Source organism: Lactuca virosa, chromosome 5 (genome assembly GCF_052849685.1).
Source record: "Lactuca virosa cultivar CGN04683 chromosome 5, Lactuca_virosa_CGN04683_v6, whole genome shotgun sequence".
Classification (NCBI taxonomy): domain Eukaryota; kingdom Viridiplantae; phylum Streptophyta; class Magnoliopsida; order Asterales; family Asteraceae; genus Lactuca; species Lactuca virosa.
In genome coordinates, this window is record NC_136430.1 from 107124253 (window position 1) to 107196341 (window position 72089).

Sequence of the window (72089 nt, forward strand, 5' to 3'; positions counted from 1 at the left end):
ATAGTATAAGTTATGATTTATTAATATATTATAAGTTCTAATATGTTAATATAAAATCATATTATTTAATTAGTGTTGATCTATAATTAATTTAGAATTAATTTAGAGATCAAAAGTATGACTAATTAAATATGGGCTCTTGTATTTATATAGTGTGGGCTAATGCTTATTTGGAATGGGCTAGGCTTGCATGGAAAGTCCATGGATACTCCATGGAGCTTTAACCCATGGATCGCATGGAAATGAAAAGACATGGGTATTAGGGTTTACATGGATGTAACCCTAATCCACCACACTATATAAAGGAGGCTTTGGTTCTTGAAATAACACTAGTTGATGTGTGTAAACCAAGAGGGCCGATTTCAAGAAGTTTGTGACTATTCTCTCAAGTTTCCAAGTTTGTGGTGATTTGTGACTTCCATTTGAGGCATCCACATTATTGGTGCTAGGCTCTCAAACTCCAAGCAATCAACTACTACTACAAGGTAAGTAATTCTACTAGTTTTATTTGATTCAAGTATCCCATGCCATGCTAGTTAGGATAAGAACCTTGGAAAATAATTATTTGCATGTATCTTAGTCAAACATAGATCCAAGGTTTCTAGGGTTTCATGTACACCATAGGAGTGTTAGAATGCTCAAAACCCATCAAAAACATGGGTAGATGTAATAGTTTCTGTGTGACAAAATAAAATAATGAGAGGCCTCGTTATAGATGTTATTGATGATCCAATCATCTAGCGGAGTATAGGTGACGACCACGGACTATTCTAGACAGTCAAGTGGAACGCTAGCAGGCTCGCAACCTGTAGGTGTTTATTTGAATTGTGTGCTCACCGGCAGTACTCCATCCCCCAAATGGTTTCCTTATTTGACATGAATTGCTGAGGAACCCCCGAAGCATGTGTTGTCACCCCGATGAAAGTCCTTAGACTAGGTCCCTTATGTTAGATGTTTTAGGGACGTAAAGTGAGGTTAACGGGAATGGGTAATCGGGTTTGATTGGTTTGATAAAGTTAATAAACTTATTTATTGTGGGTTGAAAACCCTATGTGCTCACCAGGCTCCCAAGCCTGACCCACTCAGTTTATTTGAATCACAGGTGTCGATATGAAGTTACATTACACTGAGAGATTAAGGAGATATAAATCACTAGTGATTATGAATGTAAGTTCTGTTTATGCTTATGTTTCTGTATTGACGATGACATCCCAAATGTTTTAAAATGAATAAAAATACATTTCTTCGGAAATGCTTTGATAACGTATTTATCATGCTTTCTGGGAACAAATTCCGCAACACTTTTATTTAAAATGTTACTCTGATTTTCAAACAAAGCATAAACAAAATCGGTCTTTTCTGGCCGTGAAAATGGGGATGTCACAGCCGACCCATTACTGTTTTGTGGAATGCTAGTTATCTCTGTGATGCTTGCAGTAAAGACCAGGATCTGCCCCTGGCACTTGTATGTAAGACCAGGATTTGGCCATCAACATTGCAAGGAAAGACCAAGGGGGTAGCCCATGGTACTTGTATATAAGACCAGGATTTGGACCTTGGCATTGCAAGGAAAGACCATGGGGGTAGCCCATGACACCTATGTGTTTTGGGTATGTGGTATTTTGAGGAATTCACTAAGCTTTATGCTTACAGTTTATGTTTATGGTTTCCGGTTCAACAGGAGAGGGCACGACATGATGGCACAACATCCCCCCTCATGATTTCTGCATTTGAAATAATTGTACTCTAATGTTTTGAATATCATGACCTGGTGTTGGTTTTGAACAATTAATGAATGATTTGATAGACTTTTAAATGAAAAATTTTATTACCGTTTTTTGGATGTTACAAATTGGTATCAGAGCCTTGGTTTGAGGGATTCGGACACACTTTCAGGTGTTTCAGAACTCAAACTGCGGAAATTATAATTTTTCTCAACAAAAATGAAGTTAAACTTCTAAAAAGATTTTTATTAAGAAGAAGGGGTGCGATGCATGCAATCAGTCGAGCTCAAGTAAGTGGTTCACAAATTAACCATACTTATGTATTATGAGTAGTATGCTTGATATGAGAATTTCATGCTAGATTAGGGCTAAGGATAAATTCAGGGATCATATGATAGAATTGCCTGATTTGCGTTATGCCTTATAACCTAGTGGAACTTGATGCTATGTATTACTTGGAATTTATATCGGCTCAGTTAATTGCTAAGTGTATGCTTACAAAGTTGTATACGATTAAGATTGTATAGCCCTGGAATGATCGATTTGGCCTCATTTCCTGTTTCTTGTTTAGTTGTGGACTTAGGGTAGAATCATCATTTCACAATCTATGTGATCCTATTGTAACATCCCGGAAATCATAGGGTAAAATTTTCAATTTTATTATAACCAAAACATTCATTTAACCTTTAATTAAACATTTAGAAGTATTTCAAAATACAACAATTATCAGAGTTCATTCCGAAAATCACGAATTGCGGAAAACACGGTTATATACGCTGTGATGAAGCCCGGCCCTTCCCTTTCGAACCGAAAGTACCTGAAACCATCAACCACAAACTCTAAGCACAAAGCTTAGAGAGTTCCCCAAATACCACATACCAAACATATCAAACGAGCCATACATATCATACATATCCAATCAATCAATAAAAGTGCTATGTGCTAACCATAGTCTTGCCATTATGCCACAAGCCGCCTCGTGGTCTTCCTTGCCAGGCCAGGGGCCAAAACCCTGGGTCTTACAGACAAGTGCCAGGAGCCACCTCCGGGTCTTCCATGGAAGCATCACAAAAACAAATAGCATACAACCTACAACTACTTAACTAATAATTGCCAGAGTTCAGACACTGGTCTTTCATACAATTTGCCAGGAGCCGCCTCCTGGTCTTTCATACAAAATGCTGTCACAACTGGCATTTGGAGCTAGGAAATTCTGTCCATGTGTAATTAACTTTTAATGTATCTTGTGACTCTAATTTTATGTTATACATGTTACTCATTCAAAAACAACAATTCGGGTCAAAACTCACTCGTGAAGCCCTAAACCTAATTCAGTACGCTATATTCACTCAACTTTGGGTTGTAACCCTAATTTCCCGGTTTAAACTCTTATTGGACCAGGATCCTCTTGTTGGGCCTAATGGGCCACAAAACCCTCAACTTGATAATGCTGGGTTAAGAAACCTCATTTGGGCCTTAGTTGGACCCACACTCATTAAACTATAACATTTTGGCCATAAGACTCATCATGGGCCTTATTGGGCTGAAAACCACATAATTAATTGTAATGGCCCGAAAACCCATTCCTTTTATCATCTTGGGCCGTAAACACAAATGTGGGTCCAATGGGCCGAAAAATCTTGATTGTGCCGGAGCATCCTCGGTTGCCAAATACCCAATCCAAGCCCAATATTTCCCTATTTCCATTCTCGGTTATATATATATATATATATATATATATATATATATATATATATATATATATATATATATATATATATATATATGTGTGTGTGTGTGTGTGTGTGTGTGTGTAAAAAAAAACAAATGAAGGGATTAATTCATTGACACCTCATTATTGTATGGTGGTTATCCATGCTATTAGTATCACATACTTCTAAGCTCAAGACTTCTAATCCCTCATGCAAAGACCACTTCACTCCCTCACTTCTCTTCATATTCTCGCCCATAGGAGCTTCCACCACCATCTTCATTTCAACACATACTTCAACTCCCATTCTCTCTAAATCTTCAAAGAACTCACTCATCCTTCCTCTCAAAATTCGTGTGTGTGCTTGTGTGTTTGTTCAAGAAACACTTCATCAAAGTTCATACATTTTTGGTAAGTTACTTTCTATTTAAGGTGTGTAACTTCATTTTATGATAAAATTATCATTCATAATCACCTCCATTTCGTGACTTTTACTTCCTAGAACTCCATAAGTCCGAAAATTTCATCAAGGGAGCTTGCTAGACCGAAAACACCTCCTTCTCTTCATCACAACCGAATCCATCATCAAAGTTAGTTCATACCCCTTTGTTTTCGGTTTTAATATGTTTTTGGGTGAGAATGCAAGTTGCTTTTGTGTTAGATCTAAGTATTTATGCATGTATGTGTGTCTTTTCATGTTATATGTTGTGATCATGCTATGAAGATATGTTAAACCTTCATAAATATCGAAAGATCTACCAAAACTTGGTGATGTTTGTAAACTAAAACACATTATGTAACTTACTAGGAAGTTGAAAGGATTAATCATGTTAAGAGATACTTGAAAACTAAATAAAAACTGTATGAGGGGCCATATTTGACAAATAAACAAAAAGTGAAGCTTTTATGTTAACTCACGGTTTTGAGAGGACCAAAAGAGTCATTTTTAGATAAAAATGGATCTTTATGATATTCACGGTTTTAAAGGGGCCTAAAGTGTTAATTTTTGCAAAATGGGCTTCTATTTGGGCCTTCACGGTTTTAATGGGCTAAAATGGTCAATTTTCATAAAATGGGCCTTAATTAGAAAATCACGGTTTTTAATGGGCCTAAAATGTAAATTTTGGCCTTTATGGACTTAAAATATCATTTCCATTAAAATTGGGGCCGAAAATGTTATTTCTATCAAAAGTGGGCTGAAAATGTTATTTTTATCAAACATGGGCCTTAATTGTAAACTTTCGGTCGCAAAGGGGCCTAAAGTGTCATTTTTATCAAAAATGGACCTCTAATGTAAATTCTCGGCTTAATGTGCCAAGAATTTTATTTTTACTAAAAGTGAGTCTTTTATGTCATTTTGGTAAATAATGTAACTAAAACAAGTATTATAATAACAATCGGGTTAATTACGACATTTCCACTTCAATTGGGCCTTGTATACACATTTAATGTTTATTGGGCCTTAAATACCTATTTACATGTTTATTGGGCCTTAAATACCTATTTACATGTTTATTGGGCCTTAAATACATATTTACATGCTTATTGGGCCTTGTGTTCTCATTACATGTTATTTCGACCTTATAGGCCCATTGATTTTATTATTGGGCCTCACGACACATTTTATGATAATCTGGCCAATAACCAACAATACTTAACACTTTGATAAGAACAGATGGTATTTTCATCACCAATGTTTTGTAATCAAATGCATACTCGAAACATTATGTTAAAACGATAAACAATGTGATACACTGTTCGCGTAAATTTAGATAAGGTTCTTGCGAGACGTTCTTTCATTCGTACCTACCTAGTGTACAACCTTAAGTCTTGTAGTTATAACCAGAGTCTCCTGGAGGGAGAGCGAGAGTTTGTGTATAGATCTATACGGGGTTGATAGCCTGAAAAACAAGTCGACGCCTGAAAAACGTCATGACAGGCTGATCAGTCATATCAAACATGGTTATAACGACTCACATAGAGTTTAACAACACGATAAATTTACGGAATACCTATACTATACTTTTGATACACGCACGAGCTATTCATTTCTATAATACTCGGGTCTTATGGTGTAAAGACTACAACTCTTTTACAGACAGAAAATATCGGATTTTCTGGGGAACAAACACGATACCTTACATTTTACTTACAACAGAAGATATAGAAATTTCTGGAACTCTCTCTTTATACACTTTCAAAATATGAACACAGATGCTATAATACAAGATTTGAAACAAAACGCTTAAACAATTTTTGCGGAAAATATCGGATTTTCTGGAAGTTTACAAATGATACAAAACTTTTCTTACAAACATGCTTGTGAACTTACCAACATTATATATGTTGACCGTTTTCAAAATAACTTGTATTCTCACGAAATCGTTAAACAGGTTGGTCATCAAGAACACGTGGATTTTTGTGTATTTTTGTTATCATAATACATTTGACATTTGGAATGTGATTTGTAAACCAACACACTGATGTAAACTCTGATGGTTGTGATATTTCATGTGTGATGATGATGTTGTCTTGATTTAATTATATACACTGTGATGATATTACAAGATGAAGTCACCCAACCCCCGGACGTTTCCTCCGTCTGGTTCGGGGGTGTGACAGATTGGTATCAGAGTAATACTTATAATGAACTGATATATCTAATCATACAAGATATGCAACTATAAATACATTGGGACTAAAATACTCTGAACAAAAATAAAATACATACCTATGTGTGCATTTTAGGGCACTGTCACAGTAAGGAACAATAAAAGTCTTTAGAGGAGTTGAACATCACGGTTAAACCCGGGCAGTTATGTCATCGTATTCGGGGTAAATATAGTCTGATCAACTATATTTATTCAAAATACAACCAACATGTGCCTGGGAGTGATCGTGGTGGGCAATGAATTTAGAAACTTACCAACCACGTATCCAAAAAGTTTTAAGAAACTCAAACATAAACAATTAAAATACTATAGGAGCATTTTGGCGTATCATAAAACCGACGCACGTACACTTTCTACACGCTTCTCACGCCTCCACCGGAGGTAAACTCTATTGCATTCCAGGTAGCAGTATCAGCTGCAGTCACCGCAGCATTCACTCATATTCATAATGGAAACAACGGTGGCGATAATGGTCAAGGAACTGGAAGCTCAAACCAAAGAATGAACCAAGGGCCTACAAAAGTCTGCACCTACAAAGATTTCTCAAATGCCAAACCTCGAACAATCAATGGAACTGGCGGCGTGATAGCCTTGAAGCACTGGATGGAAAAGACTGAGTCTGTCTTTGAAATCTGTGAATGCCCGGAGGAAAGCAAGGTGAAGTTCGCAGCCGGCACATTTGTTGACCAAGCCCTCTCCTGGTGGAATGGTCATGTGAAGGCCATGACTTTGCCAGTCGCAAACGCTATGCCTTGGGGAGAACTTAAAGAGATGTTGATGACAAAATATTGTTCCCGTGGGGAAGTACAGAAACTAGAACAAGAATTATGGAACCTCAAAGTGCAAAACTCATACATCAAGGCGTACATCTCAAGATTCAGCGAACTAGCCCTTCTGTGCCTGGGTATGATCACTTCGGAGGGAAAGAAGATTGAGCGGTTCATTTGGGGATTAACTTCCCCAATTCAAGGAAACGTGATTGCAACAAACCCTGAGACTTTTGACAGTGCAAAGAGGCTAGCTCAAAAGCTTTACGATCATGGCAACAAGAAGAGTACCAAAACTACTGAGACTGAGACCAAGAAGGAAGGGAATAATAAGAAAAATGGGGAATACAAACGAAAGGGGCGACAGAACCAGGGATCCTCCAAAAAGCAGCAAACTGTAGCAGTCCACGCTGCTACTGCTCAAGTTGCGCCAGTACCAGCTGCTCCAACCTCATCTGCGCAAACCACTACCAGGCCATACTCAGGAACCTTACCAAAATGTAACAAATGCAACTACATCCACAATGGCGAGTGCAGAGAAATGCAGTGTACCAACTACAACCGCAAGGGGCACACCGCCCGATACTACAGATCTCAACCCCAACAGAACCAGCAGCCCAACAACAACAACAACAACAACAACAACAACAACAAAAACAACCACAACAACAAAAATAACGCCGATGCCAGTCATACTTGTTATGGATGTGGAGGAACTGTCCATTTTAGGCGAAATTGCCCCAAAGCCAACAACCAAGGAGCAGGAGGATCAGGTAGGGTCCTGACATTGGGTCAAGGAGAGACAGTTCAAGACCCGACGGTTGAAACTGGTACGTTTCCCCTCAACAACACTTACGCATGCATTCTATTTGATAGTGGGGTTGAGCGGAGTTTCGTGAGTAATAAATTCAAACACTTACTAAACCAACAACCCCAAAAGCTAAGCGAAGCCTTCATGGTGGAGATGGCTAATGGGAAAACCGAAACAACCAAAGATGTTTATGTAGGATGCACATTAACATTAAACAACCACTCATTTCAATTAGATTTGATGCCAGTTAATATTAGGAGTTTTGATGTGATAATCGGCATGGATTGGTTAAGCCCCCACCATGCTGATATTATGTACCACGAGAAGGCCGTTCGCCTGCACCTCCCCAACCACGAAACCCTAATAATCTACAGTGATAAACCTGGCGCCAATCTCCGTCTTATCTCGTGCATCAAGGCACAAAAATGCCTGCACACGAAAAATTATGCCTTCCTCGCCCACGTTGTGGATAAAACAAAAGAGGAAATAAAAATCAAAGATATCCCAGTGGCATGTGACTTTCTTGACGTATTTCATGAAGACCTTCCGGGAGCCACATCAATTGCCCAATCACCCTACAGGTTAGCTCCTGCCAAAATCCAAGAGTTATCAAGTCGATTAAGTGAACTCTTAGACAAAGGATTCATCAGGCCAAGCTTCTCACCCTGGGGAGCTCTGGTCTTGTTTGTCAAGAAGAAGGACGGATCCTTCAGAATGTGCATCGACTATCGGGAGTTGAACAAACTCACCATAAAAAATCGATATCCACTCCCTAGGATTCATCAGGCCAAGCTTCTCACCCTGGGGAGCTAGTTATTTTTCTAAAATTGATCTAAGGTCCGGTTATCATCAGCTACGATTCCGGGAAGAAGATATTCCAAAAACTGCTTTCCGAACTCGATATGGCCATTTTGAATTCGTTGTTACGCCCTTCGGTCTGACGAATGCTCTCGCAACGTTTATCGACCTTATGAATCGAGTCTGCCGCCCATTCCTCGATAATTTTGTAATCGTTTTCATTGATGACATACTCATATACTCTCGAAGTAAGGAGGAGCACGATCAGCATCTACGCTAGATCTTGGAAACTATTAGAGTTGAAAAGCTATATGCAAAACTCTCCAAATGCGAGTTCTGGATTCGCAGTGTGAATTTCTTGGGTCATATAGTCAGTGAGGAGGGAATTCATGTGGATCCTTCCAAGATCAAAGCTATTGAAGGCTAGGCGATTCCAAAAACGCCAACAAAGATTAGGAAATTCTTGAGCCTTGCTGGTTACTATAGAAGGTTCATTCAGAATTTCTCCAAGATTGCCAAGCCCCTTACCACTCTAACCCAGAAGGGCGTACTCTTCAACTGGACTGACAAACAAGAAGCTGCCTTTCAAACCCTGAAGCGAGCCCTCTGTAGTGCTCCGGTGTTATCTTTACCAAAGGGAACGGAAGATTTCGTAGTCTATTGCGACGCTTCAAATCAGGGGTTAGGCGGTGTTCTTATGCAACGGGGAAAGGTGATAGCTTACGCGTCCAGACAATTGATGTCACACCCCCAAACCGGAACGGCAGAAGCGTTCGGGGGCGGAGGACTTCATGCTTAGTATCACAACACATGCATCATAGTAATCAAAGTAACAAACAACCATTACATTAATATTAAATTGTTTACAATGTATTAGATTCACAAAAGATTGACTCCAAAAGTAAATAACAAAACAAGACATGAAGCTACTATGCTCCATCTTCTGAATCCCTGTGCGTGTACCTGTCTACTAGTTTCCTGAGAATACAAGTTATTTTGAAAGAGTAGATAAGCATTTAAGCTGGTGAGTTCATAAGTATTTTAGTTATAAGAAGTATACTATAAGTTCTTTTTAGAAAAGTTCGCCTGTTCCTCCAGAAAATCCCATATTTTCTGATGTGATGAAAGATAAGTAAAAATGACTCTACAATTCCTTCTATGAGTACTAAATGGATACAAGTTATATACAATCCAGAGTAAAGAGACAATCGATTGTGTGAATCTGCCCTAAGCCCACAACTAAACAAGGAACAGGAAATGAGGCGGAAGTCACACATCCCATTGTTTGTTAGGTCTTCATTGTATATAACCCTGGCGTATTCATTTGGTACTTACGGAGTTAACTGTAATAGTTCTATTATATTTGAAGAAAACATTCCTTAAGAAAATCATATATTTCCTTTAGTAAAATGGTAACCACAATAGTTCCTTCTATAATCACTTAGTTTATACAAGTTATATATAATCTAATATCGAACAGACAGTTAAATGTGTGAATCTGCCCTAAGTCCACAACCAAACAAGGAACAGGAAATGAGGCGGAAGTCACACATTCCACTGCCTATCGGATATTAATTATATGTAACTCTGATGTATAAACTAAGGTATTATAGAATTAACCATTTAAGGTCCTTTAAGTTATACTAGTTTAATAATTTGAATTAAACCTTTTATAGATAAGTTTCTAGTTTCACTAACTCAATTATGAAACACTGTTTCCAGTAAAAATGCTATTGTTTTCAGAAAGATCTATCGAAAATTGTTTATCTTAAAAGAATGATGTTTACCATAGAAAATCCTATATTTCCTATAAAACCGACTGGTTGTTTATGTTGTTCCAAGATCGATGTGACAACCGTCAGAATTCGAGTCGATTCTAGATTTGCCTAAACTTAGTTGCACGTATAGACACGACACATACTAGACTTAGTAACTAGAAGCTAAGTTATAACTTACTAGAAACTCGGAAACAAGTAGAATTGAAGGATAGTGTACTTAGATTTCACATTGATATGTGAATTCTACTACTACTTAACTGTAGTGACTATCTGTTAGGGTGCAAAGTCACTCTTGGATGTAGTGTTTTAGGCTTTCCCCTTTGTATGTGTAAATGGGTTGAGTCTTTCCTATAAATAGGAAGTGAGTGACTCCCATTATGTAAGGAACCATTTGGAGTGTTAGACTAGAGAGAGAAATTGTGTACAAATCCATTTTGTATATCCTTTCTAGATCTAACATGAGCTTACACAGATTTATTTACTCCTTGTGTTCTTGATTTTACATGATGATTCGCTAGATCTTTCTAATTCCGCACATGCCATCTTAATCAAAACCACTACAATTGGTATCAGAGCCGGTGTTCTTGATTTGATCAAGAATTGATCCTTGATGGCAATCTTAATTTGGTGATTCATTTTTTGATCATTGATCTTCGTGATTTGGATTCTAGAAATCGAATTCATCTTTGATTCTACTCATAATTCGATTTTCTTCACTAGAATTCAAGTGATTTTTGCTTTATCTCTCTAGAAAACCCATTCAAAATCACTTTCTCTCTCTAGAAAACCCAAGTTCATATCATTTGATTCAAAAAAAAAAGAAGCAATTATGGAGAAATGGATGATACATAGTAAGGATGTTCAAGGTGAATGCGCTTTTGAATATCTTCTTTATAGCTTGACTGTTGGATTGAAAAGTGAATGTGATATCGTTGTAAATGGAGAAAAGAATGAAGTTGGAGAATTAATTAGTTGTCCAATTTTTCAAACCAAAGATTTGTTTGATCGTTTGGTTACAACATATCAAAAGAGACGAAGAAATAGAAGAGATGGAGAAGTCATAAAAGGAATTTCTCGTGCTGAATGCAAATATGGAAGCAATAAACTTGAATATTATGGAGATTGTCGTGAAGCTCGGGAAGGTGTTCTTGATGATGATCTTGATGTTCAAGAAAAAGGCGTTCAAGTTGATTTTCAAGATGAAAAAGTTTTTTGCTCGATTGGAGTTCAAACCGATGATATTTTGTGTTCTTGTGATTTGTTTGAAGGAATGATTCCTTATTGGAAGCCGGTGATCCAAGAAATTCACAAGTATCAAACTCCAAAAGATTTGATTCAAACTCATAAAGTTGATGTTGTGGAAAGTGGGTTTGTTCATGAGATCAAGTCTTCAAGATGAAAAAAGATGAGAAAGAAAAAGAAGAAGAAGATTAATCGGAAAAACAAGCGGGTTTACTCACAAAAATCGTCAAATGTTGTGAAGTCGAAATCCGTGAAGCAAATTTGGGTTCCAAAGCAACAATCTCCAAAGGTTGCATTGAATTTGAAGTCAAAACCCAAGAGTGTTGGAGGTTCTTTTGAAGATGTTCTTGGATCGACGAAGAACACGAAGAACGAGTTGTACATCTCGCATAATGGGTGGTACAATGTTCAAATTGGAGATTTTCTCGTTCCAACTAAAGAACCAAGATCTTCTAAATTCGATTCGTTCATTGCAAATGGAACTCGATTCGTCAAAAAGGTATCACAAATTCTCAAATGGATTCCAAAACATCCATGATTTCGATTCATATTTTACATTTTTCATTTTTGATCGTTTTGTCTCGGTTGGATCGAATTTGTTTCAAGCCCAATTGTAGATCCAATCTATTTTCTTTCATAGATCAAGCCAAATCATGTTATCTAATCATTTTGATCCAAATTTTGAGTCCAATCTAATCAAATAATTAGTTACTGTTCATTAGCCCAAGTATGTGATCCAATTTTATAAGCATCTCACTGTTCATCTATTTTGAATTGAAGCCCAAATTTTCGATCTGTTACTGTTGATATACCTGATTTGAAATCCAATCCAATCGTTAATCCATTAGATGCGTTTTGACCCAAAATCAATTCATTCGCATCTTGATATTTGATTATCCTTGCTCTCGATTCAAAAGATGTTTCGATTTCATATCTTTGTGATATGAATATAACTTGCTGATTGTTTACAAAATCGTGACTCTTTCATATCGATTTCATATTTTTCCTGGAAGCGTTCTTATTTTTTGAGGTCTCGCAACAGGAAATATCGTAACTTGGGATTAACTGAATTCGAATTGTAGGCAATTCTAATTTGATATTGAGTAAACCAAATTGATATTGGTCGATAGTTCAAATCGAATATCTTTTATCTGGAGTTAAAGTCAAATTTGACTGATTGGCTGAAATTCAAATGAAGTTTTATGAAAAGTCAAAATCGAAATCAGCTTTGAAATCAAAATCGATTTTGTTGATTAGAAGGTCAGAGTTGATTTTCGTAGACATGAAAATGTTCTGGAAATCGATTTTTGGAGTCAATTCGAAAGAAAAATCAAATTTGTGATGTCAATGTTTGAAGAACTCACGTTGACTATCTTGAAATCGAAAGTTAACAATCTATTTTGGATCGAAATTGATTTTCGTTGGTTTGATTTGGTTATGAAATTGGAAGTATTGACGGATTGTTAGTTAAGATCGAAGTCCAAAATGCTTTTGATTTCAATTGATTGGGTGTCGATGATCATCACAATGGTTGATTTGAGTTTGGATTCAATCTCGATTCGTAACTTTGATGATTTGCTTTGGATTGAAAACCAAAAAGAGAAGTCTGCAAATTGGATGATTGGCCTAGGTCGATTGTTAAATGGAAGTGAAGTGATGATTAGGAGTCAAGAATCGATGGTTCGATTGTCAAAGAATGAAGACTGTGAAGTCGTTTTGGGAACTCGATTGCTGAATTGATTTTTGATTTCGTATGGTTGGAGTCTGAATTCGTTTTTGATGATCGGAAGAAATTGATATCAATGATCAACTGATTTTGTTGTTTAGTGATTAAGAACGAACTGGTAATGGTTGATGGTGTGAAGTGATGTATCGACAAGGTCAATAGCGAAGTGTGAAGGGTGTGAAATCAAGTATGATTGCAAAGTCACTCTTGGTTGTAGTGTTTTAGGCTTTCCCCTTTGTATGTGTAAATGGGTTGAGTCTTTCCTATAAATAGGAAGTGAGTGACTCCCATTATGTAAGGAACCATTTGGAGTGTTAGACTAGAGAGAGAAATTGTGTACAAACCCATTTTGTATATCCTTTCTAGATCTAACATGAGCTTACACAGATTTATTTACTCCTTGTGTTCTTGATTTTACATGATGATTCACTAGATCTTTCTAATTCCGCACATGCCATCTTAATCAAAACCACTACACTATCCACATTCGGGTCATTCCTTGAATTGAACACCTTTTCATGAATCATATACACACATCATTCATTTGACCTAGTGGTATAAATTAGGACCGAGTCTCGTAGGAACTTAAGTCAAAGTTGAAAACTAGGACTAGTATACTTGATTCCTCAATTTCGCTTGAATCTCGGAATCACTACATAGAATGCCAATAAACCGATAAAATAAGTTACAAACATTATTTATAACTATAAAAGAGTTATAGTACCATAAGATAAATTGAAGTCTCAAAGATTCTACTGATTTTGATATCCAAAGATTTATTAAATCTCACAACCCTAAAACCCCTAAAACCTAAATTTTATAAACTTTAACATCAAGAATTCTATAAAAATAGTTATGAAAATTATAATATTATTTTAAAATAATTAAATTCAAGGATTTATAATCAAGGAAAATAAAATTTTAAGTCATTAATATTTACCCTTAATTTATAAGTCAAAAATCAATATTTTATGAGTAAAAACTATATTAAGGTGCATATTTTATAAAAATATGGTGTTTTTATAAAATAATTGGAATTTTATAATAATGGAAGAGTGAAGGAACCTCTCTCCTCTTCAAAATTCGTCCCCTCTCTTTCCTGGGCACCCTCTTCCCAAAAATTTCAATCATTCACTTCACCCTCACACTCCATCTTCTCCTCTTCACTCTCTCTCACACTCCAACACCTACTCCACTCATTTCTCTCAAATCTCTCTCTAAACTCACGAAAATTATACAGCCAAGAACACTTATCAAGCACAAAATCTTCATCATTTGATGTTATTCTTAAAGGTAGACACGAAAATCCTTTACTTTCCTTCACTTTTCTTTCAAGTTTTACAAAGTTTGCTACATTTTCTCCATCTTCTACTCCATTCTAATGAAAGATCATGAACACATAAAAATACACACACAAACTCACGATTTTGATGATGATGGTGGTAGGATTTCACCCAAAAACAACATGCATGTTGTAAATGGTGAAATCCAAGGACCAAAACCTAAGTCAAAATCAACATAATGCACTTTTCTACAAGTTTTGGGTGAAAATCACCACATGCACCCTATGTTTTCTATCAAAAATGATTTTTTTAATATTTCAAACTCATGAGTGGTCTTCAAACCAACATGCATGTGATGATCTTCAAGCTTAGATGCTTGATGATCAAAGTTTGTTGTTAAAAAGCTTTCAAATAGGTTTATAAAGGATTTATTCCCAAATAAATATCTAAATCAACTTTTCTGATCAAATCCGATTTTTTCCTGTATTCCACTAACAATATGAGATGTTCTACAAATTTTCAGAAAATAATTCATTTTTCTCGAATTATTATAATTATTGCAATAAAATAGGGAAATAAATCATATAAAATAATCTCTGAGGTCTATAAATCCTAGGTAAATTTGTGGATGACCCCTATGTTAAATAATGATTTCTTATTAAATTTCATCGATTTTTGGTACTGTTTGCTATGGTTTTGAATTTTCTTTTTGTTTTATTTCAATAAATCATAAAACCACTTTAAGGAATTTGAAAAGTCTATCTAATAATTTTCGCAGCTCCTACCCTATGTGGAAGACGCATAACACGATTTGCAAAATTTTTTATAATGCATACCTATTTTTCCCTGATTTTTGTATTTATAATGGACTAATAATGGGAAAAATAGTTTTACTCTTCCAAAATTCATGAAAATTACCAGAAGAACTTAAAATATATTAAACCTCTAAATATAAATTTTGGTGATTTTTCTATTCAGTATACTATTTTTCCCCTATTTTCTAAGATTAAATACACTTAAATCCACAAAATCGGATTACAGTAGATAAAAACCATCTTTTGTATTTTTCCCAGATTATTTACACTGTGAATGAAGTTTACAAAAATTTTTGTAATTTACTTTAACTTTTTGGTAATTATTCACAATTTAATGATTATTCAAGAGCATAAAACAAAGAAAAATAGCAAAACTAATTGAAAAATATGTTTTATATTTTTCACAGCTTCTATATGTATTATAACAGTGTTAAACAAAGTTTGGGTAATTTTGGAAACTGTCTTCTATTTATTTCCTTTTTTTTAGAATAAATACATAAAAATCATAAAATCGAGATAAACTATTTAGAAACCCATTTTTACATTTTTCCTAGCTTAAGTATGTTTAGTGGCAGTAATATAAAATTTTTTAGAATTTGTATTATCCGGATACTGTTTTTCATGAATTTATATTGATATGAAGGCTTAAAATTTTGGAAAAATAGTTAATCACAACAAAAATTCAAGAGAAAATTTCTGGAAGAAATCTACTGTATTTGGAACAAAAATGTAAAATTTGATGAATTTTGGAAACTATTTGATAATATTTTTGGATTTTTAGGAGTTTAAAACACCTTTAAATGTATTGAAATACCCTCAATTATTATTACAAAATTATGAAAAATAATATCCAAAATTATCTTAATCACGTGGGTTATAAAATTTCAGCATTTTAAAAAAATGTTTGTAACTTATCAATATTAAATTTTGACACAATATTGACATAATTCTATAGTAGTAGTAAAAATACTAGTGTTAGATTTCAATTAGAGACTCACTAGCGAATACCATTATTGTAGGAATCGATAGTGGTACGAGTGGAGCATAGTCAAGGTACCATTTGCATCATCTCAATGCATTGTGAGTATTCAAGCACTCCCCTATTTTCGGTTTTTATGTTTTGGGGTGGAAAAGCATGTCCGAAAAACTATTTATTGTTCGTTGTATTTAAGTTGATTCGTATCAAACTCGAATGCTATATTTTGCTATAATTTGCTATATTCTTCTATGTATGTCTATGCAACACGGAACATGAGAACTTATCGTCTTAAGTCCCTTCCCTTATACTTTACTTCAACCATTAACTCTTTAAGCCAATGGTCATTGTGGATAGCGCTATTAGGAATTGACAACTCCTCACTCGCCCGATTGCTAGAGTGCATGATACCATATAATCTATGGAACGATAAGCATAGATCTTGATAGGGCATCAGTCATAGGCTTGGTTGGGAACTCATTGTTTGCTCATACACATACAAACTTGTTACTTATTATAGCAACACACTTGTTTATTAATTATAGCAATGAACTTTGTTTCTCATTATAGCAATGAATTTTGTTTCTCATTACAACAACAAACTTTTATTACTAGAAACTTATATACTTGTTTTAGCAATGAATTTTTTTTTGCTCTTTGTAGCAACGAACTCAATTGCTCATTTTAGCAATGAAAACTTGTTTACTTGTTTGAGTAACAAACTTTTTTCCCATGAGAATGTGAATGTTGCATCTCATTTGGGCAACATACCTTATCTCTCATGATGACAACGAACTTTGTTTATACAAACTTATTTACTCATTTTAACAATATACTTTTATTTATGGAAACTTTTATCAAAACTTTTATTTCGATTCTTGAAACTAATATTATTTTTAATCTGTGAGTACTCACCAAATATTTTTATAGTTGACGTTCGTTTTACATGCTTTTTCAGGAATCATCGAGTAAGTGGCACTTAGGGACACATCACTTTTAGGAGCATTAGCATGTGTTGTATTTCAATTTTCATTGTAATTTCTTTTAAAAGTTGTTCAAACCCATTGTAAATTTGTAATGCTTTTTAATACTATGGTTGGTGTTGTCTTTTAACTTTTGCTATGAAACCCTTTATACTGCCACGCCTATGACGAAGGTACACGACCTATGTGGTGTTCACGACCAAGAACACTTGAAGTGTTCACGGCCCAAGCTTGATCCTATGAAGGGTTTACGACCAAAGATGGAGGGTTCACGGTCCTATCTTGCATCTATGAAGGGTTCACGACCCTATGAAGGGTTCACGGCCGTGAACTCTTGAAGATCTTGCAAAGAAGTGTTGTATCAAGGGTGGAATCAAGTGTTTCAAAGGGACAACTAGAAGAGGGATGAGATACTTACATTTTCAAGGCCTTTAGAAGTGATCACGGTTGAAGATAGTTGAGAGAGAAAGGAGGTGTTCACGGCTGGAAGGGAAGAAGTGAAGAGAAAAATTACTAACACTTCAATATATATGGGAAGAGTGGTTCACGGCCCAAAGATGGGTTTTACGGCCGTGAACCTATTTTGAAGATGTTTCCGACTCGAATGAAATCCACTTATCTCTTGCTAACACTTCCTAACACATAATCCCTAAGTGTACAAGGCTTGGAACTCATAAAATGACCTTTAACAAGGCTAAAAGGTAACAGAATCAAGTCTGACTTTTGATTGATTGAATTGACTTACAAGATAAAAATTTCGGGTTGTCACAATTGAAGACACACGAAGTGAATTACACCACCCATGATCTCGAGCTGGGAGTTGTGGTCTTCGCCCTAAAAATTTGGAGGCACTACCTTTATGGTACAAAGTGCACCATCTTCACGGACCACAAAAGCCTCCAACACATTCTTAATCAAAAGGGAGCTAAACATGAGGCAACGAAGGTGGGTTGAGCTGCTAAATGATTATGAATGCGAGATCAAGTACCACCCAGGAAAGGCTAACCTGGTGGCCGATGCCCTGAGCAGGAAGGAATACTCGGGTCGTCGAGTGAGAACGCTAACAATAACCATCCACTCCTACCTAACCTCACAAATCAAAGAAGCTCAACTGGAGGCATTGAAGCTGGAAAATTCTGCGAATGAAGCACTGAGCGGAATGGATAAAAATCTTGAATTCTAAGAAGACAGAGCTTACTATTTCATGAATCGAAATTGGATTCCAAAATTTAGGGGATTCAGAGACGTGACCATGAACGAAGCTCATAAGACACGATACTCCGTCCATCCAGGTTCCGTTAAGATGTACCTGGACATTATACAACATTATTGGTGGCCGAACATGAAAGCAGAGATTGCCACTTATGTGGGCAAGTTTCTCACTTGTGCCAAAGTAAAAGTGGAATATCAGAAGCCCTCGGGATTGTTACAACAGACATATTTGATGCTATCTGAGTGATTATCGAGAGGCTAACCAAATCCGCCCATTAGCTGCCAATAAAGGAGACGTACAAAATGGAGAAGTTAATGCGAATCTATATATAGGACGTGGTGAGATCCTTTCCCTGGAAAGGGATGATCCGATTTGGGAAGCGGGGAAAACTGAATCCACGATACATCGGACCGTTCGAGATCCTTTCCCGGATTGGTCCGGTGGCTTATAAGCTACGGTTACCCTAAGAACTTAGCAATGTACATCCAGTGTTCCACGTGTCCAATTTGAAAAAGTGCCTATCAGATGAAACCCTCGTTGTTCCCCTGGATGAGATCGAGGTGAACGAGAATCTCCTATTCGTCGAAGAACCAGTTGAAATTATGGACAGAGAAGTGAAGCGTACAAAACAAAGCCGCATTCCAATTGTGAAGGTTCGATGGAACGCTCAGCGCGAACCGGAATTCACATGGGAACGCGAAGATCAAATGGTACAAAAGTACCCTCACCTTTTCCCTAACGGGGGGATGATGTCATAACTGGCATTTTGGGCTAGGAAATTCTGTCCATGTGTAATTAACTTCTGATGTATCTTGTGACTCTAAGTTTATGTTATACATGTTACTCATTCAAAAACAACAATTCGGGTCAAAACTCACTCGTGAAGCCCTAAACCTAATTCAGTGCGCTATATTCACTCAACTTTGGGTTGTAACCCTAATTTCCCGGTTTAAACTCTTATTGGACCAGGATCCTCTTGTTGGGCCTAATGGGCCAACAAACCCTCAACTTGATAATGTTGGGTTAAGAAACCTCATTTGGGCCCTAGTTGGACCCACATTCATTAAACTATAGCATTTTGGCCATAAGACTCATCATGGGCCTTATTGGGCCGAAAACCACATAATTAATTGTAATGGGCCGAAAACCCACTCCTTTTATCATCTTGGGCCGTAAACACAAATGTGGGCCTGGGCCGAAAAATCTTGATTGGGCCGGAGCATCCTCGGTTTCCAAATACCCAATCCAAGCCCAATATTTCCCTCTCTCCATTCTCGGTTATGTATATATATATATATATATATATATATATATATATATATATATATATATATATATATATATATATATATATATATATATATATATATATATATATATATATATATATATATATATATATATATATATATATATATATATATGTGTGTGTGTGTGTGTGTGTAAAAAAACAAATGAAGGGATTATATCATTGACACCTCATTATTGTATGGTGGTCATCCATGCTATTAGTATCACATACTTCTAAGCTCAAGACTTCTAATGCCTCATGCAAAGACCACTTCACTCCCTCTATTCTCTTCATATTCTCGAACATAGGAGCTTCCACCACCATCTTCATTTCAACACATACTTCAACTCCCATTCTCTCTAAATCTACAGAGAACTCACTCATCCTTCCTCTCAAAAATTCGAGTCTGTGCTTGTGTGTTTGTTCAAGAAACACTTCATTAAAGTTCATACATTTTTGGTAAGTTACTTTCTATTCAAGGTGTGTAACTTCATTTTATGATAAACTTATCATTCATAATCACCCCATTTCGTGATTTTTGCTTCCTAGAACTCCATAATTCCGAAAATCTCATCAAGGGAGCTTGCTAGACCGAAAACACCTCGTTCTCTTCATCACAACCGAATCCATCATCAAAGTGAGTTCATACCCCATTGTTTTCAGTATTAATATGTTTTTGGGGGAGAATGCAAGTTTCATTTGTGTTAGATCTAAGTATTTATGCATGTATGTGTGTGTGTTCATGTTATATGTTGTGATCATGCTATGAAGATATGTTAAACCTTCATAAATCTCGAAAGATCTACCAAAACTTGGTGATGTTTGTAAACTAAAACACATTATGTAACTTACTAGGAAGTTAAAGACACACGAAGTGAATTACACCACCCATGATCTCGAGCTGGGAGCTGTGGTCTTCGCCCTAAAAATTTGGAGGCATTACCTTTATGGTACAAAGTGCACCATCTTCACGGACCACAAAAGCCTCCAGCACATTCTAAATCAAAAGGGAGCTAAACATGATGGAACGAAGGTGGGTTGAGCTGCTAAATGATTATGAATGCGAGATCAAGTACCACCCAGGAAAGGCTAACGTGGTGGCCGATGCCCTGAGCAGGAAGGAATACTCGGGTCGTCGACATAAAATATCGGATTTTCCGGGGAACAAACACGATACCTTACATTTTACTTACAACAGAAGATATAGAAATTTCTGGAACTCTCTCTCTTTATACACTTTCAAAATATGAACACACATGCTTTAATACAAGATTTGAAACAAAACGCTCAAACAATTTTTGTGGAAAATATCGGATTTTCTGGAAGTTTACAAACGATACAAAACTTTTCTTACAAACATGCTTGTGAACTCACTAACATTATATATGTTGACCGTTTTCAAAATAATTTGTATTCTCAAGGAATCGTTAAGCAGGTTGGTCATCAAGAACACATGGATTTTTGTGTATTTTTGTTATCATAATACATTATATATACTGTGATGATATTACAAGATGAAGTCACCCAACCCCCGGACGTTTTCGTCATCTGGTTCGGGGTGTGACAAATGCCAAGGGTCATCCCTGGGTCTTTCTATAATACATAAACCAAATGGGCCGGCATTGGTGCCTTCGACCCATAGAACAGTATGGAGGCTCACCTCGACAGCTGAACCTTTGAATAAATCTCTGACTGCTGATCCGCTAGAATCCACGCATTATCAAACATATAACACCCAATTAACAATTGGGTTCCAAACCAAAACCAAAACCAAATAATCCATCTATGGGGTCAAAATACCATTTTATCCCTCTCCTAGATTGGACCAAGACTAAGGCCCAAACACCCAATCATAAAGGCCCACAAACAAACAACCAACCAAAGCCCACTTATGTCCTAATTTTCCAAATTGGGCCCAAACCCTTACTTGGGCCTTACCCTAAAGCCCATTAACATTTCCCCAGTCCAAACACTTGTTTACAGATGGCCCAACAAGGTCCCAAGCAATCCAAGCCCTAAAGATAGCCCAAACCGAAGCCCAAAACACCAAGCCCAATCAGACCGAGTACGCAGGGCGTACACGCACGTACGCGCAACGTACTCGCTTGAAGGCTTGTATGCTGGGCGTACCTGCTTGTACGCCCAACGTACTCACCCTTATACAACCCGATATCGATTTTCACTTAATCCATTAAGACAAAGCTTCTAAAACACAGATCTGACCTCCTTGAGCTGGGAAACCACGTAAAGTTGCCAACTTTATGTTCACACATGGCTAAAAGAAGCTCCTAAGCTAGAAAGGGACTTAATGGATCACTTAATGCATGCATGAATCCATACAACACATAGCGATTGCACCTTTTTGCTCAAGGATACCAAAACAAACTCAGATCTGAAAGGATAAACCCTTAAACATCCTAACTCATCCGAAATCCTAAAAAGAAGACCAAAACCATAATAAACTAGCCATGAAGAGATCTAATCATACATAAGCCAAGTTGCAAACTTGTTACCTCAAAGAGGTTCCCCACAAGGCAATGATTCTGGATCCAAAGCTTTCCCACCAAGCAAAACAACTTCAAACTTCTCTTCTTTCCTTCCCATGGCCAAAAATGAGCATCAAAGCCTTCCAATAGCTCAAGAACACTTCCAAGAGGCTACAAGGTCGATTTAGGGTTGTAGAGGGTGGATGTTGACTTAGAAATGAGGGAAATGGGTTAACATTAAGCTTATATAGGATACAACCCTAAAATTTAGGGTTTCAATCTGACCCTCGTACGCCTAGCGTGAGAGGTCTCACACCTCGATCTCAGCCTCGTACTATGCTACACATATTCTCCATTACGCTAAGCGTAACCGCCTTTGCATCAGTACGCCTTGCGTACTAGGGTTTTCCCCAAAGCCTAATTCCTTCCGAAGGCCATAACTTTCTCGATATAACTCCGATTCCGACCATCCTTATATCCATGAAAAGGCATCGAGAAGCTCAACACTATTATCAACTTATACTTGACTTAAAATTCCCTGAACACAAAATCCAATTCCCATAAAATCCCTCTGCCAATTTACCAAATTCCCCTAAGCACCAAAACCACATACGGATGCCCGAACCATCTACATTTCATCACCCATGCCCAAATGGGTAACGATTCGAAACACGGTGTTACAACTCTACCCCACTTAAATTAGATTTTGTCCTCGAAATCAGCCCTTACCTTTCCCAATACGCCAACATCCTAAGCAACACGACCGCAATCCCGAGATACCACAACCTTCCAAAAGCGACTGAAACCAACCCTAGTAGAACTCACCAAACTTGAAGAAGAACGAACCTTAAACCCTTGCAGAAAACTACCTCTACCTTTTCCGAAACCCGAAATCTCAAATTGGTCTGACTTCCTGACAAACTACCCATACTGAACCACTATCATGCCAAATCCACATTGAATAACAAACTAACAAAATACTTCCAACTCTGATAATCTCGATGCTTCCAAAGGAACAAAACCATTGACTTTATACTGTTGCAGAACACTCATACTTGTTAGAAGGCTCAAATAATCCTTCGAGTAGAAGATTCATCCCTGTAACAGTTAGACTCAAACGAGAGCTGTGATTATTTAATCCACTGCAAGCGACTTAGCATATTCCCCAAATAGCAAGCGACCCCACACACGAATCTCAAATCACTAATACTGCCCGAAACATCATGCTGCCTCTTAGCTGCTTTCCAAAAGCAGTCGAGACCTCCCTGGTACCAATTTGTCTGCCAACTATCTGAAATACCGGATTCTCGCTTGGTTGCTGAGCCAAAATACTCACACAGTCGCCCCACGTGATTTCAGAAAGAAGACCTCAACTGGCAATAAATACCCGAACCATCTCGACACCAAACCCGATGCTAAGCTGAAAGCTACAGGACCAACTGTAGTCTTACCTCATACCCGGTCTCCCACGACCTACCATATCCTATTTCCAAACATGTTGTGGCCCTGCCATAGCCTTGAGGACAAATTCACCTTGGCCTAAACCATCTGAAGAAGTCCGTGAGCAAATCACAGATTTGCCATAATCTCACCGCTGCACAGGGACAAGTGAATTCTACGGGCCATCCCACAATCTTACAACACTCCCACACTAACTGACCACTAGAAAATGCTACGGGCCACCCGACAGTCTTACAACACTTCTGCACTAACTGCTAACCAGTGAATGCTACGGGCCACCCCGCAGTCTTACATCACTTCCACTTTGCCACAACCTCCGCCAATGCCTTACCGCTAATCTATCGATTCAAACACGTCCTGAGTCGAGCATGCACTTGACCAAACACCCAAGATGAACTCGAGTCATGACTGGACCCCAACCTGGGTCCCCCAAAGCATGCTATCCGACACCAAGAAGGCGCGAACCAAAAATTAGGAAGTTTCTCGAACTTCCAACTCACATGATCCTCAATCCATACGGCCACTCGGGCCGCCTTCCTCCTCGATGGAGATAAAAAATCATCCTAGTTTCACACCTGCTTCTGTTCCTAGACACCTAAACGATTCTCCCCCAATTTGATTCGAATCAGCTCTTGCAGCACACATGATTTGAAGGATTTTCCCCAATCCTTCTTACCCTCCAATGATCGAACTGCTGACAACCTGCACTTATCAGCGCTAGTGATCCTTCACTAGCTAAACCTAAAAGACCACACAAACCTTGATGACCAGATGATCACTTCCCAAATCCCAACAAAAATGACGATCCAAATGCTTTAAAATGATACCGCACTGAATTCTTGAAGTCCAAAGAACAGATACCCACACCTAAAGCTCAACAATAGACCGCTTCCCTTGGCACACCCAAGAGCCAACCCAACACAAACGCTAAAACCACTGAATCCTGACGATGTTGGGTAACCAACCTACTGAACCCTGACCATAGACCTGCCACACAATGCCCTTGATCTGATCTCGACCACCAACCAGAATAACAACCGAGCACTTGGAACCCGCTATATGAGAAACGACCCCACACTACACTACCAACGATTCATGGCATGTAAATGGCATATATTTCTTGAAAATATAATCCAAACACAAGCAGAGAAATAAAACCAAAGATACACTTACCCAAACCAATGCAAGATTCCATCAACAATAAATACTGATAAAAACCGAAAAGAAAGCAAAAGATAACATACCCGCAATGTCACCCGCTGGAGTCTTGACCTCCCCTATCTGACACTGTAATGACCGACTCCTCTCTGCTACGACTCCTGCCCTACCCTATCGTCCATTGGTGATCCTCAAAGTAGCCGGAGCAGGCGCACTCACTGCTCATCCCCTCAACATCGGACAGTCGGCCTTCTTGTGGCCCACCTGATTGTAGTGAAAACATAACGGGCTTGCCCCTTGAGGACAATCCCTGCTGACGTGACCAATCCTGCCACACTTGTAGCAACCCATACCCCTGGAAATACAAACTCCATTGTACAGTTTACCGCACGTGCTGCACTAACCCTGCCCCTGCTGGCCTCTTAAAAGATGATCGGAAGTCTTGAGTCTCTTCCCGGGACCCTCCACTATATGCACCTGATCTGACCCCCCTCTTCCCATGGTGCTCCAAATTGATCTCCCACTCTCGGGCTCTAGAAATCATATCATTCAGGGTCTCGCACCCTTAAATACTCACAAACTCCCTGATATCATCCAACATATCATGATACCTCACCATCTTCATTTCCTCATATGTTGCATACTGCGAAACCAATAAAGCCCGCTCCCGGAACTTGGCAGTGATCTCTGCCACAGTCTCAGTAGTCTGGTGGAGATCCAGAAACTCTCGCGCCAACTACTGCACCTCAATCACCGGTGTAAACTCAGCTCGGAACCTGATCGAGAAGTCATCCCATGACATAGCATCAACAACATCATCACCCATCTCACTACCAACCTTTTCCCACCAATCCCGTGCCCTGTCCTTCAATAGGCAGGAAGCATACCTGACCTTCGCCTCCTCGGGGCAGAAACTCGTCCTGAACGCGTTAGCTAACCACCTCCTACCTACAATGGGGCCCCTCTCCCCATAGAACGCATGATCTCCACAAGCACGGAACTCCCGAAAAGAAAGAGTGCGAGCTCCAACAATATCCATAACCTCAGCATGGAACGCGCCCAAGCGCTCATCCAAGATCTCTGAAATACTGCGAGAAATCTCTGATGAGATGAACTCCCGCATCTGATTGCTAATCGGGTCAGCACCCGCTCCTAAGACGGAACCAGAACCAGAACCAGAACCTCCTCCCTGAGTGCTCATCACCAAACTGAAATACGACATGCCAATGATCAGAACATACCCCAAAATCCTTCTCCCATAAGCTTATTAGATTCTCCAAGACTCTCACCGATTCGAGTATGGATCCTGTGCTTCTAGTAGTACGAGCCTAATACTACCTTCCACACATATCCATACTTTCCTCATCAATCATCCCGAATCCTCTAAGCCACCTTCTCAAACCAATGTATTAAAAACTTCACTAAACCATACCACTAAACCCACTGATACATATCGTAGACTCTCCTAGGTTCCCGACCTCACCCTGCCCTCATCTGCTGAATAACTCCCACCAATGTTAACTAGATTCCTCATGAATATAGTCACATGCAACATAGACCAGATAATCCTTCGAGTAATGGACTCACCCCTACAAAGTTGCGCAATAGGGTTAAATCCATCACTCTAAGATTATTTAACCTGTGTCATATGTGACTTAGCATATTCACTTAGCAGTTAACTCACATCACTAAAAGTCCCACAAAGCACAAAGCAAGCAACATTCAGGAAACGGAAAATCTAACCAACATACACAAATCAAGCCATTCAAACCACTTATCTGGAATCCGTACTAGCATGCTGTCACACCCCCAAACCAAGGATGGCAGAAATGTCCGGGGGTGGAGGACTTCATGTATAGTATCACAACAACGAGTATAATAGTGCTCAAAGTAAATACAACCATCATAAATATAATTGAAAAGGTTACACCATAGTATATGTTTACATGTTTCAAAATCAATTACATTATGATGACAAAATGAACTGTTTGACGATTTAACGTCCCATCCTCAAAATGCTGTTGGTTTCCTGTTTCACTGATTTCCTGAGAATACAAGTAGTTTTGAAAAAGTGTCAACAATTAAGTTGGTGAGTTCATAAGAGTTTTGTTTGAGGAAAAAGCCGTTTTCCTTGTAAAAACGATAGAGTATGATTCTAGAAAATCCAATATTTTCTTTATTAAGTGTGAAGTGAATGCTCTTATGTTATGCAATAATGAACCCTAGAAGGACCCGTAGATTCCTTCTATAATCACCCAATGTATATAAGTTATATAATATTTAAGTTGAATAAACCGTCGAATATAATGGGTCTGCCCTAGGTCCACAACCAAACAAGGAACAGGAAGTAAGGCGGGCCCACCAATTCTAAGTCGATTGTGACTAGATTCTTATATAACTCTAGCATATACACTTAGCAATTATAGCTGAAGTCTAACAATTCTAGATGAAATGTAGTATTAATAGAAATATGTTTCCAAAGAAAATCCAATATTTTCCTTATAAAAGTCATGTAGTCCTAAATCCTAGGACCGAGAATATGTGTGTGTTTTATACTTATAACGGGTTTGTAGTTTTAAAATAGATAAAACCCCTTTTCAAAGTAGAATTTTCCCTGTAAACTTGAAAGATTGTTAACTCCCTATGTGAGTCGCTATAACCATACTATGACGAGAAATAACCTGCACAATGTTTTTCAGACGTTAAGATCCTATGACTCTTGTCACCCGCAGACCTGCGGGTCCGACTGTAGCTAGCAGCGAGGTGTGGGGTGTCAATCCGAATATAGATCTATACACAATTATCACGCTCTCCCTACAAGAGACTCTGGTTATAACTTACATGAATTGGAATCCCGTACTCGAACGTGCGGGGAGAGAATTGCCTCACAACTTAAGTTAACTAGTTTACACATAGTTTGATATTAAAACCTCTTCCGTGGAGGTAGTAAAAACCCTGAGTTTTTATATAGATACATGTTAAGACTTATTCGGGTTTGTCGTACTCGCGAGATCTACGGTTGATAACTCTTAGGTTGACACTAGTCTTAGTAAACTTTAAAACCTACATGGGGGGGGTTAGAAGCACGTACCGCTATTCACGGGTGGTTCTGGAGAAGTTTCTCCTGCGGTGATCATAAGCACCCTTCCACCGTCACCATCATTCCTTGTCCTTGGACATTCTCTCTTAAAGTGTCCCGTTTCACCACATTTGTAACAAGCTGGGCTTACTCCAATGCCGGGGACCTGGTTGATGGGTTGCGCCGGTGCCTTACAGAAACGGACAGTGTGTCCCTTCCTGTTGTAATTTTTGCAATGCATCTCTCGGAAAACCCCAATATGATGGAAGTTACACTTATTGCATTTCGGAAGGGTTCCAGCGTATCGATTCATGGGTGCTGGAGTGGCACGGGTCGTGGCAGCATGCATAGAGACAGTCTGTTGTTTCTTGGTGGAGTCCTGGGCCGGTTGGTTCTTCTTATTGTTCCAGAACTTCCTTTTGTTGTTTCCCCTTCCGTCTTGCTCAGGGGTGGTTGTCACTGTGTCGTGGCTGGCATTATGGTCGATGAGTTGTTGTGCCAACTCCTTGGCGCTGTCGAAGGTAGTTGGTCTTGAGGCTAACACGCTGTCTTGAATTTGGGGAGACAGTCCCCAGACGTATCGTTCCAGCCTTTTGTCTTCCGGGGTGACCATAGCGGGACAAAGGAGTGCTAGATCACATAATCGGGCGGTATAAGTTGCAAGATCAGAGCCTGTCATCTTAAGATTCCACAGTTCTTGCTCTAGCTTTTGCACTTCGCCCCTTGGGCAATACTCTTTCAGCATCATCGTCTTTAAGTCCTCCCAGCTTAACGAGTTAGCCACTGCAAGCGTCAGTGGCTTAACGTGGCCTTTCCACCAAGTGAGGGCCCGGCCAGAGAAAGTGCAAGCTGCAAATTTGACCTTGCTTGCTTCCGGGATTGCACAAATTTCGAAGACCGTTTCGGTCTTTTCGAACCATTGCATCAATGTGATGACGCCCTCGCTTCCATTGAAAGAATCGGGTCTGGCACTAGTAAAGTCCTTGTACGAACATTCCTTCGTACGTCCTGTACTATCCCCGTGGTTAGAGTTTGTGGCTCCAGATCCAGCACCACCGATACCATTCGTACCAATTTGTGACATTGCAGCTGCTACGGCTGCTGTTACTGCAGCTTGGAACATTGCGGAATCAAACTGTGGAGGTGGTGTTGCTGCGTTGCCTGAAGGTCTGGAATTTTTCTTCGGTGGCATAGTTCTGTCATAAGTTTGTAAAGATGAACAGACGGTAAGTCACCAATAGCAGTGACAAGTCGATTGTTATTGAACTAGATTTTTCTGTATTATGTTCGACTTAAAAGTATCTTGCATGCAATTTATAACGAAAATCCATATGAATGAATTTAGTAGTGACTCGAATGTAATCTTGTGATTTGTTCCATGCCTGATCTACTCCTAAGATCACTCGACATATACCAGTTGTGTGTAATTAAGGTTTGATAGGCCGTTGAACTTAATGAGTCTGCCCTGAACCCACAACCAAACAAGGAACAGGACCCAAGGCGGACTCACCATTTCTAAGTCGATCGCCTCTTAATTACACATAACCTTGAGGTATACATTAAGTAATCTTAGAGTCATCATAAGCAAATCGTTTGTAATACCATGTTATGAAATATGTGGTAAACACCCAATGAAATAAAATGCATGCCAATTTTATTAATATACTCTAGTTCATAGAGTTCAGGAAAGTTTGACCTTATATTAGGTCTATATCTCGTTAATGTAAGAAAAAACTCTGACGGTGACACGACCCCTTGAATAGCGTAGTCTCTAAATTTGAAGGGTCGAATTTATGTATATGACGGGGCAGTGTTCAAACGCACGCCAGGAGTTTGAGTTTGTAATGATATGTCAGTAGTGTACACACTACTCGTGGCGGGTGATGTTTCGTGGGCCATAGAATGAAGGCATGAAAGTCTGCATTGTCTTATCCTCTGCCCTGGCTTCTGCCATTTGATGTTCTGCTTTTACCATGCGTTTTCTCTAACGCTATGTGAAGTTCCCAATACTCCTAATTTCGGCTCGGGTTGCGGTCACTTCCCTCTGAAGGCTTTGATGTGGTTTCCAATCTGTTCATGGTCTCCATCCAGGTGACGAAGGCGAATTGCGGTGATCTTGGTGGTAGTGCCAACGTCCATGATTTCGACTGACCGATGCTCGTGTTTGTACGCTTAAGTGAGTGATGCAGCGTATTATGACAAGGAGAGCCCTGTTTACTAATCCTCCTCTGTTGAGGTCGTAGAAGCCTCATCCATGTCATAGGGAGGGTGTTAACCTTGTTCCTAACTCCGTCTCTGTAGATCTACGGCTTATCGAGGTGTCGGTCCATGGAAGCCTCGCCGGGATCTTCTCTCATTTCTTCTTTGTCTTTGTCTTCTTTTTGGTTTCGCTTCCTCCGGATCTTCATCTGAATTGTCTTCGAGGTCTTACTCTATTATTTCCTCAGGATCCTCTTCGGGGCTTTCTTCGTTCTAACCACCATCTTCCTGGTTAGGAGAATAGGGGTCTCCTGGTAGTTGAGCTGTTGCCATGTTGTTCGTGCGAGAATAGGGGTAGGAGGGATAATTAATAGACTTCTAATCCTACAATTACTTATAGGGGTGATCCTTATTAGTGATGTCTATAATCACATAGTGCATACCGGTTATACATAACCTGAGATAGAATAGACCTTCGAATAAATGGGTCTACTCTAAGTCCACAACCAAACAAGGAACAGGAAGTAGAGCAATAGCCATAGATTCTGAGTCTATAATATCTTTAATTATGTATAACCTTAGCGTATGCACTCAGTCATTATAGACCTACTAATAGGGGTCTTTAGTTTTCACATAAGTTGGTTATAGTATCACCAAATACTCCTATAGTATTTTAATGTTTGTCTTATGTTTTTAATGTTTCTTTGTAGATAGAGTTGGTAAGTTTTTAGACTTGTTGCAACAACACAACCATTCCCGGGCATATGCTAATCACTTCTGGGATAGACATAGTTGATCAGGCTATGTCATTCCCAGACCTTACTATACATCCCCAAACCTACTTGTGCCATTCAACAATCACCACTTTTGTTTTGTTCTAGTATGATGCTGACCTTAGTATGTATGCATGCATGTATACTTTTAACACGAAAGTATTTATTTCTAAAAGTATAGTCTTTTGAAAATGTTTAATCAAAGACTTTAGTCCCAATGTATTTATAGTTTGTATATCTTATGTGGTTCGATATACTTAGTTCACTATAAACAATGCTCTGATACCAATCTGTCACACCCCCAAACCAAGGATGGCGGAAACGTCCGGGGGTGGAGGACTTCATGTATAGTATCACAACAACGAGTATAATAGTGCTCAAAGTAAATACAACCATCATAAATATAATTGAAAAGGTTACACCATAGTATATGTTTACATGTTTCAAAATCAATTACATTATGATGACAAAATGAATTGTTTGACGATTTAACGTCCCATCCTCAAAATGCTGTTGGTTTCCTATTTCACTGATTTCCTGAGAATACAAGTAGTTTTGAAAAAGTGTCAACAATTAAGTTGGTGAGTTCATAAGAGTTTTGTTTGAGGAAAAAGTCGTTTTCCTTGTAAAAACAATAGAGTATGATTCCAGAAAATCCAATATTTTCTTTATTAAGTGTGAAGTGAATGCTCTTATGTTATGCGATAATGAACCCTAGAAGGACCCGTAGATTCCTTCTATAATCACCCAGTGTATATAAGTTATATAATATTTAAGTTGAATAAACCGTCGAATATAATGGGTCTGCCCTAGGTCCACAACCAAACAAGGAATAGAAAGTAAGGCGGGCTCACCAATTCTAAGTCGATTGTGACTAGATTCTTATATAACTCTAGCATATACACTTAGCAATTGTAGATGAAGTCTAACAATTCTAGATGAAATGTAGTATTAATAGAAATATGTTTCCAAAGAAAATCCAATATTTTCCTTATAAAAGTCATGTAGTCCTAAATCCCAGGACCGAGAATATGTGTGTGTTTTATACTTATAACGGGTTTGTAGTTTTAAAATAGATAAAACCCCTTTTCAAAGTAGAATTTTCCCTGTAAACTTGAAAGATTGTTAACTGCCTATGTGAATAGTGACTGAGAATGGTCATGGAGTGGGTATGAGAGGTAACTTGTGTCCTTGCCCAAAGGATAAGTCAACACTCCACCTAAATATCTCACCCACTAGATTTTATTCTTAATTAAAGATTATACTCAAAACGTTATTAAAATTATGAAATAGGGGGTCTTATATGTTGAAATATAATTTTTGGTGAAAATCCCACGTTAAAATAATGAGAAACAGGCCTAAAATGAAATTGTGATCGAAAACTGGGTGGAAAAGGGCTTCCTGCGAAGCTTCTCGGATTGGGTGGGAGGTTCGGTCCTCAGCAGCTTGGACCTGAAGGTGAAATGGGCCGAAGGCGAAGGTCAGGAGCGAAGGCGAAGTTCGGGTTTGGTTCAGTAGGGTTCGGGTTCGGTTCTGAAGAGTTCGGTCCAGCAGTTCGGTTCGGTCCTTCATGGTTTCGGTCCGAGAGGCTTCGCCCATAAGAGAAGGTTTCGGTTCTTTAAGGCTATTTTTCAAGAATTCTTCCCGTTTCGAGCGGTTTTTGACCCGATTTAGGGTCGGGATGACCCGAAAGATTATAAAAAGTTTAAGGAAGTTTTGAGAGAGATTTGGGAGAGATTTGGAAGAGATTTTTAATAGAGAGAGATAGAGTGAAAGAGATTGGGAGAGACTTCTTTTGTGACCTTTTTGAGTGTTTGGCTTTGTAACGCAAGGTTCGTACACCCCGTTAAGCCTCGTTATGATTGTTATACGCTCCCGAGGGGTATGAAATAATGTTTTATCGAGTAGATTCATCACTTACCCTGATTAGGGTTTAGAATTTCCGAACACGTGAAAACTCTAAGTGATACTTTGTATTAAGATTGCGAGTTGTACAATAAGAATCATAATGGAAACCCTAATATACGAGGGTTAGATGAGTTGACCGGTTTGACTTGTTGACTTTGGTTGACTTTGTCTTGACCAAAAATTGACGGTTGTCACACATGCAATTCTAAAGCACATACAGTCAGGCATATACATGCATCTCTCATATCATATTATACCGAGCATATCCTTAGCCCTAATCTAGCATGCAATTCTCATAATCATATCATATATCGTAAATAACATGTATTGGTATTCTAGGAACCACTTACTTGAGCTCGGCTGATTGCACACATCACACCCCTTTCTTTGATTAGAATTTTCTTTTTAATTAAATGTTTATTTTATAAAAATTTTCACCATACCCTTAGTTTGAGTTCAAGCATACCCGAGAGTATGCCCGAATCCCTTAAGCCAAGGCTCTGATACCAACTTGTAACATCCCAAAAATCATAGGGTAAAAATTTCATTTTTATTATAACCAAAACATTCATTTAACCTTTAATTAAACATTTAGAAGTATTTCAAAATAAAACAATTATTAGAGTTCATTCCCAAAATCACAAATTGTGGAAAACACGATTGTATACACTGCGATCAAGCCGCACCCTTCCCTTTCGAACCGGAAGTACCTGAAACCATAAACCACAAACTGTAAGCACAAAGCTTAGTGAGTTCCCCAAATACCACATACCAAACATATCAAACGATCCATACATACCATACACATCCAATCAATCAATAAAAGTGCTATGTGCCAACCATAGTCTTGCCATTATGCCACGAGCCGCCTTGTGGTCTCCCTTTCCAGGCGGGGGGCCAAAACCCTGGGTCTTACAGACAAGTGCCAGGAGCCACCTCCGGGTCTTCCATGCAAGCAATATAAAGACAACTAGCATACAACCTACAGGTACTTAACTAATAATTGCCAGAGTTCAGACTCTGGTCTTGCATACAGTTTTCCAGGAGCCGCCTCCTGGTCTTTCATACCAAATGCCAAGGGTCATCCATGGGTCTTCCTATAATACATAAACCAATTAGGCCGACATTGGTGCCTTCGAACCATAGAATAGTATGGAGACTCACCTCGACAGCTGAACTCTTGAATAAATCTCTGACTACTGATCCGCTAGAATCCCCGTGCTATCAAACACATAACACCCAATTAACAATTGGGTTCCAAACCAAAACCAAAACCAAAACCCAATAATCCATCAATAGGGTAAAAAGACCATTTTACCCCTATCCTAGATTGGACCAAGACTAAGGCCCAAACTCCCAATCATAAAGGCCCACAAACCAACAACCAACCAAAGCCCACTTATGTCCTAATTTTCCAAATTAGGCCCAAACCCTTACTTGGGCCTTACCCTAAAGCCCATTAAAATTTCCCCAGTCCAAACACTTGTTTACAGATAGCCCAACAAGTCCCCAAGGAATCCAAGCCCTAAAGATAGCCCAAATTGAAGTGCAAAATACCAAGCCCAATCAGACCGAGTATGCAGGGCGTACAGGCACGTACGCGCAGCGTACTCGCTTGAAGGCTTGTACGCTGCGCGTACCTGCTTGTACGCCCAACATACTCACCCTTATACAACCCAAACTCAATTTTCACTTAATCCATTAACACAAAGCTTCCAAAACACAGATCTGACCTCCTTGAGCTGGGAAACCACGTAAACTTGCCAACATTACGTTCACACATGGCTAAAAAGAAGCTCTTAAGCTAGAAAGGGACTTAATGGATGACTTAATGCATGCATGAATCCATACAAAACATAAAGCTTGCACCTTTATGCTCAAGGATACCAAAACAAACTCAGATTTGAAAGGATAAACCCTTAAACATCCTAACTCATCCGGAATCCCAAAACTAACTCATCCAGAATCCCAAAAAGAAGACCAAAACCATAATAAACTAGCCATAAAGAGATCTAATCATACATAAGCCAAGTTGCAAACTTGTTACCTCAAAGAGCTTCCCCACAAGGCAATGATTCTGGATCCAAAGCTTTCCCACCAAGCAAAACAGCTTCAAACTTATTTTCTTTCCTTCCCAAGGGAAAAAATGAGCATCAAAGCCTTCTAATAGCTCAAGAACACTTCCAAGAGGCTAGAAGGTAAATTTAGGGTTTTAGAGGGTGGAGGCTGACCTAGAAATGAGGGAAATGGGTTAACATTAAGTTTATATTGGGTACAACCGTAAAATTTAGGGTTTCAAACTGACCCTGGCGTACGAGGTCTCGCACCCCGATCTCAGCCTCGCAATACGCTACACATATTCTCCATTATGCTAAGTGTAACCACCTTCACATCAGTATGCCCCGTGTACCTCCTTAGTATGCCCCGCATACTAGGGTTTTCCCCAAACCCTAATTCCTTCTAAAGGCCATAACTTTCTCGATACAACTCCGATTCCGACCATCCTTATATCCATGAAAAGGTATCGAGAAGCTCAACACTATTATCAACTCATACTTGACTTAAAATCCCCCGAAAACAAAATCCAATTCCCATAAAAGCTGTGAGTACAATAAATGTGATCTATAGATTCTATATTGAATAACGTGAATTAAATAACAAGAACAAAGATCAAAATAGTGTTGAATGCTTCGATTAGAACAACTCTAGAATAGTTCAAAGAAAGAACTTCTCTGTAAGAGCTAGGTAGGGTAACAACACGTTAACCATCTAGAATTCGTCCCCTCATATGGGAGGTTTTAGAATTGGTCAATGTTCAACTTTTGAACATTGTCACCTTTAGTCCTTCCACTTTTAATTATTCCAATTAATCCCAAAATTAATTCAAATTAATTTCTAATTAATTCTTAATTAAATAATACTATTTCTAATTAATATATTATTCTCATAATACATTAATAAATTATTTATTTTGATTTCTAATTAATTTATTAATTATATAATAAATTAATAAATCAATATCTCTCTCCAAATAACATTCCAGTCTATTACTAGGTTTGAGGGAAACCCAAAAGGACTTTGCTAATAATTCAAGATTATACTAATTTAGTTATTGGCTTAGATACCTAATCTAACAACAACTCCTTCACATCAGCGAACGTCCAGTCCTTCTTCACCGAACACATGTCCTGATCAAGGCTAGAACAACTCAGCTACGTTATGCCAACGCTGACGTCTAATAGCCTAGGGGACTTTTTAACATATCGCTCTAGGAATACGTTAAAGATAACAAAATTGTTATCTTTAGGACGACCTAGTTAATGGTTGCAGCCCGACCTAATGCCAGACATGGGCCCTCGCCCTCACAGTCTCACACTAGGACCTTAATGCTTGGCACTCTCACGCCTAGGTCCAATTCCCGACGACAATCTCCGATCTATAATAAGTTAAAACACGGCTGATCATTTCCCAGAGCAACAAGTGTAGCGCTCAGGGCGTTTTCCTCTGTCTCTTCTACACCAATAGCAGATGACCATAATGGGACTCCTCCACGTCTTGTCGACCCATACAGAACACAGGATACTGTTGGGATCATGTGTAGAGAACAACATTTATAAAAGGAATCCTTCTTTTGCAGAGGAAGTGATCGCCTCACTATTATCCATTACCCTAATCTCCATATTCTCATACACACACTAACTAGGCCGTCGGAGCTTCGTCCCGGGACCACCTCCCGGACGTCGATTGATGTTTCCTCTTCATTGCTGTGATCACAGGGCTCAGCCCAGTTAGAATCATCAATAGACAATGTTAAGTCCCTAACACATATCAAACAAGCCCATAATCTTAGAATAAGAACACAAAGAAGTCATAAGAAGTATGCTAATCATAATTGATAAAGCAAACCGAATGAAAACCGAAAGGTTCTACTCTTGATTCTTGAAGTCCTTGCTCCAAATCTCTTTTCCATCCTTGAAATCCCTTTAAAACTGCTTCTGGTCGCTCAAATAGGGACGACTGCGCTTGGATGCTCCTCTTTCAGGTTAAAATAAGGTTTTATTTATACTTTTCATAACCGACCTAAAATGCGTCGCACATAACATGTGGACGCGTCATGTTCTTTGATGCTTCATGATTTTTATCCCTTGGCAACGCGTCATGTGTTCCTCCCTGGACACGTCATGTTTTACGTTACTTTGCACTGCTTTCTGCTTCTTTTGTTCAAACAAAGTTTTTTTAACTACAAAAATTGAATTTCAAGCTTAATCAATACCATTCATATTATTTTTAACCAAAACAAAGCTCAAAATACTCAAATATCACATGAAATACATATATAACAATAACGATATCAATATCCGATTCTTTTTTTTAAGTCCATTTGGTTGTGTTCTTCGACGCCCATCATTGCTTTAAATATATCATAGGACATCGTAGGTGGCGGTGGTTCATCACGAGAAAAGTCTAGATAATTTGGGGCATGATAAAATTGGAATCAGAACAAATATAATAATCTTACTCTTCATAATGCCAAACATCAACTTTAGATGATCTCATTTTATAGTAAATAAAAGACTATTAGGATTAAAACAACTTTATATAGTACTCAAATAAGGTGGAATGTCGAAAGTAAATATGGTTAGATGAATCAATAAATGAAACGGTACATGGAAATTATATTTTGCCTAATTAAATGTAATAGTACTAAAAAATCAACTTTGTTGACCATTTCTTAGACATCATCTAAAACATAGCAATGTTTTAAAATATGGTTCGAATCGACCGGTCGAACTACCGGGAAATGAGGAATGAAGCGGTTCAACTGACACCAGTTTTATGCCTATTTAGACTTCTCTTATCACTGTGTACATCTTTTGTTTGATAACCCTTTCCATTCTTTGTAATTCCAGAAAGTGAATATGAGAACCCTTTTAATATCATATAATCAGATAACATTTGACTTTATTTCTAATGCTCATATTGACCAACTTTGTAGACCCTCACAATGACAAAGAACTCAATGAACTCATATGTGTTAGTGAACTCATATGGATCGATGATAAGTTTTTATCTATAGCTTAAATTGTGTGATTTTATTATTAAAAAAAATGGTAAATGTTAAGAATCTTTTTGATTATGTTTGGTAAATGTTATGATGCTTTTTGCTACTAGTAATTCTGTTTGGTATTAAAATTATGTAAATTTTAAGAAGAAAGTTGAGTAGACAAAGCAAGTTGAGTAGACGAATGAACCACTCGAACATGGAACCAATCATGTTTAACTAAAAATCCGGTTTTAAAAACAATGCAAAATAGTCAAAAATATAATATTTTTGCTGATGAAATATATCTGTTTGCATATGTCTTCTGCGAAATAGCCATGATTTTTTAAACAAAACATTTAGTTAGTAAATGACATTATCAATTTTGCAAATGCTATCTATAAAATGATGACTATCTTTTATTTTTTGTTTAGATCTTAAAAACTGAAAAATGGTATTAGGCTCGGCATTTTCAAAAAAATTTAAGTAACTAAATAAAGTAATAAACTCATGAACGATATACATGATTAATCATACTTTTTCTACCACTACCTCACTCTCCCTCCACTTTTGGAAAAGAAATCTTTCTACCAATCATGGTCTTTTTCTACCTGTCTCATTTTCTTTCTACGTCGCTTCCCCCTTCAACTTGATTCTTTGTAATTAGTCTTGTTTCCTGTTTTTGATTGATCATCAAAACGATGTCTGTCCTAAAACAGTTCGAACACCTAAAAGTACAACTAGAAGCTACAGAATCAACAACTAACAACTTTGCTGAAGACAGTTGCATCCGGAAAGGAGGCTTTGGGAAAGTCTATAAGGGAGAACTCCTCCATTCAAAGGGGCATACCACGGTTGCCATAAAACGTTTAGATCGCGCATTTGGACGAGGAGACTCTAAGTTTTGGAAGGAGGTAATTATGCTTTCAGTTTACAGGCATGAAAATGTTGTCTCTCTCTTAGGGTTTTGTGATGAGAAAGGCGAGAAGATCCTCGTTTATGAGTATGCAGCTAGGAGAAGTCTCGACTTGCATCTTGACAACAAGGAACTAACATGGGTTCGGCGCCTTAGGATTTGTATTGGGGCGGCTCGTGGACTAGCATACCTTCATAATCCAGCAGGCACTCAACAAAGAGTATTGCACAGAGATATTAAAAGTTCCAACATTCTCTTAGATGAAAACTGGAATGCCAGGATAGCAGATCTAGGTCTATCCAAATTTGGTCCTGCTAACCAGAAATACACGTTTCTTGTCACTAATGATAAAGTAGGCACTCTTGGGTATTGTGATCCACTATATTTAGGATGTGGGATACTAACAAAGGAGCCTGACGTTTACTCGTTTGGTGTGGTCTTGTTTGAAGTTTTGTGTGGGAGATTGTGTTTTGAGAGCTATGATAAGCCTCAATCTTTTACTCAATTCGTACGAAAGCTTTGATAACATTGTCATATGATTATATCAAAGAGAAATTACAAGGGTTCTCAGAGAAAATCATAAAGACTACAAGGAATAAAACGGATATAAATACTAGCTAGACAGAAACCCTAATGGGCTAAATACAAAAAGGGCCCATAAACAAGCGGGCTAATAATATATAGACTAACATCCCCCTCTCAAACTCACAATGCCGCAGCAATAAGCATTGAGAGTTTGTCACATAAGAACCGAAACCGAGAAGCCGATAAAGCCTTCGTAAAAATATTCGCAAGCTGCAAGGTTGATGAAACAAATGGAAGCGAAATGGTCCCAAGCTGCAGGTGATGACGAGTAAAATGACAATCAATATCAATGTGCTTCGTCCGCTCATGAAAAACAGAATTCTTCGCAATTTGTATCGCACTTTTATTATCACAATTCAAGGGAGTAGGTGAAGAAATGTAAACTCCCATATCCGCAAGCAGCCACCGTAACCAGATAATCTCGCATGTAGTTACAACCATAGCACGATATTCAACCTTCGTGGAAGATCTAGAGACAACATCCTGTTTCTTGCTTTTCCATTAAATAAGAGACTCTCCAAGAAATACACAAAATCCAGTGGTAGACTTACGATCATGACGATCACCATCCCAATCTGCATCACTATAGGCACGTAACTCAAGAGAAGACGTCGAGGGAAACAAGAAAGTCTGAAACTGAGTGCCACGAAGATATCTCAGAATACGAAGAACAGCTCCCCAATGAACAGAGGTAGGTGCAGTAACAACCTGACTGACAATATGAACATCATGAGCAATATCTGGACGAGTGACTGTGAGATAAACCAAACTTCCCACCACAGTACGATAAAGATTCGGATCAGACAGAGGAACACCATCAGTATGAGAGTATCGTGCATTGGTTTCAAGAGGGGTATCAACAGTCCGATTGTCAGAAAGTCCCGCCCGTGTAAACAAGTCAGATATATATTTAGTCTGGGAAAGAAGGTACCCTTTCTTAGACTGAGCGACCTCAATACCCAATAAATAACGCAGCAAGCCCAAATCCTTCATAGTAAATCGACGAGCTAGATCATGCTTCAAAGACTCAATACCACCATGGTCATCACCTGTAAAAATCATGTCATCCACATATAAGGACAGAAGAATCCGTCCTGCACTCGAGCATCTAACAAATAGAGCAGAATCGTGATTACTCTGGACAAATCCAAGAGAGGTTATCACTGTGGAGAATTTCTCAAACCAAGCACGAGGGGCTTGCTTGAGCCCATACAAAGCTTTGCGAAGCCGACAAACCTCGCCCGGTCGGTGCTGAATTCCTGGAGGAGGGGTCATATAAACCTCTTCATGAAGGTCACCATTCAAAAAGGCATTCTTGACATCCATTTGAAAGATCTTCCACTGTCGAACGGATGCAACTGCAATCATAGTACGAACTGTCGTCATTTTTGCAACTGGGGCAAATGTCTCATCGTAGTCAAAACCATACTGTTGGGAATACCCTTTTGCTACAAGTATAGCCTTATATCGTTCAACAGAGCCATCAGCTTTTGTTTTTATCTTGTACACCCAACGACAACCTATCGTATGTTTCCCAGGAGGAAGAGAAACCAAATCCCATGTATGAGTCTGATGAAGAGTAGTGAGTTCTTCAGCCATAGCATTCTACCAAAGAGGATCTGAAACAGCTTCTCTATATGATTCAGGTTCAGACAGATGATGGATGCTTGCTATAAATGAAGCAAACGGTCCTGAATATGTATAGTAAGAAAAATCTGGAAGCTTGGTGGACTTGACAGGACGAGAAGATCTCCTGAGGGGTGGTGGTGGAGGTGGATCCTCAACTTCAATAATCGGAGGATCAGGCTCAGGAACAGGTGGAGTCGAGGCACCCTCTGAAGAAGTGGGCGTGTAATGTGCTGAGGGATCATGTGGCATAGATGAGTGTTGAGCCTCTATATCTTCATTAAAAGGATCAATACGCAGAAGATCAGACTTTGTTACATTGTGGGCTGTAGCAGGAATCGAGTAGAAAGGAATATGTTCCAAAAAAGTAACGTGCCGAGAAACATATAACTTCTGACTTACAGGATCATAGCAACGGTATCCTTTCTGACCAATACCATACCCCAAAAATACACAAATAGCAGATTTCGGCCCCAGCTTGTTCCTTTCAACATGAGGACGAAGAACAAAACAAGTACATCCAAAAACTCATAAGGAAGAGTAGTCTGGTAGATGACCATATAACTTCTCAAAAGGAGATATTACTGAATTCAATGAAGTAGGGATACGATTAATCACATACACAACAGTTAGGACTGCTTCTCCGCAAAAGGCACTAGGAACCTGCGCAGACAGGAGCAATGAGCGGGCAGTCTCAACAATATGACAATGTTTCCGTTCTGCCACACCGTTTTGCTGAGGTGTGTCAGTACACAAAGACTGGTGTATGGTACCATCAGAAGCAAGTAACTGAGTGAAATCATTAGAGGTATATTCACCCCCTAAGTCACACCTGAAGCACTTAATCACAGCCAAATGTTGAGTTTTAACAAGAGCTCTAAAATTGTTGTAAATATCAAAGAAATCAGATCTGCGTTTCATAAGATAAACCCATGTATATCGAGTATAATCATCTATAAAAGATACATAATAGGTTGACCCACCCTTTGTGGATACTGGTGCAGGACCCCACACATCAGAATGAATAATATCAAAAGGAGCAGTAGAACAAGACATACTTTTATTGAAGGGTAAAGCAGAAAATTTTGCTAGTTTGCAACCACTACAATCAGAAATATCACAAGAGTTTAAATGACCCAAAACACCACTAGATGCTAAGAAATTCAACCGTGATACAGACACATGTCCCAAACGAGAATGCCAAAGATAAAACTCAGACGACAAAGGACTCAAACGAAAAGAAGATAAATCAATGCTGGAAGCAGCAACAACAGATACTTTGAGGACCTCCAAGACATATAGTTCCCCCACCCTACGGCCGATCCCAATCACCTTCTGGGTCTGTTGATCCTGTATAACACAGACAAAATCAGAAAAGAACACCCAGTTACCAGACTTGCATAACTGACTGACTGAGGCAAGGTTCAAAGTAAGTTTGGGAATGTAATAAACATCAGGAAGAGTGATATGAGAAACAGAGACAGACCCAACACCCTCAACTAGCATAGATGTATCACTAGCAGACTTAACAGAAATAGATGACACTTGCGACAAAGAAGTAAATGATGACAAATGAGGAGTCATATGATGGGTTGCACCAGAATCTAAAATCCACAAAGATGAGGGAATACCTGAAGTGCCAGATGAAGAAGGACCAGAATGAGACATAGATGCAGACATGGCAGTGGGATTAGAAGCCAAATACTGTCTAAAGCTCTCAAACACCTTGGGATCCAATGCAGATGGTGGCATATGTCCAACAGATTCTGTGTCAACTGGTGGAACAGCAGCAACAACAAACTGTGGAGGACGAGGGGTCCATGGAGGAGTACCAGAGGAACGCGACTGAAACTTCTGTTGACCAGACCTATTTTGTTGCCCTGACTGAGGTTGACCAGATTTACCCTTGTTGACTAACAATGGACACTGAGCTTTCCAATGATTCTTCTGTTTGCAGAATGCACACTCATCATAAGCGACTCTTGAAGTTTGTCGAGATTGACTGGAGGAGACAGCAAACACAGCAGGAGCGGGAGTAGGAGTAGAGGTTGCTTTAAACCCTTTATCTGCATGGGACTTGATACGAGTATCTTCTGCAGTTAACTCATGGACAACTGAATCAACTGAAGGAAGAGGAGAGCGATGAAGAATTGTTCCACGAAGACCTTTAAAACCAGAACACAAGGCCATCAAGAACTGAACCAAGCGTTGTTCTTCCCTCCTAGCAATGTAAGGCTCAAAATCTTTTAACTCTTTAGATTCAGTAAGAGCCAATTGATCCCAGAGATCAGACTTAGCAGCATAGAAATCTTCAATGCTCTGGTCATTCTGTTGAAGGGCACGAATATCATATTCCAATTGGTATTGTTTAGCAAAATTGGACTGAGTATACAGTCTCTCCAAGTGATTCCAAACTTCCTTTGCTGTGTCATACTTAGCCAACTGTATACCAATGGACTGAGTAACAGAGTTATTGATCTAAGTAATAACCTTGGAGTTATCAGTCTCCCAAGCATCAAGAAACATATCATAATTCTCAGTTTGAGGCACTGAGGGTTTGGCTTTAGTCCCAGTGACATAGCCCCACATATTCTTCCCACGAAGGAAGTTCTTCATAACGTAACTCCAATACGTATAATTCTTTCCATCTAAACGAGTACTGATTGACTGAAGGGAATCATCCTTTCCAGTAATGTTGATAGTGAATGAATAACCACAATGACAATATAACAATCTGAGAATGAAAGGAGTAACAAACCAACGGAAGCTATCACTTGAATAACGAATCAACAGCAATTATGAACCAACAGCAGCAACGAACCAACAGTAGCAACGAACCGACAGCAGCAACGAATCAACAGTAGCAACGAATCAACACATAAAAAAAACGAATACCAGTGATAATGAACGAAAACGGCATGCTACAGTAACCCTAGAAAATTTCGATCCGCGCCACAGATGACTGCTACAAAGACTTCTAACAACGTATCAAACCTCTGCTCTGATACCATGATAACATTGTCATATGATTATATCAAAGAGAAATTACAAGGGTTCTCAGAGAAAAGCATAAAGACTACAAGGAATAAAGCGGATATAAATACTAGCTAGATAGAAACCCTAATGGGCTAAAGACAAAAAGGGCCCATAAACAAGCGGGGCTAATAATATATAGACTAACAAGCTTTACACATAGAAGAACCTAAATGAAATTGTTTGGGGGTAATATAAAGGATGAAATACATCCTACTTCTTTGGAGGTGTTTTCAGCTATTGCTTATCAATGTTTAAAGAATGACAGTGGAAAACATCCATTAATGGAGGATGTTGTGACAGAACTTGAAATTGCCTTCGACTATCAAGTAACTTCTGTTCTTTCTCTTCTTTTATAAGAAAAACTGAAGAAAATGAAAAAAAACTGCATATATCCTGTCATGAAAAAACTTTCATAAAAATTGCAATAGTTACTTAAGGTGAAGAAGCCTCTTAGTTCTTATTGGAAATATAAATTTTGCAGTGTGGTGATAAGGACATTGTGAAGGCTGACACCGATCATTTTGTGGAGGATGGATCTCTTGATGATAATGTTGAGTCTTTTTTATTTCATGATGATACGGATCCAAGGGATGCAGTTGGTAGTTCTATGGATGTTAGCAAAGGTGAGTCATGTGGTATACGTTTTCTATAGTTTTTTTACTTAATATAGAAATAAATAAATAATGGTTTAAAAGAAAAAGTCGAAGAAATAGGGGTTTCCTCATTAACTCCTTAACTTTTCACAAATTTGTCCTTATTTACTTTTTCCTTCCATTTCTCCAAGTGTGTCGTCCTTTTCTCAAATAATGTTTAAGCAACACTTTATCAAAAAAGAAACATGGCCTTGTTATAGAAAAATATAGCGGTTGACATTTTTTTTCGTGTTAAGTTCTCATCTTTTTTTTGTGTTGTTAGAGTTCACATTTGCAGAAGTCAATTCTGTTCGTGCAAGTGCAAGAAAGGTGATCTGTTGTCACTTTTCCCCAGATGGTAAACTTCTTGCGAGTGGTGGCCATGATGAAAAGGAAAATACCAAAATTGATTGTAGTAAATAATAAGCATGAAGGGACTTACGTAAGGGCATCCACAATGCATTAAACTTATAACCAAAGTTTCAACCATGCACAAATCGATTAACCCAACATAATGAGATCTGTTGAAACTTATAGCGTTCTAATTCCATTTCTTCCTATAAGAAAATGGTAAGTTAAAAGTTCCATCAAATTATAGAAATAGTGTTTCATTGGATTGATTTTTCAAAGTGTAATGTCCTAATAACAAAGAAACTGATAGTAGAATGCCATAATTAGTTATATTTTCAACATACAATGCCTTAATAAGAAAAAAGTGATACTTGAAATGGTGTGAAAGAAATTAATAGGCCATGTCATGATTGTCATGCAGGCCATATTTTGGTACACAGATTCATTAAAGCCAAAGACAACTCTCGAAGAACATTCATCATTGATCACGGATGTGAGATTCAGCCCAAGCATGCCACGCCTTGCCACCTCATCTTTTGATAAAACTGTCTGTGTTTGGGATGCTGATAATGTTAGTTACTTCACCTTTTTTATACTCATTCAAAATATAGAAAAACACATATATTTATTTTTAGTTTAAATTACAGCCTGGTTTTTCACTACGTACATTTATTGGGCATTCTGCATCGGTGATGTCATTAGACTTCCACCCGAATAAAGATGACCTCATCTGCTCATGTGATGGGGATGGCGAAATAAGATATTGGAGCATAAATAATGGCAGTTGTTCATGTGTATTCAAGGTAAAAAAAAAACTCATAACCATCACAATAGTAATTTTCTGGGATTTTATTGCTTTAGCTATTTAACTATTTTCTGTAATATTATACCTATCTTATTTTTGACCGTTTAAAAGAACCATCGTTTTGGTTAACTGGTTTTTAAAAAGGTTAAAATATAGAAAAGCACATTGTGTTTTATCCCGTTGAACTATAAATTTATTTTTATGATTATTATAATAATAGTTTCCTGACTAAATTGATAAAATGGTGAAAGTACATTATGTTTTTTTTACTTTGATAAAAATATTAATTGTATTTCATGGATCAGAGTGGGACGGGACTTACGCCTCTAGTGAGATTCCAGCCGAACCATGGAAGATATCTCGATGCAGCTGCAAGAATTGTTGTCTTGATACTGAGACACAAGCGATTCAACATTTGTTACATGTTTTTTTTATACTCATTTATCCTTGCCTATTTTTATATTTTCTTTACGCTTAAATGCAAGAAATAGTAACTTACTTCCATTGATTTGTTTATTATAGCATGATAGCATCCTACTTTCACTTTTTCCTGTTACAGCGTTGTATTTTGAAAAATCTATAGAGCAATTTTCACTACCACAGTTGGGTATATTTTTTTTCAATGTATAATGTTCTAATATGAAATAAAAAGTTCAAGTACAATGCTATAATTGGGTAGTCATTTAAAAATACAATGCCTTTTTTCGAAGTACAACGGTTTAATTAATAAGAAAACAATTGAAAAAAGAATGGTAAGTAGAATGCTATGATACACAAATGAATAAAAGTAAGTTTTCATTTTCTTCATTTTACATCAATGATCATGATGTATATTGGTTGGGATTTTGCATTTGTAGGGGCATAGAGAACTGATTCATTCGGTTTGCTTGGATCCAAATGGCGAGTATTTGGTGTCTGTTAGTCAAGACTCGGTGAGAGTTTGGTCTTTTATGGCTGGAAATGAAGGAGAGTGTATACATGATCTCAGCTGTAATGGAAATAAGTTTCATTTTTGTGTTTTTCATGGCAGTTATGCTTCCTTATTGGTCATCGGCTGTTACCAGGTTAGCTTACAACTTGTTAAGTCATCTTATAAAAAAAATCAGATATTAGTTTAATGATATAATTGTAGTGATCATTTTTAACATATTAATTGTCAAACAAGGTAATCAAAAGTATTTGTACTTTCATAATTTTATCGATTCGGCTGCTTAACTTGTGATTAAGTTGTCATACCATTTTTGATAGTTTAAAAATATATCTCTTCTTGTAACCCAGTCTAGATAGCTAGGCAGATTACAGAAAAACATTACACTTATATCATTTTATTGATTCGGCTACAAAACTATCAATTCAGCCATCAAGTTATTTTCTCTAGTGATTTCCTGGACGATTCTCCCCCACTTTGATTCTAATAATGGATTATCATGCATTTGATGCAGTCTTTGGAGCTTTGGAACATGTCACAGAACAAGACAATGTCTTTGGAGCTTTGGAACATGTCACAGAACAAGACAATGACATTGTCGGCCCATGAAGGATTAATTGCTAGTTTGGCAATGTCAACAGCTACGGGTTTGGTAGCTTCTGCTAGCCATGATAAGATCATTAAGCTTTGGAAGTGAAAAATATATAGAAAGTTGATATGATTCGTTGTTGTTGTGCGCCCGTATTAAAAATCTCATTTCCAATTATTTTTACCAATTAAATTTGTTAATTTAACAAATATATTTTTTATATATCATTTATCTTCTAATATCATTACGGATAAATCCAAAATTGAGGTTGTTATACATGCCTACTCCAAATATTAAGTATATAGGTCGTGTGATTCTGCAACGTTGGATAATTTGTTTCATATCATCATTCTTTGTACTTGATTAACATTTTCGACTATATTTGTATCATTTTGGGATACATTTATACTCCTAAACACTGACAATTGCATAAGGTACTCATGCTTACTTTATACTGAAATCATCTAGCATTTGAGCAATGTACTTTCATTGTTGTCCATTAAGGTAATGTACTTTCACACCTTGTATATTGCAACCATCTTGACACTTCCTACATATTTTTCAATGATATGATTTGTATTCATCTGATCACGTATCCATCTTAATGTGATTGTTTCATTTGGAGGTGGCTAAAGACAAACTTGGGATGTCGATTCGAAAGGCCAAAGATCATATAGAATCGTGGTGGTTGAGTGAGGAAGTAAGCTACGACTAAGGTTAAGCATACTCACTTTAAGGGGTTTTAGAGTGTAAAGAGGAAAGGGAATGAGACACAGGGAAGAAAAATACTCGTAGGAAAATCAAGATGCGAAGAAAGCGATGGTTAAAGCTAAGGCTATGGTGTACAACAAGATTATATTTTATTTGGACACGAGAGAAGGGGAAATGGACTCTACAAACTACAAAATCTGAGAGAACATAAATAAACTTCAGTTAGTAACATTTATTGGTTTGAATAGTAATTTGAAAGTTGCTTTGAATAGTAACATTTCTTGGTTTTGAACTTTTGCCATAATGTTTTTACTTTTAAAGTTTTGCCACTCTTTTCTTGGTTTTGGACTTTTGCCATACACGCTTTTAGTTTTTAATTTTTGCCACAAAGGTTTTGGACTTTATCGTATTTAGTCCTTGTAATTTTGTGATGTATAGAAAAGGTCTCTATAAAGTTATTTTTTACAAAAGTTGTCCATATGTTTAAATTTTTGTATGTTGGCAGGTTAGCCTATATGTAAAAATTAAATTACAAAAATGGTTCCCGTAATTTAGAAAAAAGGTCCTTGTGTATATTTTTTTTTTACATAAATGGTCTATGTGTTTAAAAATTACTAAAATAGTCCCTATATAACAGAAAGTTTGCAGATTATGCCCCCGTACTCCTCCACAATATATTGCCATGTTTTGATTTTCTTTTGACTTTCACGCTTTCGCCATATGAATTTTGTGAATTTGCATGTTTGCTCCTTACAATTTTATAGTTACACAATCCCCCCTCCTATTTACCCAAAACCTCACATGCGTCTCAATGAAGCAATGATGGAGATTTTCCAGAGTAATATGGAAGCTATTTATATATTTATTATTTAGTGAGACTATGCCAATTGTGAGGGATATGAATGTGTAACTTTAAACGGAGCCTATAGACTTGCAATGAGGGTCCTTGCATGAGGATTAATAACGAGGAAGTAAAATAGGGCTTTGTGAATGATGAGGTTCAAAACCCTAAATTTAATACAACGTACATCTAAATATTTTATTTTTAAAACATCATTTAAGTGAGTTGGTGTAATTTAATATTATATATCATACATGCGACGACAAAGCACAACAAAATTATATATTGGCATAGTTAGGTGTTACATCATTAAACAACAAAAGATACAAAACATGTGTCTTCTAACTTAAAAAATTATGCATACCGTAAGTACCATATCCATAACAATAATAGACCAACATAATCTAATAATGAAATATTAACATAACACCCTTTAGTAACATTTACAAGTGTTAGCATGTTCAACTTTTCCGTTAAACACCTTTTTAGATTAACTGCCTTCAATCATTGGATAATCATCCTTCAAAAATACTATTCCCTACACATTACTATGTAGGGTTTGTTAGATGCATTTGTGCATATTCTTTAGTCCCTAGTCCAAGTATTTACATAACATTTAGGCTTTAAATCCCATGTATTTTACACGTTTTGGGACTATGTAAATTGATGGAACCTTTTGAGTTGCACACATTATGGTTGGTTTTCAGGTGCTTTGAAGCTTGAAACACTCTTAAGATGTTCTTGGGGAGATGTGGTTCAAATATCATCAAGATCAAAGCTGATATACAATGGTTAAAATTTTCAAAGATTCAGACCTTTACAAAAGATTACACAGTCGAGGCACACAATTCCTACACTTTGACTCGGTGGAGTTCGTCAAAAAACACTGTTTTGGGTCTCGAGAATTTGACTCGGTCAAGTTATATTTGCCCTCTAACTTGACTCGGTCGAGCCAAAGGTAGCTTGGCCCTCATGCTTCTTGAAACTTATATAAACATACCTTAACTCATTATCTTGACAATTCTCGACCTAGAGTAGCATGAGGAAAATTTTGGAGCAATGAAACACCAAAAAACATCAATTAGAGGAACAATTGGGTAATTAATAATTTAATTGATAGAAGCAGTTGGGTAATTTGCATTTTTGAACTCTTGTTTTTAGCTATGAATGACTAAAAGACTTACTTTTCGGGTTCTAAGTTCAAATTTCGACTTTTTGCAATTGATACTATCAGACTAATGTTTTAGATTTGATTTTTACCTAGTAAATTATGTTTTGGTTTCAATAAAGTGTTTGAAGTTATTCTCTTTTCATGAACGCCACATGAACTAGTTTAGATTTAATAAAGTTAGTTAATTTATGAAAGCCATTATTATCTAATGAATAAACACAAATAATAGCGTAAAATCACATACCTTTATACTTCAAAGCTTATGAGAAGTATTGAGTATTGAGTATTGAGTATTGTTAGGTCTAGTTAAAAAACTTGTTTTAATTAGACAATTTAACAAATAACATGATATCAGAGCTTTTTAGTATTGCTTAGTACTAACTTAGGTTAAAAGTGGTATAAACATAAATTCATAGTCAATTGCATATAGTTGAATAGAATACGAAACCAAATTTTCTTAAGCCTATTTTTTCTTAAAAATCTCATTTTTTTGCTTTCATTTACGCTTTCATTTGTTTTGTTTTTATTTTAGCTAATTAAAAAAGTAAGTTTTGTATTTTAGTTATTGTTATTTTCGTGTCAAGTCAATATACTTTGTACAAAGAGGTATTTTGCACAATTTCTTTGTCTCTGTGGATTCGATCACTGCTTCGGCTATACTATCCATTGGTATAAGTAACAATATTTTTATACCACTATTATGTGTTATCAATATTCATTCCCATAAACTATTATGTACTGTGGGTAGCTCATTCATATTCGTTATTCACTAGATTCTAATACATGTTGGAAATATGCCCACAATCATAACAATTGGTAATATTGAAATCAATGGAAAAGTCCTTTTGGGTTACATGTAAGGACAAATTTAAGCAATGATTGACATGAGAGTGAATTAGGGATCTAGTTTGTTAATTTATTAGTAATTAATGAATTAAGTAGATGAAAGATCTTGTATGCTCAAGAATCATATTAAAATGATATTGCTAATTAATGTATGATACTAATGGATCACACTAACAAAAACATGATACAATTGATTATTTATTAGAAATTGATTTTAATAAATATTCAATAAATTTTTATAATTAATTGAAAGTTATTTTTTTTTGAAATAATAATTTTTTCATTAGCAAGTAATATAATATATCATATGTTATGATTTATTAAGTCATATACATTATTTTGGACTAGAAATACTTTTGTCTTTTAGCCAAAAGCCAAAGTTTATATTTTATAAAAGAAGTTCACAAAATTTATAAAGTTTTTTCTTCTTTTATATCTTTATAAGAAAGAATAAAAGAAGTATGACCATTTAATTTGTATAATAAAAAACATGGCTAGTTCTTAAAGGCATGGGGGACAAGTTCCTTTTATGACATTAGTGCTTAATTGTATATATGTTGTGGTGTGGAATATTTTGAGGGAATTCACTAACCCTCGACTTACAGTTGTGGAATAATCACTTTATAGGTTGTTCATTTGATCATGAAAAGACTCACACAGGACTGTATCTACGTCGAAGCATCAATAAAGTTTTATAAGACATCCGTTGATATTTTGTAATGTTTTAAGACATATTTTAAATAAATAAAAATGAAAAAAATTTGCCTTAAATTTCGGGACATTACAAGTTGGTATCAGACTTTGTCACAAAAGATTACTGACCGGCGGAGAAGAGCGCGGTGACATAGGAACAATTTGTTGATAAGTTCAGAAAGGAGTATGTTCCATTGGTGGAAAGGGAGCAGTTGGCCCAAGAATACCTTTCCCTTAAACAGACAACTGAGTCGGTGACAGAGATCACCAAGAAGTTCATAGAGAGAGCCTTGTTCTTCCCCGAGTATGCATCCTCGGAGCAAGTAAAAATGTCTTGGTACTTGAGTATGCTCAAGAACAACTGTTGGGTCAAAGATATGGTTTATACTTTGATTTTCTAGGAAAATGTATTTTTATGTCTAGAACTGTAAACAGCTTAGTGTTTACGGCCATATATGTGTTTACGGTCAGTGTTTACGGCCGTAAACCCTGTTTACAGCCCAATGGGTGTTTACGACCGTAAACCCATTTACGGCCGTAAACCCATTTACGGCCCATGTTTCTCATGTATATATATATATATATATATATATATATATATATATATATATATATATATATATATATATATATATATATATATATATATATATATATATATATATATATATATATAGGGGTGAGGGGTGTGAGGAATAGATTGATGAACATAATAGAGGAGCTTAAGTGTGTGCATTTGAAGGTGTTCTAGAGAGAGAGAAAAGAGAGTGCGTGTTAGTGTGTGTGAATCTTGTATCCGAATCTTCATTCTAATCAATACATACAAGATTCATCATCTTTTCTTCTCTTTCTCTTCTATTTGATCTGACACCATCCATTTGATTGGGATTCCGCACCATCAAACGGATCTGATTGATACACAAGCAGATTAGGGACTTACAATTGGTATCAGAGCTTGGATTGTATCAGTCATTTTTGTCAGATCTGGAGCTTATTTGATCTTATTTTTGAAAGATTTCTGCGGTTTTGGATAGATCTCTGAAAATTAGGGGGGGTTTGTTCTTCGTGTTTTTGATAAAAAGAGGTTTTTGATCGAGTTTTGGAGCTTCAAAGTCGAAAAAACGCTGTTTTTGGTCGTAACCAGCGAGGGGGTGGCGGTGTTTACGGTCAGCAGCTAGGGTTTCCGAGGTTTACGGTCCGGAGTTTACGGTCCGAGGTTTACGGTCTGGAGTTTGCGGTCCGAGTTTACGGCTCGCACGTGTTCGGTCTCGTTTACGGTCAGCAGCACCTCGCACCTCGCACCTCGTTCTCGGTCTTCACTTCGGTCTCGGTCTTTATCCGAACTTCGCAGGAGCAGCAGCCTCACTTCGCATTAAAAATAAGGAAACGATTTTGGGGGGTGCCGAGGATCAAACCCGAGACCTCTGGTTGATCAACACAACGCTTAACCAACTCCTCTAGCATCACCTTTGTTCCTTTCCTTCACATTCTTTATTCAAAAACACTCCTTTTCGGTTCCAAATTTCGCAAATTGACACTTTTAGCCCAAAAATTCAATTTCTTTTATTTTAAAATTCCATTTTCAACCCAAAAAAAAAAAATTAGCTTTTAATTTTTTAAAATTTCTAAATTGAATCTTGACTTTAAATTTTGACTTTGACTTTTAAAATTTGACCTTTGACTTTAAGCTTTGAGTTTCTCGTTTAACTTTTAAATTTTCAAATTTAGCTTTTCGGTTTGACTTTTAAGTTTGACTTTTTAAGTTTGACTTTTGAGTTTGACTTTTTAAATTTGACTTTTAAGGTTGACTTTTGAGATTTATAGTCAAAGGGCATTTTTAAATTTAAGTTTGACTTCTAGTTGTGTTTTTAATGGCTTTTGAGGTCAACAAGGGAAATGAAGACATGAAAGAGAGTCAGCATATGTTAAGACAAAAATTCAACATGTTCAACTATATCCCTAGAGAAACCCTGGAAGCTCAGTTGCAACGATTTACTACACTTACTACTGAGATGAGTATAGCTGAGATTTTCTTGACTAAATCTGAGATAAATAAAAAGCTGCTGAATGCACTTCCGAAATCGTTGGATATGAACGTGGCTGTCATCAAGAAGACAAAAGATCTCAATCGTCTTAGTCTTGCTGACATAATTGAAGAACTTGACGCTTTGAAGTATGGAAAAACAATGAGTTCCGCAAACCTTCCGGTCAATGAAGTTTCATGTTCTCAATCATGTGAAGTTTCATGTACACTATCTAGTGAAGATACGATTAAATTTCTTCGGGAACAAATTGATTTATTAAAAAGAGAAGTTGAGGACCTGAGATATGAAGGATATCAACTCAGGAAAGGACAGAAACCCCTGAAGGCTGAATTAGAAACAAAAATAAAGGACTTTAAGAGAATTCAGCAAGACTACAGTGAAAAATGTGAACATTATGATTATATCAAGAGACAGAATGCTGAGTTAATTACTGAGCTTGATACATTAAAAGGGAAATTTGAGACTACAAATTTTGATTTTAAAAGGTTTGATGCATCAAGCGAAGTAGTTGCCAACATGATAGACCATTACATGCAATTTAAACATAATCAGTCAAAGGGTTTAGGATACGATAATGTACCTCCTCCTTTTAATTATACATATCAGTATCAACCTTTGTCTAAAGAGGAGATTGCGAACGAACCATTCATGGTTTATGGCAAGCCATCTGGTTTTGTTTCAGGAGGTTTTATTAATGTTGAAAATACTAACGTTTCTACTTCCCCTGCAGATCAATCCTTAAATCAATCCAAGCAGGCAGCTGAAGAGAGTGTTCCTGATAGTAAAGTAGCAGAAGATGAGAACAAGGAGAAAACCATTGAACAAACCAACATCTCCTTGAGCTCTGAATCTGTTGCTTCGAACTCAGTTGCTTCTGATCAACCTGTTGTTGAGAAGTACAGGCCACCAAATCAAGTTAAACAGAATGCATGCTGTAACTGTACGTGTGGGAAAAGCAAGAAACAAGGCAAGGTTACGCCACCAGGGGCAGGAAGAAACAACTTCCCAGTGAAGAAAAAGACTTGCTTTCACTGTGGAACACCTGGACACATTGCCAGAAATTGCCCTAATCGCGCATACGTTCCTTACTATGCACAAGGGTGGTAGAACGCGCCAAGAGGGAGATACTCCAAAAGAAACCCCTCAAGGTCACGTTCAGACAATGGTGACTGGAACGCGCAGAAGGCCAAGAATCAAACCCACAAGGCCAAGAATCCGAATCCCAAGGGCAAGAAGGGAATGTCGGCCAAGAAGCCCAATCCAAGAGATGCTCCAGTGAAACAAAGACCGGTTAGGTCAAAGTCATCTCAACGGCCGACATCAAGATCAAAAGCAAGTACTGAGCCACCCATCGGATCGAAAAAGAAATGGGTTAAACCCAACTACAAATGGGTTCCGAAAGCTCACTCTCCCAAATCAACAAATGATTCTAATATTTCTTCATCTTCTGTTTGTGATAAACAGGACATGTCGTGGGAGAATGTTCCTTGCAAAGATGACAAAGGCCGACCCAGTTTTAAAATGGACTGGGTTCCAAAAACCAACTGATCCCGCTCTGTGTCGGAGCAGCTATGGAGGCATATCATCAGACTTCGGTTTGTTGGTAGTGGCTGTTCCAGGCACATGATAGGGGACATCTCTCAACTGTACAACATTCATAACTTTGTTTGGGAGTATGTGTCCTTTGCGGGAAGGGAAGAAAGGAAGGGATCACTCATGGGGTTAGTGCTTAACGATGTGAAGAATTTTTGGATCTGTTCTGAGATTACACGTGCTGTTCTCAGACCTTCTGGATGCAAATTCAATCGGTGACTTACGGTTTGAGTTTTCTTCTCTATACTCCTGAGTTTTTCTTAAGCTGATTCGCTTTAAAGACTAATTTTTGTTTTAGGATAGTTTAAATTTGCGCATTTCCTTTCGTTTCTCTCCTATGCACAAATTTAGGGGGAGAAATAAAAACAAAACAAAAATTAGAGAAGTTTAAAAAATTCAAAAACATTAGAAAATCAGAAAATCCAAAAATATGGTGTTAATGAAATGTGCTTGAGGGATATGTTTTAGGAAGTGATATAATCGTGTGATAACAGGCAATCTGAATCTGTGTAAGGGACTGAATCTAAATTGTCTAGGCTCTGTGTTCGATGCGCTGGTAGGCACGAAAGATTAAAATGGACTTGACTAGGCATTAATGAACTTAAGGAATCTAGAGACTTGAAAAATCTTGACCTAGATAGATTCATTTAGCCTGACAATACGACGCTCATATAGGTTGAGCAGGGAGATATACATGATAATCCACCGGTTACACTAAAATAATATGTATCTAGAACTGTGGTTTAACTCTTCCTCAATGTACAGACTCTGTCCTTAATTCTGGTATTGATGGGGCGACTGGGGAATTCCGATAAAGTAGGTCTGTAGGAAATTATTTTCTTGCTTTCTTTCTGTTAGTCATATGTTGCCTCCTCTGCGTGATTGAAATACATCCGACCCTGACTGCAACATATGCAATTCTATTTCTTTGCATCTTCTATCTATGCAATTCTTCCTGTCTGTTAGTCATATGCTGTCTCCTTTGCGTGATTGAAATACATCCGACCTGGTACACAACATATGCACCATTCTACTTCTCAATTCCTCTAAATCTGGTTAGTCATATGTTTCACCCTCTGCGAGATTGGAAGAGATCCGACCTGGGTGTATAGCATATGCACTCTAAATCTGACTTCTCTCATAATAATTGTCTGCTCACCTAAAGTAAGGAGTACTTTGGAAGTTCCTGATTATTGGGGTATGTCAGGAAGCGGGAAACATGTTCTAGTACATTTAAAATTGAACAATCACTAGGTTGTCTGTAGATCTCGCTGCTCAATTTAGGTGGACAACAATATCTTTGGTCGTCGTGAGCTGAATGGTCCTTAATGAATATTATCTAGGAACTTAGGATCACATTGTCTTGTCACTTATAGTATGTCCTAATTTTGTCACAATCTCTCGTGTTTAAGTGGACCACAATACCGGCGATTGACCAGATCTATTCATGAAAGGAGAGGTACTGATAAATGGATAAAGGCTGTCTAAAAACTTTGATCCCAAATCACTCTTAAAGTTAGATATCATTTTATTTTTGTTAAATTTGTTCATAGTTTCTTCTAATTTAAATATTAGGGGAGAATTAAAAATTTTAAAAACCAAACAAAAATCAGAAAATTAAAAATCCAAAAATAGTGTTATTTCTGTTTTATTTCTTTTTCAGAAAATATGAAAATTCCAAAAATATTGTGTGCTAAAATTTTCTTTTAGTTTTGTTTTGTCTTGAAAAGTGAATTCAGGTGAAGATGAAACTCATGGAGTTTGTGTCGAAGATTTATGAGCCAAGGATCCGTGATCATCGAAGAATTCTCATTCGAAGAAGCAAGACATGAAGATTATTCTTTCAACATTCAATCTTTCAACCCCAGAAGCAAGGTGAAGCTGAAGTTGAAGATTATGTGACGGATTGCATTGAAGCCTCCTCAATCAGTCTGCTGCTATCTTGAACCTGCTGAAGTGATCCAAAAGATTTGTTCTTTCTGATGTTCTCTCTGAAGATTCTCAAGCTGAAAGCGCTATCTTTCAAGAATCAGTTCATCAAGCCTCCTCACCCGACGTGCGTTCAAAGCCAAATTCTTGAAGAAATGCCCAACTGCTCAAGATGAAGTCATTCATTAAAGATTCATATGTTCATCTTGAAGTCATGAAGATATCGAAGATTAAATCTGAAGCCAAAGTTCCTAATGAAGATTAACAAGAAAAGCCAGCTACTTTTTAGGGGGAGCTCGTTGGGTCAAATAAGAAAAGAAAGCTATAAACCAAGGGGGAGATTGTTGGGTCAAAGATATGGTTTATACTTTGATTTTCTAGTAAAATGTATTTTTATGTCTAGGACCGTAAACAGCTCAGTGTTTACGGCCATATATGTGTTTACGGTCAGTGTTTACGGCCCAATGGGTGTTTACGGCCGTAAACCCATTTACGGCCCATGTTTCTCATGTATATATATAGGGGTGAGGGGTGTGAGGAATAGATTGATGAACATAATAGAGGAGCTTAAGTGTGTGCATTTGAAGGTGTTCTAGAGAGAGAGAGAAAAGAGAGTGTGTGTTAGTGTGTGTGAATCTTGTATCCGGATCTTCATTCTAATCAATACATATAAGATTCATCATCTTTTTCTTCTCTTTCTCTTCTATTTGATCTGACATCATCCATTTGATTGGGATTCCGCACCATCAAAGGGATCTGATTGATTCACAAGCAGATTAGGGACTTACAACAACATCAAAGAGTTTATATCAAACAATCAATATAAGACCTTGGCAAAGATGCAGGATCATGCCAGGAGGACGGAAATTGAGCTAGAGACCCAATCAAGGGAGATCTCAGTCATCATCCAAGAAGTTCAAACCCGTTGGTTCAAGGTTTGGAAATTAGAAAGGACGCACTTGCAACAAGTGCGGTGTAACACCTAAAATTCTAAACCAATTTTTTGTTTTTAAATTACCAAGACATTGTTTGTAAACCAAGTCAACAAAAACATAAGTGTCAAATACAAATCATCATCACAACATAGCAGAGTATCTCAAACTGTCCCAGTAACAAATCTCCCAGCGAGTGTGTACATTCAAACTTGCCTTCCCGCGATCCTTAGAAGTACCTGAAACCCATAATTCAACAACTATATGCACAAAGCTTAGTAACTTTCCCAAAGTACCAAAAACAAAACAACATAAATAAACAACTATGGGTTATCAGCCATCTTGGGCACAATCAACAGTCCCAACGGGTAACAGCACGCCCTATGGGTTATCAGTAACCCTGGAGACTATTCGCAGTCTCAGTCACACATAAACGACATCATACAAAAACACAATTAGACCTAGATGGTCATCATAAATACAACTATTCTACCACACATGTAAGAATAAGTGAGGAGACTCACCTGATACTGATGGCAGATAAATCTTGCACCCGAACTGCCGGAACTAGACTCCGCCTAATAACACAATAACTAATACTAATTAATAATTAAGGTCCACTACTCAACTTGTGAATCCAAACCCACAGCTAAACCCCCTTAAGGGAAAAAGACCATTTTGCCCCTCTAATGATCCAAAACCCTAAATCTTGACCAAAGGTCAAAAGTCAGCAAAAGTCAACTGCCCAGCGCGTACGCTGGGCGTACTCTCTTCTTACGTGGGGCGTACTTGAGAATCAGGCGGGATCAGGGTCTCACTTGTAGTACACGGTGCATACGCCCCCTGACCCCAAAACCACTCCAAAATGGTCGTAATCATTAAGACATGCATCCAAACACAGATCTGACCTTCTTAGAACGTCTTAATCCATATATCCTAAAACTTTAAGCCTTTGCATGGCTAGAAAGGGCTTGAACCTTAAAACTCTAACTTAATCCACACTCAACACCACCAAACTTTTGCATGGCTAGAAAGGGACCATTAAGCAACCATATTTTTGAATCTACAAGACTTAACATGCATGAAAGGATAACTAATATGCAATGGAGTGCCCCATTCTCATAAAGGTCCAAAATTTAGGACAAAAAGCTCATAAAAACCCATCTATGGAGATTAAAAAGGAAACACCTCAAGGTATAGACTTTATACCTTCAAAGATGCACAAGGAGGAGTAGTTTCCGGATCTATAAGGTTGCAAGCAACACCTCCTTCTCCAATAGCCTTATTCTTCAACATATAAGCACCAAAAATCATTAATAAGCTCCAAACTTAGACAAACAAGGCTTAGAATCGAGATTAGGGTTTATGAGGGAAGGTGGCTGATAAGGAATGTCCAAAGGAGGCGTAAGATGGTTTAAATAGGAGAGTAAACCCTTAAAATTAGGGTTTAGAGGCTGAGCTAGTACGCCAAACGTACAATACTTATTCCCAACGTACTAGTATGGCTTCCGTGATCCATTCTCACCAGTACACTGTGCGTACCACATGTACGTCCAACGTACGAGATGGAATGCGAAACCCAACCACATTGGACCAAATGTGCAAACTTCAATCAGGTTTAAGGGCTAAAATGGAAATACCTGATAATCAAATGTTACAATTCTCCCCCACTAGAGTTAGTCTTCGTCCTCGAAGTCATCCTCAGGAAATAAATTAGGATAACGCTCATGCATCTCAGGCTCGGGCTCCGACGTCTACTCCAAGCCTTTCCGGTGTTTCCACTAAACTTTGACCAAGTTCACCACCTTGTTCCTTAAGGTCTTCACTCTAAGGTCCAAAATTGCCACATGCTTCTCGATGTAATTCAGGCGGTCATCGACCTAAATGTCCTCCAAAGGGACCACAACTGTCTCGTCAGCTATACACTTCCTCAACTGGGAAACATAGACGATATCATGAATCTGCCTCAACTCCTCCAGCAACTCCAATGGGTAAGCCACCTTGCCCACAAGGGCCAATTATCGGAAATGGCCAATAAACCCGGGGCCCAGCTTGCCCCGCTTCCTGAAGAAAATAACACCCTTCCAGGGTGATACCTTCAAAAGCAGTAAATCTCCCACATGGAACTCTAGCTCAGATCGTCGCCGATCCGAATAATTCTTCTGGTGGCTCTAGGCCGTCAGCAATCTCTGTCTAAGTTGCTGGATAAGCTTGGTGATCTTGAGCATTATCTATGTGCTCCCCATCACTCTCTGTCTGATCTCACCCCAAAAAATAGGGGTTTCACACCGTCTCCCATGCAGAAAGCTCAAAGGGAGGCATGCCAATACTGTCATGGTGGCTGTATTTCTAGGAAAACTCAGCCAACGGGAGGTAGGAGTCCCACCTCCCACCAAAGTCAATGATACAGGCCCGCAACATATCCTCGAATGTCTAAACAGTCCGCTCGCTCTGCCCGTCCGTCTACGGGTGATATGTAGTACTGAAATGTAACTGGGTGCCCAACTCCTCGTGAAACTTCTTCCAAAACCTGGAAGTGAAATGAACATCCCGGTCTAAAACAATCGAAGTCAGCACCCCATACCGAGCCACCATTTCTCAGACATTAATCTCAACCAGTTTCTCGGCAGAAGAGCTGTCGCTAATGGCTAGAAAATGAGAACTATTCATCCAACAATCCACTATCACCCAGATAGCATCAATACCCCTCGCAGTCTTCGGAAATTTTGTAATAAAATCCATGGTGATATGTTCCCACTTCCATAGGGGAACCTCGAAGGGTTGCAACTTTCCATGATGTGTTGGTGCTCGACCATGACCTTCCTGCAGGTCAAACATTGCGCTACGAACCAGGTCATATCTCTCTTCATACATGACCACCAATAACTATGCTTCAAGTCGAGATACATCTTGGTAGCCCGTGGATGAATGAAAAATCTCAACTTGTGGGTCTCGTCCATTAGTATCCGCCATGCCCCACCAGCATAAGGTACCCAAACCAGCCCGTGAAGAGTCAAAAGCTGTTGGGTTTTGAGTATTCTAACACTTCCTAAGTGTACATGCAACCCTATTAAACCTTGAATCTATGTTTATCTAAGGTACATGCAAAATATTATTTTCGAAGGTTTATAACCTATCTAGCATGGCATGGGGTACTTTTAACCATAAAAGAACTAGATGAATTACATACCTTTTTTTGATTGTTGATTCCTTGGAGTTTGAGAGCCAGGCACCAATAATGTGAATGCCTCAAATGGAAATCACAAATCACCACAAACTTGGAAAATGTATGAGAGAGTATACTAACTCTTGATTTTGGCCACCACACTTACACACACATTAGGGTGTTTTTCATGCAACATAAGCTTGTTTATATAGTGTACATGGTTAGGGTGAAACCCTAATAACCCATGTCTTTTCCTCTTCCAAGGATCCATGGGTAAAAGCTCCATGGATCATCCATGGACTTCCATATAAGCTTAGCCCATTCCCAAATGAGTGTTAGCCCACACCATATAAATATAATAGCCCATGATTTAATTAGTCTTCCTTTTAATCACTAAATTAATTCATAATTAATTCAAGATTAAAACTAATTAAGTAACATGACTTTATATTAATATATTATAACTTATAATATATTAATAAATCGTAAGTATACAACTCTCATAAAATTATCCATAACTAGTTTGGGTGAAGTGCAACCCAAATGGACCATGCCGGGTCGGGTCAAGTATATACCAAATAAGTTATGGACTTAGACATCTTATCCAACAGACTCCCACTTGGATAAGTCTAATAACTGTATTTGCCTATATTACTTCAGGAACCAACCGGCAATCGTAGCTCTCGAAAACTCTTGTGAACTATGAAGCGCCATTTTAGATAAGTGATCATATAATCCTCTGCTCTCATGATATCAGCCGGACAAATACATGGAACAATGTCTTACTTACTGTCTAGCAGTTGTTTCTCGATTTCCGATTTGTTTGACAAAGAACTTAACTGAACACATCAATTTAGTTCTGACCGGGCCCGGTACATGGGTCAACACAAAATCATCGAGGGACCCAGATATCGCTTCTATTTCTAGAAGGAACAGATAAACTTCGACTCATATGCTTGTTCTACTACTTATTGAATTGCACACAAAGGCACGTTTTATAACATCAAGTTACTGATGCGTTTACGTGCAATCAATGCACAACCAACTCATAGGTAACAACTCATATCTCTAGGTTTGAAGACTTATATGATATTACCGTCTCACGATCACTCGAGATAAATTCCATGAAGTGATACAAGTGAGCGTGGGTTTATTCCAATACTCATAACTTATGAGTACTCATGAATGTTGTAGCAACCATTGCTATGGCTAAACACCTTTAGTCATCTATAATCCCAATTCATGACAGTCTTGATTCATACCTACTTCCGACATATGACCGACTATGGAGAGTTTGAATAAATTAATTATTCTGGAATTCAAAACATGCAAAACTGAAACAATAGTAAACAATTGACAATGATAGCAACACCTTACTCATGAATAAATCACAACTTTTATTCATCATCAAACGTCGATTACATTTTACAAGTTTCAGAAAAGGCTATCTAATCTGTAAAACTAATATCGTCCCTCAGCCCGATGCGCCTCGCATGCTGCAAATGCTTCACCCTCGTCAGTCCCTTCATAAGGGGATCCGCAGGGTTCTCATCTGACGATACCCTCTTTGCCACGAGGAGTCCCTCTTCTATCTTGTGTCTTATGAAGTGATATTTTCTGTCAATGTGTCGGGATCTGCCATGATCTCTTGGTTCCTTGGCTAAGGTAACCGCACTATTGCTGTCACAGAAAATCTCCATAGGCTCCTTAATAGCTGGTACAACTCCAAGGTCTCCGATGAAGTTCCTCAGCCATATCGCCTCCTTTGCCGCTTCACTCGCTGCTATGTACTCTGATTCACAAGTCGAATCAGCTACAGTCTCCTGCTTGGAACTCTTCCAAGTGATTGCCCCTCCATTTAAGGTAAAGACCCAGCCCGACTGAGAGCGGAAGTTATCCCTATCAGTCTGAAAGCTAGCATCACTATACCCTACTACTCTCAAGTCATCACTCCCACCAAGGGTAAGGATCCAATCCTTAGTCCTCCGCAGGTACTTGAGAATATTCTTTACCGCATTCCAATGAGCCTTGCCAGGGTTCCCCTGATATCTGCTGACCATGCTCAAAGCGAAGGCCACATCAGGACGGGTACAAGTCATAGCATACATGATCGAACCAACAGCGGAAGCATAAGGTAATCGACTCATCTTAGCTATCTCATCTTCTGTACTCGGGCTCTGAGCCTTGCTCAGTTTGGCATTGCTTTGGATCGGTAATTCTCCTTTCTTGGAATTCTGCATGTTGAACCTTTTCAACACCTTATCCAAGTAGATACTCTGACTAAGTCCAATTAGTCTTTTACTCCTTTCTCTTAATATCCTTATCCCTAGGATATAGGTAGCTTCTCCAAGGTCCTTCATAGCAAAGCACTTCCCAAGCCAGGACTTAACCTCCTGCAAGGTTGGGATGTCATTTCCTATGAGTAGTATGTCATCCACATACAGTACCAAAAAGCTAACTATACTCCCACTAGCTCTGACATACACGCAGGACTCATCTTCACTTCTTGAGAAACCAAACTCTTTGACCTTCTCATCGAAACAAAGATTCCAACTTCGAGATGCTTGTTTCAATCCATAAATGGATTTCTCAAGCTTGTACACTCTATTAGGGTACTCTGCACTGACAAAACCTTCTGGCTGATTCATGTAAACATCCTCAGCCAACTTTCCGTTAAGGAAAGCGATTTTGACATCCATTTGCCATATTTCATAATCATGAAATGCAGCAATGGCTAGCATAACCCTAATAGACTTAATCTTTGCTACTGGTGAAAAGGTTTCATCATAATCAATACCCTGAGTCTGAGTAAACCCCTTCGCAACCAGTCGTGCCTTATAAGTGTGCACCTTCCCATCCATGTCGGTCTTCTTCTTGAAGATCCATTTGCACCCGACTGTCTTACGGCCTGGTACATTGTCAACCAAGTTCCAAACTTGATTGTCATACATGGACTGTATCTCGCTGTCCATAGCCTCCTTTCATTTAGCAGACTCTGGGCCTGCCATGGCTTCCTTAACACTGTTAGGTTCATCCAGATTTACCAGTGTACTGTCACTGATAAATGTATCACCTTCCGTAGTAATATGAAATCCATAATAAAACTCAGGTGTGTTCCTAACCCTTGTGGAACACCTCGGAAGTATAGACTCGTCAGCTGGATCAACAGGAATTTCCTCCTCAAGTTGATTGCTAGTGTCTGAGGTTCCTTCACCAATTGAGTCTTGAATTTCTTCAAGGTCAATTTGCCTCCCACTGTCTCCTTGGTTTATAAATTCTCTCTCTCGAAAGACCCCTCTCCTAGCCACAAAGACCACATTCTCACTGGGTCTGTAGAAGAGGTAACCAAAGGATTTTTGTGGGTAGCCGATGAAAATACACCTTTCACTTCGAGGTTCGAGCTTGTCATGAGTTTCGCGCCTCACGAAAGCCTCGCAACCCCAAATCTTGATATGGTCCAAATTGGGAACTTTCCCAGTCCACATTTCATGAGGTGTTTTGGCAACCTTCTTTGTAGGGACTAGATTAAGGATGTGGGCGGCAGTCTCTAAGGAATACCCCCAAAAAGAGATTGGTAGCGAAGCTCGACTCATCATAGAGCGAACCATGTCCAACAAAGTTCGATTGCGCCTCTCAGCTACACCATTCAGCTGTGGTGTCCTGGGAGGTGTCAATTGTGAGACAATCCCACACTCCTTAAGATAGTCGAGGAACTCAGTACTAAGATACTCACCACCTCGATCGGATCGAAGCATCTTAATGTTCCTGCCCAATTGATTTTCTACTTCCTGTTTAAACTCTTTAAACCTTTCAAAAGTTTCTGACTTATGTTTGATTAAGTAGACATAACCATATCTACTAAAATCATCAATAAAAGTCACATAATAGCGATTAGCATCCCTTGTGGCGGTTTTGAATGGTCCACATACATCAGTATGTATAAGGTCCAACAAACCCTCACCCCTTGCACAAGTACCAGTGAAGGGTGATTTTGTCATTTTTCCAAGTAGACAGGACTCACAACTATCATCCGACTTAAGGTCGAACGACTCCAAGACTCCATCCTTTTGGAGCTGGCCTATGCGTTTCTTGCTTACATGTCCAAGACGACAATGCCACAAAGATGCTTTATCGAAGCTAGTAGAAGAATCAATACATAATACATTATTTCCTAAATTATCTACAACCGATACAGCTTCATACACACCATCACAAGGTAATGCTTTAAAATAAAGAACATTATTAAGGAAAGCATTAATACTACCAACTTCATTATCAAAAGAAAAGGTAAAACCTTGTTTGTACAAAGCATGAAAGGAAATAATATTCCTCGCCATTTCAGACGAGTACACACATTTATTCAAATCTAACTTTAACCCACTATCTAGCAACAAAGTATAAACTCCAATCTTGGTAACAGGTGCAACCTTCTTGTTCCCCATGATTAAGTTTATCTTTCCGTGCTCCACATCCTCACTTCTTCTTAGGCCCTGCAAGTCACAACAGATGTGAATACCACAACCTGTATCAAGAACCCAAGAATTAGAATATGGTGAGTTATTTAGACAATATAGTGTAAATACCTGCATGGGATGGTTTCACTTTCCCATCCTTGACATCCTGCAAGTACTTTGGGCAGTTTCGCTTCCAGTGCCCCTTATTTTGACAGTAGAAGCATTCAGCATCCTTAGGGATGGCAGAAGGAGTGATAGAACCACCTTTGGTTCCAGATGAGGAGCCTTCAAGGGACTTTCCCTTGGTACCCTTCGAAGGGTGCTTCCTCTTCTTCCCTTTGCCTTGCCCGATAGCCAAAACAGGGGTAGTAGTAGGAGTAGGAGTAGCAACCGACTTACTCTTAAGACCACTTTCGACAGTCTTCAGAAGTCCTTGAAGCTTACTGAGTGTGACTTCCTCCTTGTTCATGTGGTATGTCATACGAAATTGATCATAACACGATGGCAAGGAGTGCAAAATGATATCAATTGCCAACTCCTCAGGGAAGTTCACATTCAGTTTCATTAGACGGTCCACATACCTTTGCATTTTCTGCATGTGGCTCGTGATTGGTTCGCTATCCTTCATACGGGTAGTGATCATAGAGGAGATTATTTCATACCGCTCTTGACAAGCACTCTGATGGTACCTTTCCATCAGATCCTGATGCATCTCAAAAGGGTAATAGTCCTCATAGGACTTTTGGAGTTCAGCTGTCATGGTGGCCATCATGATGCATGCCACCTTGATGGCATCTCTTTCATGTGCCTGATACTCAGCGACCTCCTCAGGAGTAGCAGTGGACTCATCAAGCTCCTTTAGCTCCTTATCGAGGACATATTCCTTGTCCTCGTAACGAGTAACCATCCTGATGTTCCGGATCCAATCCATGAAGTTGGAACCATCAAAGATGACCCTCCCACAAAGGTTCATGAGGGAAAAGGAGCCAGTAGGGTTAGAGCCCGAAGCTTTGTTGTTGGAAGACATCTGAAAAGAAGAAAACAAGTTTAGATTAGATATATCGAATCCTTAATAATACACCCAAATGTAATATTAAGGCTAGGATCCAACACAATATATTATAACTTAGAAGAGGGATGCCGTAATCTAAGCTATAATATATTTGAAGGTAGGTGAATGACGATTCACCAATTTCCACCATCAAAACGAAATGAATTATTAGGTTTAATTGGTTTTTGAAATTCCCAGATTCTTTTGAGATTCATTGAAATTTTCAATGGCATGTTTCAATCTCGATTGTGCCCTTCAAGTTTAGTGACTGGGATGCCGAGGATCACAAAACAAGGTGTGAATAACCATGCAAATTCACTTGGTACCCTTAATATTATCACCTAATCAATGTGCCGGTTAACCACACATGCTCCACCGATCTATGATAAACATTAAGTCACCCTTCGTGATCCTTACTAGTCCAAGTTAGTGTGCCGGTTAACCACACACGCTCCACCAACGACTTGGTAAGGTACAAAGTGTGAATTTCATGGGTTAGCACCATATTCACATTTTCCTAAAGTAACTAAGATTGGGAATTTATAAAAGGTTTAGTTACTTTATAATATTCATCATACTTTTAATGAGAATTTATAAGTCCTTGTCCTACCCGTTCGGCTAACGGCCCTCCACCAGTCAAGCAAGCGGTGGGTGAGAGTGGACACCCATTAAGTTGCCATTTTATAGGCAACAACCTTATACCCACCTTATAGACTGACTTCATGAATGAGGCGTACTAGCGGTAAGACGACTTTGATCTTATACATATATATAATAATTAACCATTAATGTTATAAATAGTATAAGGGTTGAATTTTAACTTTTAAAACTCTAAGTGTTTGGAATTAAAGTATATTAAAGTGTGTGTAACTTTACAAATTCCAAAACTTGAGGACAAGTTTTGAAACTATTCAAAACCTTTCATTTCATAACTTATGAATTAAAGATTCATAAAAATGAAGACTCTTCATTTCCATGTAACTTATGTGTTTTAAGTGTGTGTTTAAAAGAAGTGTCCTTTGGATATCCATAACTTGAGGACAAATTATGGACTCCATTAAAACACATAAATGATCAAGAATTAATCCTAAACAATTCAGCAAATAATTCCTATCATCTTCTAAATTCATAAGAACATGAACATGATTATCAAAGTTTCAAAAATTATATGAACACATACAAAGCATGAAATTTTGATATATGCTATTGTAAATGGATTAGAACAACCATTACACCAACCAAAAACAAGTTTTAAAACACCAAAACAGTTTAGGGTAATGTTTCTAGTCCATTTCCAGCAGCAAAAGTCGAAAATCTGCATTCTGAGGCTCCTACTTGCCGAGTGCACGAACCTACTCGCCGAGTAGGATGAGTTTACTCATGAACTCAGCGAGTCCCCCCATGGACTCGGCGACTTCATCAGGCAGACAGCAAAAAATTCGACTTTTTTCACTATTTTGCATCAAGTATCAAACAAACAAGCCTAGGCTCTGATACCACTGTTGGGTTTGAGCATTCTAACACTTCCTAAGTGTACATGCAACCCTATTAAACCTTGGATCTATGTTTGTCTAAGATACATGCAAAATATTATTTTCCAAGGTTTATAACCTATCTAGCATGGCATGGGATACTTTTAACCATAAAAGAACTAGATGAATTACATATCTTTTGTTGATTGTTGATTCCTTGGAGTTTGAGAGCCAAGCACCAATAATGTGAATGCCTCAAATGGAAATCACAAATCACCACAAACTTGGAAAATGTATGAGAGAGTATACTAACTCTTGATTTTGGCCACCACACTTACACACACATTAGGGTGTTTTTCATGCAACATAAGCTTGTTTATATAGTGTACATGGTTAGGGTGAAACCCTAATAACCCATGTCTTTTCCTCTTCCAAGGATCCATGGGTAAAAGCTCCATGGATCATCCATGGACTTCCATATAAGCTTAGCCCATTCCCAAATGAGTGTTAGCCCACACCATATAAATATAATAGCCCATGATTTAATTAGTATTCCTTTTAATCACTAAATTAATTCATAATTAATTCAAGATTAAAACTAATTAAGTAACATGACTTTATATTAATATATTATAACTTATAATATATTAATAGATCGTAAGTATACAACTCTCATAAAATTATCCATAACTAGTTTGGGTGAAGTGCAACCCAAATGGACCATGCCGGGTCGGGTCAAGTATATACCAAATAAGTTATGGACTTAGACATCTTATCCAACAAAAGCCCCCTACTATCGGTATCAAAAGCTGGAATCTGAACAATCCGCCTCTCACTTTTCCGACTATCTTCCTTTATGGCTTCCGACTGCACTTCTTTGATAATTTCCAAAATTGGGGTCATCATAGTCATCCTCATACACACATACCAAATCGGGGTACTAACCGCCCTCCGGCTCAAGGCGTCGGCCACAATATTGGCCTTGCCTATATGATAGATAATCTCACGGTCATAATCTTTCACTACATCCAACCACCACCTCTGCCTCATGTTCACGTTAGGCCGTTCCATAAGATATCTCGGGCTCTTATAGTCCATGTAGATGGTATAATGAACACCATAAATATAGTGGGGCCAAATTTTGAGGGCGAAAACTACCGCCCCCCAACTCCAAATCATAAGTGGGATACTTCGCTTCGTGAGGCTTCAAATGCCTCGAAGCGTATGCAGTCACATGACCCCTCTGCATCAATACGACACCCAACCCTGCAATGGATGCATCATAAAGACTACGAAATCCTCAACTCCCTCAAGGAGAGCAAGTTCCGGTGCCTCACACAGTCTCTGGCGGAGGGTCTCAAAATCTTAGTGAGAGGAACAATAATCTTGGAGAAATCTCAAATGAATCTCCGGTAATATCCTGTCAAACGAGGAAGCTCTGAATCTCAGATGGAGATCTCGACACTTCCCACTGTATCACTACCTCCATCTTGGCTGGATCGACCAAGATACCGTTCTGGTTGATGAGGTGTCCCAGAAACTGAACCTCGCGAAACCAAAAGCTGCACTTGGAGAACTTGGCATAGAGCCTCTCCATCCTCAAAACTCCAAGAATCTCGTGCAAATACTCCTCGTGCTGCTCTCTGGTCTTCGAATAGACCAGAATGTCATCGATGAACACAATCACCGATCGATCTAACATGGGCCTACACACCCAGTTCATGAGATCCATGAACACCACTGGTGCGTTGGTGAGTCCAAAAGGCATCACCACGAACTAGTAATGTCCATAGCGAGTTCGGAAGACCGTCTTCTGAATATCCTCCTATCGCACCGTCATCTGATGGTAGTCGGACCTCAAATTGATCTTGGAAAACCAAGATGCCCCGTGCAACTTATCAAAAAGATCATCAATCCTCGGTAATGGATAACAGTTCTTCACAGTTAACTTGTTCAACTCCAGGTAATCAATGCACATCCGGTGTGAACCATCATTCTTCCTGACAAAAAGGATCGGTACTCCCTAAGGAAAACTGTTCGGCCGAATAAACCCTTTTCCTAACAGCTCCTGAAGCTGAGAGGATAACTCCTGCATCTCAAGAGGTTCAAGACAGTATGGTTCCATGGCAACCGGTGCCGAACCTGGGATCAGATCAATCCAAAAATCTACTTGCCTCATAGGAGGCACACCCGGTAACTCCTCGGAAAAAACATCAGGAAAATCGCATACAACAGGAACATCAGAAATGGAAATCGATCCCTTCTCCTCAATCCGAGTATGCACTACATATGCTAGATAACCCATACACCTATGCTGCAAACTCTGCCTTGCTCTGGTGGCAGAACAAAAGGCTGATCCTGACCTAGTACCATCACCATAGATGGTCAGCACTCCCCCACTAGGGTCTCAAACCGTTACCATCTGACGCTCACAGTCAATCAGATCCCCATACCGGCTCAACCAATCCATACCCACGAATAAGCAGACATCTCCCATCGCAATAAGGATAAGATATATCAGATAACCAACACCAAAGATCTATAACACACAACCCCGGTAGATATCAGTAGCGGAGACCGAACGCTCATCAGGTATAGAGACTCTCATGGGCCTGATCAAAGCCTCTCGTGTAATACTAAAACCGAGACAAAAATTCATAAGAAAAGTACCTACACAATTAATAATATAAGCAACATAAATAAATCAGAATAATAAAGAACGCATACCAGCCATGACGTCTGGAGTTGATCGGGCCTCCTCTGCTGTCAACTGAAATGCTCACCCTCGAGCCCTTGGTGCCTCGGCCTTCCGCTGTCGGCCATCAGTAATACGCAGGGTCACGGGGGCCGGAGTCTGAACTGCCCTAGATGAAAGCTGAGGACACTCGACCCCCAAATGTCATGTATGGTTGCAATCAAAGGAAACCCAAAATCCCTTGGGGCAATCCTTGGCCAAATGCCCCTCCTTGCCACATAGGTAGCAAACTGTCCCTGACCGACAGGGTCCCTCGTGCCCCTTGCTGTACTTACCGCAAGTGCAACCCTTCTGGCCTCCAACTCTTGAATCAGCGAGCTTGAGTCGCTTATTCTCCGGTTACGACTATGTTGGCCTCCTATCTCTCACCTGGGTCTCCCTTTCCTCTCTAGCCTGGGTCTCCAACTCAATCTCTCTCCTCCTGGCATTGGTATGCAGCTCATCCAATGTCCGATATGAAGTGTTCATCACAAACTCATGGATATCCCTCCTCAGAATACTTAGATACCGACTCACACATGCCTGCTCAGAAGACAAGTGCTTAGGACAAGACATGGCCCTCTCATGAAACATCCTGGTGATCTCCGTCACCGTCTCTGTCTTCTGCTTGAGAGATAGGAACTATTGGGCCAATCTCTCTCGTTCAATCATGGGTACAAACTCATCCCTGAACATCTTAGTAAATATCTCCCATGTCACCGTAGAATGCTCTACAAGAGTGTAGTCAGCTGTCACAAACTTACACCAATCCTTCGGTCCCAAGCAAAGCAAGTTCAGTGCCAAATGAACCCTTAGATTCTTCGAACAAGAGAAAGTGTAAAAACAACCCTCGACATATGAAATCCATCTCATAGTATCAATCGGATCCTGGTTCCCATCAAACTTGGGTGGCTTCATGTTGTTGAACTCTTGGTACCACAACGAATCACCCACCTGCGGTCTCGCAGCAACAACAGCTGCAGTGGCTGCGGCAGTTGCATCCTTGGTAACGAAGTGTAACGCTCGTGTTTCGGGGCTAAGCATTATTAGATGATATAATAGTCTAGGTCAACTATTGTAACTCTTTT

At 38.4% G+C, this 72089-nt stretch overlaps 1 protein-coding gene and 1 pseudogene across 1 annotated transcript; one reads left to right on the plus strand and one right to left on the minus strand.

The window, feature by feature from the left end:
- Nucleotides 1–38596: 38596 nt before the first annotated feature.
- LOC145111589 (receptor-like protein kinase HERK 1 pseudogene) lies at nt 38597–39334 on the plus strand (annotated as a pseudogene).
- Nucleotides 39335–41001: 1667 nt separating this feature from the next.
- On the minus strand, nt 41002–43638 carry LOC145111591 (uncharacterized). Its single transcript, XM_079047857.1, has 3 exons — nt 43513–43638; nt 41608–43464; nt 41002–41448 (listed from the first exon to the last, which is right to left on the minus strand). The coding sequence occupies exons 1-3, from the start codon at nt 43636–43638 to the stop codon at nt 41002–41004; spliced, it is 2430 nt and encodes an 809-aa protein (XP_078903983.1).
- Nucleotides 43639–72089: the final 28451 nt, after the last annotated feature.

Bases quoted from the DNA above. Each gene is read 5' to 3' on its own strand.
- LOC145111591 (XM_079047857.1), bottom strand. From the start codon at position 43,638: ATGAAGAACTTCCTTCGTGGGAAGAATATGTGGGGCTATGTCACTGGG. The intron at 43,465-43,512 runs GTTATTACTTAG...ATTGGTATACAG, and splicing joins GGGAGACTGATAACTCCAAG to TTGGCTAAGTATGACACAGC. The intron at 41,449-41,607 runs GTAATATCTCCT...GGTATTGGTCAG, and splicing joins TCCCTACTTCATTGAATTCA to AAAGGATACCGTTGCTATGA.